Below are 68,266 nucleotides of genomic sequence, written 5' to 3' on the forward strand. Positions count from 1 at the left end.
AATGTTCCTATTTTGATTCTACTTTTGCTCCTTTTATTGGCCGCTCTTGAGTTGTCCCACTACAGCTATTTCATCAAGGCGCTATATTCCCTTTCCAGCGACTTGTTATTCCTCTTTTGTCATTGCTGCGCTGCTCATCATGCGTCGTTGACGGCTGAAGATTGTGGAATAACATTCTCTCCTCCAGACATGACCGATAAAAATAGATTCAACTCTGGCACAGGTGCAACACTTCCTTTTTAAGCACCTTTGAAGGGCTCACTATTCCTCTTTTGTGCGCCTCTTCCTCTTTTGACTCTTTCCTTTCATTCCACTTTTCATCGTGCTATTCCTCTTAATGTCACGTCATACATCTTTCGTCAATCGTAGCTTTTGCTGAATGAATATCCGCCATCACCTTATTATTCCTCTTATTGTGATATTCCTCTTCCTATTCCCCTTTCTTCACGCAATTATTTCCTTTTTTTGTTTTTTCCCCCCGAAGCGTCGGTGCGCACGCGTCTCGCTCGGCAGTTATTGACGACGAGCGAGGAGCGAGGAAAAGGCGGGTCGATAGCGGGCGGCTGTAAACAGCGAGCGAGAGGCGGCGGCCATTTGTACGCCGTGTCGGCCGATGCAGAGTTGTGTGTGTGTGGGGGGGGGGGGGGGGTGCAAATTTGTGAAGTCAACATGGCTGCCATTAGTGCTCACTCGCATGACAACAGCGACTGCTTTCTTACACTTTGATTGATCTCATTAGGATGATTTGACATTCGCTTCATCTTGTCGTCGCTTCACATTTGCTCTCTTTTTTTTTTTTTTTTGCTCATTTGATTCATCTTTAATCAATCTTTTTTTTTCCCTTTTTGTTTAAGGTCTTAATATTGCCGCCTATTCCCCTTTTACTGTCTGATTAGCATTTTGTACTCCCGTTTGATTGTCACATAACTCCCCTTGAATCTTTGATTCCTCTTTTGTCTTATTCCTCATTTATGTTCTAATCTTTCATTATCTTTTGATTGTGCTTTTACGGCCTCAATTCTCTTTATTTCATTTTTATTTCATTTATTTGACTTGCTGTCTTACTAAGTTCTTACTCATTGCTTCACAACTATTCTTTGATTCTTCTTTTACTGCTTTATTCCTCTTTTATATTTGTACCGTTTTCAACTGTTAATCACGAATCGTCTTGTTGCAATTCATATTTGCATCAAGTGAAACTTATTTGAAAAGAAAATCTTCTCAAAAACAAAATGCAGGATTAATTAGCGATTGGCGGTGAGTTGGATGAAAATCACGCCGTTCGTCTCCATGAAATGTTTTCCTTGACTATCAAAAACAAGTCCAAAAAATGTGGGAACGCATTCATGACATTTCCATTGATCTGAATGAGGAATATCGATTTGAGATGCAAATCAACTCGTGAGTGAGGTTGGCAGAATCCAAACATTTTGCGCCGGCCAGCGTGACATCCGTTTGAACCTGCGGGGGGACGCCGCGGCACGCAAAAGCCATCGTTGGCGCCGAGGCTTCTTTGGCGCCGCCGCAGCAGCTTGTTGCTGGCAGAAACAAAAAAAAAAGATTGATCGCTCGCCGTGCCGCTGTCGGCTCGCCCGCCGGGCTGACGCTCAGCGCGGGAAGCAGCCGGCGAGTTAAACACGTCAGAAGGGAAGTCGTCACGTGTGTGTGTGTGTGGGGGTGGGGGGGGCGGGGTAGCGTTTAGACGGCGGGGAAAGGAGGCCGGCCGCCATCTGTTTGCCAATTAGCAGGCGGCGGAGACGCCATCTTTGTTGACGCAAGCGCGACAGTCGCGTTCTTTGCGCTTCTGCCAGTCGGACGTCACGAGTCAATGATGGCGTTTCCGCCCGACGTGATCACGATCGCTTACAACAACCACCACGACGACGCACAATCATATTTGCCACCATAACAAGAGCAAAAAAAAACACAAATATTACCAACAACCAATAATGACAGCAACGATGATAACAATGAGGTCACTTCGATGTCATCAAGGTCGTCATTATTAGCAGGTTGTTTTTTTGACTCACTATTGTTTTTAAACATGTTTGAATAAAAAAAATTTTTTAAAAAAGACTTTTCAACGATAAAAGCAATGACAATAATATGCCAAAACCAAAGCTACAACATGAACTCATTTGCTCCCAAAAACGTATAAATATGTTCATTTAAATTTGCTCCCAAAGACATTTTTTATACATTTTGGAAGTTTCTTTTTAATGCTAGCGCATTCAGTAGGCTTTGACGCAGCCTCTGAACTGAAGAGGCCGCTTTAAGCAATGGAAGTTGTTACAAAAACGGCCAGCAGGTGGCAGGAGAGTAAAAGAGTTCAACCAGGGCCAAAAAAGCTCTTTGCGCCGCTGTTTTCAACAGATTTGTGAATAATGATGAAACTTTTTTTCCCCCTTGATGAACAAAGAGACTCTAATCTTTTTTTTTTGGGTCGGTTCCATGTTTTTATAGAACACAACATTGCGTGGGCCTCGCAAAATCCGTCCAAATCCAGTCAAACAGCCGGGAGCGAAGGGGCTCGCTTCAGTCAAAATGGCCGCCAGTCAATGAGTTCATAATGAAAACAGCAACAGCTACGATCATGAAACGTGTGATAATAATGCTAACAACAATAGCAGCGAGAATCGTGACCCAAAAACGCACCCAAATGAAAAGAGCATGAAATGCGACGACGACAACGACACTCAAAGTCAGAGCGAGAAGAATCCACGAAAATAGCAACAACAACAACAACAACAACAACAACAACAACAACAACAACAAACGATTGCAAGAACGCAATTGACGTCAGCAGGATGCGTGCGTGCGCTCCAAGAGACGGCGTCCATGTCGTCGGCGGGCGCCGCGGCCCGCGATGATTAAAGGCACGACAAGCGAGACGCGCGCGTGACGAGCCATTCGAGCGGCGTCAGAAGTCGAGCCCAGCCTGATGTCAGAAGATGAGCCCAGTCTGATGTCAGCGCCAGCAAGACCTCCTTCCCCTGGGGGACGCCTCAAAATGGCAGCCGTGAGGCGCTTTGACCACGCGGGCCGCAGACTCATCGGCCGGCGAGAACAAGACGCAAACAAAAGAACAAAAGCCGCCTTGTCGTTTGTCGGTTGACGTCGGCTGCGGGAACGAGCAAAGCGCTCGTCTTCAATCGGGCGCAATTCCTAACCGGACCACATTTTGTGGCGCCCGCGGCCGAGAAACGCTGGGTCTTGAGAGAAGAAGATTCTCGTCACGATACGAGATTCTCATCCCAAAAGAAGAAGTGGGACGGTTCTGAACAACATCTGAAATCGGTCTCACCTTCTTCGGAAACGGGACCACAACACGACACGTCTCTTTCCTCTTCAAGAATCCATTTTCAAATCCGATGGTTGATCTTTAAAGCTCTTAAACAGTCTTGGACCGAAAATCCATTCAAAACCTTGAAGTTCCCTCTGAGACCTGCAGGGCCCTCAAGGCTTATCGGGTCTTTCCAAACCAAGTGAAGCAGCATTGCGTTCTGACGCTCTCAGCTGCGAAACAACAAGGTCATCAGCGGCAAACGGCAGCTTTCCATTCCGTGCCGCCTTGCGATCCGAGGACCCGTCAGTCAAGGCCCGCTAATAAGCGTTGCCATGGCAGCAGCCCTGGGAAACTGCCGGAGACATTTTTTTCCTCGTTATTGTTTCCAAGAAGCACAAAATGAAAAGTGTGCCTGCCTGCCGCGGCGCTCTGCTCGCCTCAATTAGCATCCGTCCATCCATTTTTGAGCGGCGCCGGAGAGCCCACGGCGTTCTCGGCCCCAAGACGGACCCCAGCGCACCTCGCGACCTGTCAACCACTGCAGCGCTTGAGTTAGCATGTCTATGGCGTTTGTCATTAGACGTTAGCATTAAGCTATCGGCGTCAAACTGCCGTCGCAGTTTTGGATGTTTCCCTTCTCCAACACAGCTGATATACGATCAGCTCATCTGCGTGAACCTGATCGCCATCCTGCTGATTGGAATCAGCTTGTGTTGGAAGAGGGAAACCGCCAAAACCTGCAAGACTGCGTGCGGCCTTTGGACTTTGCTTGGACAACAATCTGGACCTTAATGAGGCTGAACTCTCTTTTGTTTTGTGGCTTGTGTTTACTGGGAGTGACAAGCGGCTTGAAGCGAGCACGCTTGGCCTCTCATCTGAAATAATGCGAGCACGAAGGAGAAGAAAAGTGTCGAAGGCGTGTGTGAGGAGTACCAAAAAAAAAAAAAAAAAAAAAATGGAAGAGTTGGAGAAGTCTTGGTGGGGTTTTGGAATGAAAAAAAAATACAAATCCATCTTCATGACTTTCTCCTCCCGCTCATTCAAGCGCCGTCATTTCCTGTTTGGGTTCCTTCCCATCACTCCTCAAACTACACTTTAGGACGCTTCCTTTCCTCGCCGCCGTCGGCGCCGGCCTCCATCAGATAACGCCGTGCGTGGCATGTGTGTGTGCGCGCGCGTGTCGGCTCATTCATCTCGTGCACCGGCATCCATTCACAAAGGCTGACGATGGTGCGCAACGATAACGGGGGGGAAAAAGTCCACGGGGGGGGGGGGGTGAGGGGGGTGACAGCAGGACGCGAAGAAAGAAGAGGTGATGAAGAAGAAGAGATTATGGGGAGGGATGAAGAAGATGAGGAAGATGAAGCTGCTATGGTGGGATGAAGAAGAAGGGATTAATGAGAAGGAAGGAAGAGGAATGATGAGAGAGGAACGAGGGCGAGGGAGGAGGAGCGAGGAAGCGATTGCAGCTGGAGGAAGATGAAGGAAGAGGTGCGGCCAGCGGAAGATTGCAGCTGGAGGAGGGAAAGAGGATTGGGGGGGGGGGGGGGGATTACAAAGGACGGCAGGTGAAGAAAAGAAAAAAGTCCGGGAAAAGAAAAAGTCAAACCGCAAGCAAGGCAAGAAGGAAGAACAGATGGAGAGATGGAGGAGGAGGGAGAGAAGGAGGGAAAGAAGGAGGGATGCGGCGTGACGGTAATTAGAAGAGGAAGGAAAGTAATGAACCCCCGCAAGAAGAAGGAGGGATGAGGAAGGAAACTCAGATGTAGGAGAGGCGGGGGTGGGGGGGGGGGGGCGGCAATCAATGAGAAATGTTGAACACAAAAAAAACGCTTCTAAAGCAAATCATCAACATGTGCTTTGACGCGACTCGCAACGCACGAAAGCAGAACACGTTTGTCACGACAACATCAACTTGGACTTGCAGTTTTTACAGGCGGCCTCCATTTGCGCTACAAAATTTCACTTCCTCCTTCAACTTCATCCTCACTGCAGGTGCGGCATATTCAGCTGAGGCGCCGCCAAACAATCCCGCGCGGCGACGTCACATCCGGACTCGCCGTCGCGTGAACACGAATGACGGCATGACAACGAGGCGCAAGAAAATAAGCAAGCGGGCACTTTGCATCGTGGACAAAATGAGCGGACAATCAGATTCCTGAACATCAGACACGTGGACATGAGCACACAGCCCGGCCGGGGGCATAACAACAAGACACCCGGGTACGTATTGTAGACGCTGATGATTTTTTTTTTTAGTTATCTTTTTTTGCTTTGCTCCTATAATAAAGATGCCAAAAGGCTAATTATTGTTCTCAAGTACTTGTAATTGCTTCTCCATATGGCAAATTGCTTCTCCACATGCAATCTTTTGCCTTCTCGGTGCTCGCGCGATGGCGCTCGGATGCCGTCGGCTTTCGGGTTGCCGTGCGACGTGCGCTGGCAATCCAGTGAAATCCAAAGACGGAAAGAAACGAGGGGGGCGCAAAGCAAAGATTGCTGGGAAAGCATCCGAGATGTGCGATTCAGCCCGTCAATGAAGACGGAGCGCGCACGCGCACGCGCACGCACGCACACACAAGCCGTACGTGTGCGTGCGTGCGTGCGTGAATCAAGCATCCCGCCAGTCCAGCATCAACATGTAACGACCATGCTGTGTTTTCACGACAAATGACAGCGCCACGACTTCCTGACATGTGACCTGTATTATGCCACCATTTCCTGTGTCCTATGACATCACTTCCTGCCTTATGCCACTACTTCCTTCTTTTTACACCACTACTTCCTGTTGTCTACTTCCTGTCTTCCACCTGCTCCAATGTAATCAAATTGTTCGAGTGCGCTCTTGTAAACGCAAACGTTCTTGCCAAATTGCTCCATCTGTGTTCTTGTTAAGCCGACTCCCACAAATTCCCGCACTGGCGGCGCTTTTGCGCATCTTGGAATATTTTCCTCGCATTCCCAAGCGACGAGCCACGCGTTGCTCCATTTAAGCTAGCTGACAAGAGCAAGGTGGCGTAAGACGGGACAAGAAATGGCTGGCTAGCATGTCCAAGCAGGAAGTCAATGGAAATCAAAGACCCGACCGGTCGCCAGCCCATCACATGTAGACAAACGCACATTCGCACCTCCTCGTCGAGGCTAACATGCTAACTCCCAGATTGGAAGCAAAAGAGAGAAGTGTGTGGCTAACTGCTAACATGCTAACTCCCAGATTGGAAGCAAAAGAGAGAAGTGTGTGGCTAACTGCTAACATGCTAACTCCCAGATTGGAAGCAAAAGAGAGAAGTGTGTGGCTAACTGCTAACATGCTAACCGCCAGCGCCGCCAGGCCCAAAGTCAACAACAAAATGGAGGCCGCCAAGACGCCAGCCAAGATGAAAATATCGACGGCAACACATCGGCGGCTTTGCGTGCGACAACTGTTGAATGCGACGACGGCATCTTTGCGAGGATGATGAGGATGGAGCGTTTTTGGGCGGCGTGTGTGTGTGTGCGTGTGTGCGCGCGTGCGTGTGTGTGTTTTTGCCATTGGAAGTGCGCACCAGCTGCTGTAGTATGCGTGTTGCTATAACGTGATATGTGCCCTGAAGCTGGGGTGTGTGTGTTGCGTGTGTGTGTGTTGCGTGTGTGTGTGTGTGTTGAAGACCCCACTGCAGGACGCTGGAAGGCGGGAGCAGTGTCGCACATATGCGCAACAGCTATGATATGTGCGTGTGTGCGCGTGTGTTTTGACAAATGTCCCACGTGAAGTGAGTCACACCTCTGGAACTTGGCAGCGCGCACACGCACACACATCAATGACAGAAGGGTCAAATATGCATTTAAGCGCGCGTGCGTGCGTGCGTGAAGGGCAAAGTCGGCGTGAGGTGACGCGCGTGTGTGCGTGCGTGCGTGCGTGCTCACCGTGCGCGTGAGGCTCTTGTTCTCGTCGTCCTCCTGGCGCTGCTCTCTCACTCCGTCCGTCCGTCATCCGTCCGCCGGACATCCTTCCCCGGTCACGCCGGCGGCGGCGCGCCATCCCGCCGCCGCTCCTGGCGCGTCATGCCGCTCACGTACTGTATGTCCACAGGCCCCCCACGAGAGGAAGATGAGGTCGGCGTGGTCCGGTCCGGTCCGGTCTGGGTTGTGGTCTGGGTTGCGGGTTGTGTCCGGGCTACATGTTGCTGGTGCGCCGCCTCAGCGTCTGTTTGCGGCTCGCCCAAGCGCGCGCGCGCGCCCGCCTGGATGCTTGTCGGCTTAACATTCAGTATGTACCCGCGTCGCCTAGCAACCGGCTCGGCCCCTCCCCTCGCCGCTCGCCGGCGACACGTGTTGAATGCAAACGAAGGCAACGGCGCGTCCTTTGCTGCCTCCTGGCGCCGCCGCAGCGCGCGCACGCACGATCCACGCGCACTCAAGATGAAGAAAACATCAGCATCCTTTTTTCTTTTTTTTTTCACCGTCATGTACAAGATTCCGATTCACACTTTCATCACCCGGGCTTGAAACCCGACTCGGCAACCTCAAACCCCGACTTGAAAGCCTAAACCTTCTTTGAAGCATTTCAAACAAGGCTGCGGGTTTCCAATCTTGCTGATGACTTAAAAAAATTAATTGTTTTTTAACTATTTTGAAATCTTCCACCTGATTTGAAACCTTATCTTGTTCAAAAGCATGATTGGAAACCCAAAGCCAGGCTTGAAACCCTTTTCTGAAGCCCCCGTCGGGATGACTTGAGAGCCGAACCCTTGCTTGAAGTCAGAGTTGGGTTTCAAGTTAAGGTTTTTTTTTTCAAATCACGCCCACGACTTGATTCGAAACCTCATCCTAATTAGAAACCATCATTTGAAATCCTCGTCCTCGCTCGAAATGAAGCTACTTTTAAAACCCAAGCCTGATTTGAATGCATCAAGCTGTCTTCAAACCCGAATTCATGTTGGATTGAAACCATACACAAAACTCTTACCCTTGTTAGAAACTCCAATTAGAAACCCTGACTTGAAACCCGACGTTGAAGATTTTGATCTTTGATCTTTGACTGCCAAAAACGTTAAATAACGTTTAGTAAAACCCTATGGAGGAGTGCCAAAGACGTTAAAAGATGTTTTTTTTTTCAAAACTGAGGTGAAACTAACCATTTTCTATTGTTGATTACTCAAAAACGGAATAAGGTAGAAACAAACTTTTTTTTTTCTGATGGAAGATGAGAGTCCAATCTTTTTTTGGTAGTATGTGTGTTTCCATAGTCCAAACACATACTTTTCTATGGACCTTGAAAGATCAGTCAAAATGCTTAAAATCGGCTGGCACCCACGGCATCCCTTTTCTGAAAATGTCTGGCAGTCAAAGAGTTTTTAACTTTGGGGCTCGTTTATGGGCCAGAAGATTCGAACCCAAATGGAGTTGAAACCATACGTGACAACCTTCAGCCGCGCTTGAGAGCACCCAAACATTTAACGATAACGAACCCGTGCTTCTTCTTCATCATCTTCGTCATCCTGAGCTTTTCCCGCCATTGGCCCTCCCGCCCGCAGGTGGCGCCGCGGTGTGTCCTCCTGCTGACATCAACATAAAAGACAATCAGCGCGCGTGTCACATTTAGCTTCTTTTTCACTCACAACGTGAGCAAGCATTAAAAAAAAAAAAAAAAAAACTCCTTTAGCTCATTCCGAAGTGTCCAAAGCCGACATTCAAAGCGCATCTCCAAACTCGAATGTTGGCTTCAAATCTCAAACCCGACTAAAAACCCTCATTTGAAACTCACGAAAGCTCTTTTGAAACCCAATTTGAACTTTTGACATTCAAACCCTGCTTGAAAGTGCGTCAAACAGGAAGTGACATCACAACCGGCGCGAGCCAACAGCAAGCGTCATCATCAGCGTCCCATTTGGCCGCTTTCACATTTTCCGCGTCTGGCGCCGGTAATGGCGGCAAAAGTGCGAAAGGCGCTAATGCGAGCGCTGGCCATTATTCGCTGGCGTTTCATTTGCCGCCGCTTCGTGTTCCTCATCCCGCCACTTTGGCCGCCGCCCTCCTGTGACCCCGGGTAGGCGGCGGCGTGATAACGAGGAACACATAACGCGCGGCGGGGAAAACGGCGCTCCCATTAGCGAGCCGCCCAGACCGGGCGGGTCGCGTCGGGTCGTGTCGGGTCGCTTCTTTGCGCTACTTTGCACATATTCCAAAGGAAAACTGAAAGGAAGTAACTAAGTACAAATACTCCATTAGTGTATGGAAGCATATTTGCTTTTGTCAAAGGTGGGAGGGATCCATGTTGTGTTGCGTTGTGTGGGATTTTGTTGTGCTCGCCCACTAATGTGCCGTGCGGCGCATTATGAGAGATCATCATCAGGTGTGCTGTGGGACGACTTCTACTCACTGCTCTCAAAATTACTTGTTAGACTTATTAAGCCTTTTCAAGCGTGACTGCCTTTAAAAAATAAAAGCTTTGTCCTAAACGGGCCCAGCGGGTCAAAGAAATGCTGAATTCATTGGAATGATGAAGATGAAGACGAAGATGATGATGATGATGAGCTCACATTGAAAGCTTTTTTTTTCTTCTTTCTTTTCTTCCCCAGGCGAGTCCTTAAGCGAGACACGCCGGCCGCCATCTTGTCACCTCGTTCTTGGGATCACGCAAATGTTTGAAAACGTTTCCTCAAGATGTGTTCAAATGTGCACTTCATCGAAAATGTAAGGAAAAAAAACAAGAATGTTCTCATTTCACCAATAATGTAATACCTTATTACATTTTGATATCATATCCCGGAAGTCTTTGCGACAGAGCAGGTTTCATCAAGTGGGCGGAGCTTACTTTAACTCTCTGCAGACACAAAATGTTGAACTTTGGACTGAAAATTAGCATATTATATTAGCTTTCAAGTGTTACATAATCAGTTTTGAGGAAAGAAAAAAAACACGAAACATTAGAGGTATGCATTTCTTACGATATAAGTGAAAAAAAATGTATTACATTAAATTTTTGATTGCGTTATATGCAAATGTTGTGACATTTTAAGGCTTTGTTACATTTTATGGAAATTATTATATAAGGTGTTGCAATCCACAATCTATTTTTGAATTTAAAAAAATATATACAATTTAAAAGAACAATGACAAGCATTTTTCTTAAACGAGCATGAAATTAGCCATTTTCTATACTTGGAATTTCTCAAGTTGCTCTAGTTGCGGTTTGTGAAACGGCCACAAGAGGGCAGCAACTTTCGTGAGTACCGATGCCGTCCCCAATTATTTCTGTTGCTTTTTGCAACCACGTTGTGCTTTGTGCTTCCTATGAAAGCGATTGCTTGCACTTTTCACTTTCCTTGGAGTCATCGTGAGCGTCCACAAAACCTGTTTGCACGTCATTTTCTTTTGGCAAGATGCGGCGCCGTCCTTCAGCACGCTTTTCCAATCATGGGAAATCTTTACGATTAGGCCGCGGCACGTCACGAAAACAAACAGAAAAGCAAGAAAAAAGCTGGACAGCGTCGCCAAGGGCAAAGCGCATCGACTTTATCTACTTCCTGTCAGCGCCGCCTGTCGTGCGCCGGACGGCGTCAGCCCGCGGCGGCTGTCGCCGTGAAGAGCGCACGTCCGGCCAGACGAAAAAAAGCGCAACGGGACGCTGCATTAAAGATGAACGCAAACGCCGGAAGGGAAAAAACAGCTTCGGCCAGCGTGGGGAATTTATGGGGGGGGGGGGGGGGGGACAGCAAAAGTTGTCACAGCTCACACAAGCGGCAAAAGTCCAGCTCACCAGTAGGGGGCGAGCATGTTCCCCCGGAAAGCATCTTGAGCTTGAGATAGGTGGGATGGGGGGGGGGCAAAGGGGGGGGAGCTGTTTGTTTGAAGCGAATGAGTGTGCAATTAGCATAATGGGCGAGAGCGTAATGGAATGGTCGCGCCGTCTCGCAGGGAAAAACAACGCAATTAGAGGCCAATCAAGGCGCCGTTAAGGGAGGAGCCCCGACGCCATTGTGCTTGCACGCTTCGCCAACGCCGCCATCTTGATCCAATTGATCGCCGTGTCATCCTCGCACACACAAATAGGCTTCAAGGCGTTTCTTCTTTTTTTTTTCCCATTCATTGGAATGTAACGCAATGGTGCCGACATTCCAGATGCTGCCACAAGAGGGCAGCAAAACGCCACATGAGGCTCCTCAAGTCCGCGGCTTGGAATTGTGGGTCCGCTGGAGGCTTCGCTGATTGTTTTGTTGTTTGCGAGGCCGCCGGAGGCGAACAGACCGCAAAACCTCCGGCGGGCTCGTCCTCTTCTTTTTTCTTTCCTTGTTGTTTTGGGCCTGGAGACAAAAAAGAACAAAAGAAAAAAAGAAGGGGGGGAAAAAAAGCACGTCAGCTGCTTGCTGCTCGTCCGCTGACGATCGGACGGCAAACAACACACAACAGAGCCAATGAAACCGTTGCACAAATGGAAAGACGGCGTCCAGTCACTTTGGCTCGTGAAAGAAAAAAACGTGCTTATTAACCAATAGTTCCACTTTTGACTTTTGTGGTTTCATTTCGAGGTTTTTTTTTTTATTAACTATTTGAGTAGGTTTGTCTTTTTAGTAATTACATTTTTAAAAAATCGTTTTAATTTAATACACATTCAAATTAAACCGTAATTAAGTCATTAATGAATTTAAGTTAAATGAGTACATTAAAATATAAATAATTAAATATTAATTAATTCAATGAATATAATTAAGTTGAATAAATAAATGAATAACTTTAATATGTTTATTAAATTATTGAAGTTAAATAAAAATTTAAATTGAAGCTCAGAAGATGATATTAATTGACCAAGATGATTTTTTGCTGTAATGATATTTAGTAAATAGGAGCAAATACTGTGACCGGGTGTCGGTGCTGATTCGTGGAGGCTGCCGATACCTGACATTGATACTTAAAGTAAACAAAATCTGATGGATTAAGTTATCCTCAGCAGTTTGCACTTAAAAGCATCACAACGCTGTCATCACTTCCTGACTTGCTGTCCGGCTGCCGACGGGCCGCGCACGTTGCTGTCGCAGGCGTGCCGGCGTTCCGGCTCATGAACGTCTTCCACGGGAAACGTAATCAGGATTAACGAGCAAGCGTGAAGACGGCGGCCCCGACGGGAAGCGTCCGGCGACGGGGAAGAGGCGTTCGAGCGCAAAAGGTGTCCGACAATCATCCGAGCGGCGACCGGATGGAGCGGAAATCTGTCGGCGTCAATCTCATTGGCGACCCCCCCCCTCCTCCTCCTCCTCCCCGGGCGAAAGCACAACAAGACGGCGGCGAACGTGGCGCCCTTGGGGAACGACGAGGCGCTCGAGTAAACGCATGCAATCGATTTGTTGGCCACTGACATGAAATGTTGTGACGGGCCGCACTTCGCAATCAATAGTCGGCTAACAAGGTGACAAGAAAAAATGAAAAACGTGCTAAATACGACCTACAGACAAATATGCAGATTATTATTATAGTGAGCAGCCAATTAGAGGACGGGAAATTCTTCCATCATAGAGGACGAATTTGAAATGTGATTGATTTGAGAAGTTTGCATTTCATTGATCGGCACTCCTAATTGGGAAGAGAGGCTGACGTCTGATTGGATTGACTGAAGGGAAAAAAATGATGTATTGAGAGTAGTGTGGCACTCGTGTACACGGGCTCCCTCTAGTGGTTGGCAAAAGAATCACTCAATTCAAAGTCCAAATGCTGCATTCGTTTTTTTCCCCAAAATGTTGCAATTGTGCTCATTCTGTTCTAAGGCATCTTGCATGTTCTTATGCTGTATTTACATCACAAATAACAATAAGCATAATAATTACATTCAATAATATGTGGACGCTTGAGCGCTGCGTCGCGCCGCCATCTTGGATGTGGCATCGGGCAGCCATTTGCAGGTGATAAGGAGGTGGCCAGTGAGTGTGTGTGCGTGTGTGTAAAAATGTGTGGACGTGCATATGAGTGCGTGCCTGTTGTAATGGAGGCGTGTGTGTTTATTTACGCGCGTGCGCCACAAACAAGCCCGCAGGCCGAGCTCTCATCTTTTATGCGCTTTGTCGGCGCTTCACACTTCAAGTTGACGTGCGGAACAATCAAAAAAAGTTGAGCGAGCAAAAGAGGAAATTGAAACGCTTGCCAGCCGCCAGCGTGAACGCTGGTTGAACCCTCCTGCCTGCCTGCCTGCCTGCCTGCGTGCGTGCGTGTGTGCATGGAAATGGGCTAAAAGCATTGTGGGTAATGAAGTTGACTGCGACATTCCACAGCAAAGGTGAGGGTGGGGCGTTCATGGGCCAATCCCCCCCATAAGAATTTCATTTAAGACAAAATGAGCGTTCCAATGAAATTTGCCACCATTACATGGCAAATTTACTTCCATTACAGCTAAAAAAATATATATAATTTAGCCAAACATAGTGCTTTGTCGCCACCTTCTGGAATCTATCAGCAATTCAAACTTTTGCACTTTTGCTTGCTTGCCCGCTTCAAACAGGAAGTGACAAAGATAAATACCCTGAGGCCCCGCCCCCTTTGCGGAAGCCATCAACTGACATGGCGGCCTGCCAGGTTGGCTCACTTTGAAAGACGTCGTCATAAAAGTTTACAGTGGAGGTGAAAACATCCGTCAAACGCATTCCATTTTCAGCGACACACACACAGATGAGATCGCACAGCGGCGTTCATCAGCAAGATTTCAGCTTGTCGCCATGGAGCTCTCTCGATGTGCGTGCGTGCGTGCGTGCGTGCTGACGACAAACGAGACGAGAGCTCGATGCTGATTGGCTCATCAGTATGCGGCCGCTGACATTTCTCACACAGGTGGATGACATCAGGGGGCGCTCAAGGTGGGTGAGGGCAACTTGCTGAGAGAACATCAAATATGCACACGCACGCACGCACGCACACACACACACACACGCGGGAATTTTTGAGCCCTTGCATTGACTTGTAGTCCTCGAGTTGCGACGGCACATGCGGTTTTGACAGCGGCCACCGGAGGGCGCTGCCAAGGGGGGGGGGGGGGGGTGGGGGCATGTTTGACGTTGCCATGGCAACGGGGGACCGGAAGGAAGTCGTCAAATGGTTTGACAAGACACGCAACATTTTGGAAAAGTATTTTCACTTTTGAAAATGCTACAATGAACATTTGCATGCTTCTTAGTGACTCCCAAAAAGTTGAGTTTTTTACTCAATTCCAAATGCAGACCATTCATTCCTATTCACTCTTTTGAAGCTTTTGGATGAAATCTTACAGAATTCCAATGGCAAAAAATGAGCATCACACGACCCCAAATCATTTTTTTTGTGTGTGTGTGTGTGTGTGTGTGTGTGTGCAGACACTTACAACATTTGAGTCGTGACTTTTTGTGTTTAGGTTCACGAGACAGTACATAACTTTTTGGGACAATTTCCTATATGTGTGTTTTTCTATCCAACTTGTTACTGAATTCCAAATAAAGACGATTAGTTTCCCATTCATGTTGTTTGACTTTTCACACTAATCAATTCCCACGCCGAAAGAAGACGATGTTGCTAACAAGGCCAACAATCTCCACAGTCAACATTCAACAACAATCATCGCCATAATCCAAAGTTTGTTTCACTTACGCTTTGATGACGTCACCATCTTCCACGCTCTCTGCCGCATGGGCGTGTGTGAGTGACGTCGTTGGTGTGACGTTATCTTGCGTGTGTTGACGATCCCAAATGTTTGTAATCCAAAAATGTCCTCCAAGAAACAAAATGAATCGACGAGTTGACAAAAGTTTCCCGTCCAATGTTTTGCTAGCGACAACGAGCGCACGTGCTCCAATCAAGTGAGCGCGTTCACGAGGCCGCGTACGCGCACACAAAATCACCTGCACTCATAACATTCGCCACAAGGTGGCGGTATTATTCGTTTTGATTTAGCTGCAAGCAAAATTTGTACTGTATATTCAACTTTTTTTGGTATCATTTGTCACTAAAATGCAATCAACACTTTAATGGTGATAATCTTACTATTTGTAGTACGTATCTTTTGTCTTGTTTTTTTCATTATCTACTAAATTCTACCTATTTCAATGGCTCTCAGTCCGTCTGCTTAGCCTTTCACACAAAAACGTACCAAATTCCAATCAATTACATTGACACACTTCTAATTGACTTTATGGACACAATTTGAGTACATTTGCTATATTTTTGAATAGTTGTGTTTTAATTCACTGTCGTAGGCTACATCCCTTTACAATTGTACTGTACAATTTCCTACTAAATTACAAAGAATTGCACTTTCTATTCACTCCGTTTAACATCTCTACTAATCTCAGAAATATTCCCTAAGGAAAATGTGCCGATTCACCATGTTTGTTTGAATACATTCTTAGTCAATTCCAATGTAGAAAATGTGCATGCTTCCAATTCTTTATTCCTACTCCATCTATTGGCCAGTTTGACTAAATGTGATTTGATTGACGACTGAAATTCCAAATGAAGAACATTGACATTGTTTGAATTCAGTCCCATTAAAAAAAAAAAATGACTTAAATCACAATGATCAAAATGTACTCATGAATAACATTACGATTCTAATCATTCAAACCTTTTGTGGAAAATCGTACTGAATTCCAATAACTAATTGAACCGATGTAACTTTCCGTACAGAAACCTTCCTAATCTCGTGGCTAGTAGTTGTTTGGTAAGAAAAACTGCACAAAAAGAAGTGAAATGGTGGAAGGAAAAGGTTTTATTGTCCTCAAAGCGTCACAAAAAAAGTGTTGCTTGCCGTGCCGCTAGGTGGCGCCGCTGCGAGTTTTTTTTGTCGGGAAAGTCGCCGTCCACAAAGTGGCAGTGATTATCGTCGCCATGGTTACCTGCCAGGAGCCCGCCTCTTGCAGCAGGCCCACATAGGAAAAGTCCAAATATGGCAAAAATAGAAAAGACAGCAGAGAAATATATTGGAACCACATTACCCAGGATGCACCAGGGCTCCACGAAATTCAAGTGAATTGAGGGAATAACAGCACGTGGAAGAAGAAGAAGAAGAAGAAGAAGAAGAAATAATGAGTTTTTGGTATTTTTCAGCGTTGAGGCTTGTTTTGGTTTTGATCTTCCCACAAAAAGCAAAAACACTCCAGAGAGCGCGTGTGGTGAAGACGAGCCCAGCTGATTCGTTCGTGGCCTCAACCAACCAATCACAAGAAAGCAAAGTTGACAAGCCACAAAAATGTGCAAGCAAATCTTACACTGTTCTTTTTTTTTTTTTTTTTTTGCTCATCATTTTTCAATGTGTATTTTGTAACTCAGACAAAAATACCTGAGAGAAAATTTACCCTCGAAAAAAGATTTTTTTTTTTCCCCCCCTCTAATATATTCGATGATGTCTATTACAACTAGAATCACAAAGTTCAAGCATATATCATATACACATACTCTTTATTTTCATCATACATGTACGTATGTGTGTGTGGCCACATATACATACATGTACGTGTACGTATGAATGTAGTGAGAGGAGAAGAGAATCGTTAGGGAGCGTCTGGAAAAAAAGCTCGGGAGGACGAAGGGCACGCGCGCGAGTCCACGTATGTGCGTGCGCGCGCGAGTCCACGTATGTGCGTGCGCGCGCTCATCATCAAACACAACATGAAGAACAAAAACTCCAATATGTCACAGGCATGTCACGGCGTGCGTGTACATGTACGTGTGTGTGTGTGTGTGTGTGTGTGTGTAGGGTGAAGGACCATCTCACATCAACATCAGCACCATCAAAAGTCCAAAACAACAACAAATATGAGTTTGGGTGTTTTGCTGCATGTATAAATGTATTGCGTGTACATGTTTAGTGTAAAATGTTTTGTGCGTGTACACGTGTTTATTGAAATTGTGTGTGCGTGCGTCTACAAATGTTGACGGCAATAACAAAACACAAAACGTGCCGAGCCAAAGTGTGCTCGGGTCGTGCGCTGCGCAAAAAGAAAGAAATTGCTGAACAAGCTCCAATGATTACCAAAAAAAGAAAAAAAAAGCTCAACTTTGTGATCATGTGATCCCCAAACTCCCTCTCAGCTCTCACAATGGTTGGTAAGCCCCGCCTCTTGCACCGTATGAAATCCCTGATTGGACGAGATACATTCTGTTCCGCCTCCACCGCCTCCACTCTTGGACGTCGGGCAAACCGGCCGCGGCCCGAACCCCGCCCCGCCTGCTGTAGAAAATCTAGAAAAGTCCTGCTAGCCTGCTTGTAGAAAAAATAGAAGCCACGCCCACTTCCTGTTTGTCGCTTGAAAAATACACATAGAAAAGAACGACACACGATTGGACGCCGGGTGTAGCAAAAGTGGGAGCAAGTGACGTTGGCGCGCTCAAAACGCACAGTAGTGCGGCCGCATAGCCTTCTGGCAAACCTCCACTAAAGTGCTGTTAGGTTGAATGGTCGCCGTCCTTTCACTTCCTCTGCCAATCGTGCTGATTTGCCGCCTGCTTGTTTGTTCGCTTGAAAAATGGACTTGAATGTAGAACAGCAGAACATAAGCCAGCATAAAAGTGATGTCTCAATACTTCCTGCCAGGATTTGATTGGCCGCATAGCTTTGCAATATGACAGACACATAGTGTAGATTCAAAGTGAGTGGACGCCATATGGTGGATGTGTACCCAAAGTCCACATGAGGGAGGGAATGGCAACGTGGAAGTCCGAAAAACGGGAATGCCACTTAGCAGGGATGGACAACGTTGACACATAGCTAGCCACCTGGTGTGGATAATTAGCTTGGCAGCGCAGCGTAGAATTGCCGCATAGCCGTACGCATGTCGGAGCAGGTCGCTTGCCCACATAGCTTTGCCCTCCTCTAAGTCTATGCTGGATTTCCATTGAAAGGGTTGCTGTTGATAGGGTGACTGGTCGCCACCCTGCTTCCTGTTTGTCTCCTTGGAAAACAGACTTTGACGGGGGGAAAAGACGACACGATTGGTCGCAGGGCTGGTCAAGTGGGAGTGAGCCATGACGACGCGGAAAAACAAAGCATGCGACGCCCACTGCCGCATAGCCTGGCCGCATCACATAAATGGTGTGAAGGACTTCCATTAAAGTGCTGCTGCTGTTGTTCGGCCGAATGGTCGCCACTTGAAAAATAGACTTTGCCACATAAATGAAGACGGTGAAGACGATTGGACATGGAAATGGAAAGTGGAAACCAAACTATGGTGACAGGTTAGAAAAAGTGCCGCATAGCCTTTTGTCCTGCAGGCATGGACTGGTCGCCGCTTGAAAAATAGACTTTGCCACATAGAAAAGACGAGGATGCGAGCGGACGTGTGCGGAGAGTCCCGATTGGACTCGGGCGCCGCGTAGCCTTTCGGTCCCGTCCGTCCGCCGGACTTCCACTAAAGTGCTGCTGTGGTTAGGTGGACTGGTCGCCGCGGCGCGGGCCCTCACAGTTCGCCGTGGCGACTCTCGTACTTGTTGATGATGTTGCGGCAGCGTCCCAGCTCCTTGCGCATGTCGGCCACCTCCAGGCGCAGGGCGGCGTTCTCGCGCTCCAGGAAGGAGGCGCGCACCGAGATCTGGTTCTCCTTCAGGCGGGCGCGCGTCGCGCGAGCGCTTGGCCGCTTCGTTGTTTTTCACGCGGCGGTTCCAGTACTTTTCGTCCTGGGGGGGTGAGATGCGGTATGGGGGGGGGGGGGGGGGTGTTCAGTCACGTGATGATGGAGGAGGGGGAGGAAGCAAAGAAGATGAGTAGGGGCTAATGCTAATGCCTGTCTAGCCACCAATTCATCCATCCATCCATTATTATCCGTCTATCCATTCATCCAACTCGCTATCTCGCATTCGTCCATCAAGGTCGTTGAGCATCTTTTTTCTTTCGCTCACGACACCACGTTTCCACCATTCTCATCCAAATTGCTATCTTGCATTCATCCAGCTACGTGAGACGTTTTGCAGTCATGCACGCGGTCATGTGACTTGCGTTACCTTCTGCTCGTTGGGCACGAGCATCTTGCGCGCCTTCTTGATCATGGGCTGCGGTTTGAGCTCCTCTTCGCTGAAGCGGTGCCTGCGCGGGTCGAAGGCCTCCTGGCCCGGGACGCTGGACAGGGCCACGTCGGCCGGGTCGGGGTCAAAGTTCACCTGGACGTCACCGCCGCCGATGGCCGGCGTCGCCGTCGAGGCCCCTGTCGCGTCTGGGGGGCCGCCGGAGGTGGGGGGCGTGTCCTGGGCCGCCACTTGACCACCTGGAGGGGGGCCACCAGAGCGCGTCAGTCAGCTGCATTTACAAGTCCCGCCACCAGGTGTCGCCAGAGTTAACACTTGGGCTCCATTTTCAAACACTTTGTCATTTTTGTCCTTGATCTTTTTATTTCATTGTTAAGACAGACATTTTTGGATCATATTTGTATATTCATTTTATTGTTCATTGTTATATGTTTATATAGCATTTATTTAATGTGTTGAGACACATTTTTTTTGGTATTTTGGTATTGCTAAGATTTTTTTTTCTAGTAATAGGTTTGTATTGATTTACTTTTAATTTTATTTTTTTGTAGTATGTCTATATTTATCAATTTTTTGGTAAGACAGTTTTGTTTTGTTATATGGTTATATTTATTGTGCTAAGCCAGATTTCTTTTGGGTCATATTTTTGTATTTATTTGATTGCTATTGTTATATTTTACTTTGCATTTAAAAGTATCCATTCGTACCACTGAGGGTCGCCAGAGTTACACATTATAGTCATTGACGATATTTTGTATTATTTCTGTATTTATTTATTTTACTGGAATATTTTAGGCATTGCTTTGCACATTTTACTTTCTACCACCGGTGGCGCCAGAGTAACGGTGAGGCTTTGTGAGGACGACATTGATTTTATTTGAATTTTATGTATCATTATGAATAATGTATATGTTGATGAACTGATTTTTTAAATGTTTTATGTGGACAGACAGATAAGGTTTTATTTGATATTCTTTTGTATTTATTCTTAAATGTATTTTATGCAGTTTTCTAATGACATTTGAGTTTGATTCTCATTTTTAACATGTATGTACTAATATTAATAAAGTAAGATCGTGTAATGATTGTATTTTGTTGCGTTGCCTTTTTGTGTCACTGCAAACCGCCACTGACGGTTATTTCATCCATTTTTTCATCATGTGATTGATATGATTGGACTTGTCATTTCACTTCACTTCCTCAGACTTTTCAAAGCCGAAAATTGAGCTTGATGATGAAGTTTGTGTCTGATTGTGCACATTCTTGACAGCGTGTGGAAACTGCGGAAAAGGCGTAGTCACGTGACACGTGTGACGCGCACGCACGCGTGACGGGAGCGACAGGCGCGGGTTGTGGGGCGCCACACCTGTCACACGTTCGCGATAGTCCTTACGGCAAGGCGGCAAACAACAACACCGACACCCCCGCGCTGCCTCGGCGGCCATGTTGCCATGGTAACCGTCAGCCTGCTGCTGATGCCACCGCATTGAAGGCACCTGCGCGTGTGTGCGTGCGCGCGCGTTCACAGCATCCCGCACGTGCGCGCCGCCCTCTTCATCCGCCTCCACACGCTTGCCGCTCCATCTGTTGGTTTGTGCATCATCCTCCTCATCCTCATCATCATCATCCTCAGCAGCTGATCCTGACTACATCAAAAGCGCCGCCAAGCCTCGTTGGCAGTGATGGCGACCAGTCCCATGTTTGTCTGTATGGGACTGGCTCACATTTTCTCTCCTCTCGCTCGCTTTTTTCGTTTCATATTCCAGCAAGTGAGATCATGCGCTTGCACAAGTGCGCACCCCCCCTCACTGCATTGTGCTCACATATTCCCAGAAAGCAAAAGAAAATGTCGGGAAGAGCTGAAGTTTGAGGCCCTTGAAACTTTGGCACCCGCTTGAACGTGATTGGTTGTTTCATTCTGAACACAGCCACGTCTGAGTTATGAGAGGGTGTGTACACTTGTGCAAGCATATTATTTGACTTTTGTATTGACTTTCCCTATCTAAAATATATTTTTTTCTTTTTTTTTACATTTGAGTTGTGCGGGTCAGAGATTCCTTGAATGTTTTTTTTTTACATGACGAAAACTTTCCCTTGCAACAGGGGTGTGTAGACTTTTTATTATTTATATATATATATATTATATTTTTTTCTTATTTTGCTTAAATTGACAAATTAATTTTGAATTTTTATTTTACTGGAAAAGTACATTTCCGAATCTCCACTTTTTTACTTTTGCTTTCGTATTTTCTTATTTTCTCCTGTTGTTTGTTGTTGTGACTTGAAAGCACATTTCAGAGTGTGTACTTTTATACTTTGACTTTCACTCTACATTTTTAGTTGAGTCCATTTCACTTCAACGTCTGCACTTTTTTTTTGGTTTTGTCTCGAGAATTGTTACTTTTTCCACTTTTAAGCATTTGTACGTTTTGATTTTGGGATTTTGATTGACGTGCAGGTGGTCGGAAAATGGAACGTTCAACCCACTATTGAAGATTGACATTTGGTTTTGAAAGCACACGTTTTGTTTTTCCATGCAAAAGGCTGGGAAGTTTGCGGTTTGTGATTTTGTCTCATTCTTCTCATTTTTGTGGAAGCCCAAATAATGTCAAAATAAACAAATAAATACTTGAAATGGCTTAAGTGGTCGGCCCTGAATCGATCATCTATGAAAGTTAGACTTTTGGGAACGGAATTAGGAAACTGATTCAACTTTTTTGAGGATATTCTAATGATTTGACCAGGATCTGTTCTATAAACTTTTGCTGCTTGAAAATAACGTTTCAGAGATGAGAGTCATTTTTTAGAGTCGAATCAGTACTTCTTTGTCCTTCCTGGCCGTGTCGCGGTTCGTCCTCGTGCTGACGAGTACAGAATGTTCTCTTGCCCCCTTAGAAGGTCCACGCACACACGCGCACAGGTGACACGCCCAGCAGCGTGCTCGTGTCAACACAGCAAGTTATGTCATGAGTGTGCGTACACGCTTGGAACCCCCCCCCCCCCCCACCCCTGCTCCTCCTGCCCCCACTTCCTCCCTTCCTCAACACACACACACACACAGATTAGCGTGTCACTCATGTCAAATGTTGAAGTGTGACATCATCACAAGGTGACGTGTTGACCTGCTGTAGAGGTCATTCAGAGGTCAAGCCGAGTATTAAAAGCTGGGGCTAATTTGTTCTTTCATCGGACCCACCAAACATTGACATGATTGGCAAATTCTAAACCTTCAAAATGTTGTTGAGCCAAATTCCAGCTGGAACCTCAGCACGGCGAAGCGTCCCTAGCAAGCGCTACGTCGACAACGTCGGACCCCAAATGACATCAGTCAAGCCAAAAATGACGTCAAACAACATCGCCATCATTTTCACCATCAAATTCCATCAAATTGAAGACATCGGACACTTTTCGACCGAGCGACTTTTGTCTTCTTTGGGGACAATTTTGCACATTTTCACACTCAAGTGAATAATTGTCATGTTTCACTTCAACATTTCTTTATGAACGCTTGCAACCATAAATAGTTGAGCTCATGAACATCATTTTGGGAACCATTTTCCACGTCGCAATAATTGATGATTGACGAACGGAGACGTTTCAAAGCAGCGCTTGAACTTGAACGTCGTGGACGTGATTGTGGACGTGACCTGCCGTCGCATTCCCAGGCAAACCTTTCAAATTCAAATCATGAACCGTTTGTCTCACTTGCAACATTTGGGCAAGCGTCCATCTGGCTCCTTCCACTCCCAAATGTTCACACATTTATCTCCTCTTTCCGTATTTGTGGAACAGTTCAAATGACTCTAACTTCAAAACATTCATTCATCGCGGACATCTTGGGAACGGTTTATCAGGTTCCCAAAAGGTGACACTAAAATTCCAAACGGAAGATTTAACGTCCTCCTTCCACAAAAACATTCTCGGCACAAATTTGAGGAATCACATTCTCCCAATTGAGACATTTTCAGTCTTTCATCATCGTCAGTCTGACATCTGAGCGTTTTTTTTGCAACATTTTCAGCAATATTTTCCTGTGATTTTTCTATTTTTTGCCTGCGGAGCCCAAGCAGGTCATGTGAGCAGCGTTGCAGCCGGCTTGCCTCTTTTGCTCCCTCCCTTGCGTGCGTGCGCTACTCGACCCCCCCCTCGCTGGCTCCCTGCAGCGGCACGTGACGTGGCGACGGCACATGGCCCGAGCGTGTGAGGCGAGCGGGGAAGCGGAACATTTCAAAACATGCAAAAGCAAACTACACTCCCTCCCTCGCTCGCTCGCTCGCTCACTCGTTCCCTCCCTCCCTCTCTCTCTCCGCAGTCAGCTCGCCCTTAACTCTTCCCTCGCCAACATCGCTCACACGGCGAGTCATCACCCGCTTCCCTGCGTAGGTAACAGCAGCAGTGAGTATTTGAAAAAAAATTCTAGCTCAATGCTAACTAATTACGCAAAAAGCTATATATGGGCTAGTGGAAATTAGCATCAATTATCCTCAAATAATCCTTCAAGGAAGAGCTACTTTGCAAGCAGGCAGGCAACCATTCCCATACGCACTACATCCTCCCTCTCTCTCTCTCGTCTCTCTCTCTCCTCTCACTCTCTCTCTCTCTCATCTCTCTCTCTCTCTCTCATCTCTCTCTCTCTTCTCTCTCTCTCTCTCTCTCTCTCATCTCCTCTCTCTCTCTCTCTCCTCTCATCTCTCTCTCTCTCTCTCTTCTCCCTCTCTCTCTCTCTCTCTCTCTCTCCTCTCTCTCTCTCTCTCTCTCTCTCTCTCTCTCTCTCTCTCTCTCTCATCTCTCTCCTCCCTCTCTCTCCCCTCTCCCTCCTCTCCCTCCCTCTCCCTCTCTCTCCTCTCTCTCCCTCTCCCGCTCTCTCCCTCTCCCTCCCTCTCTCCCTCTCCCTCTCCCTCCCTCCCTCTCCCTCTCTCTCTCTCCCTCCCTCCCTCCCTCCCTCCCTCTCTCCCCCTCTCTCTCCCTCTCTCTCCCTCCATCTCCTCTCTCGTCTCTCTCTCTCTACCCGAGAGTCGGGCAAGCAAGCAACTTTGACCGCGGGGACTTCTGGCCGGATGCTTCGCATTGCACTCGGTCACGTGTTGCCGGTGCACACACGCACGCACGCACACACACGCACACACGCAACCTAGAAGACACGCATGTGCATGTTCAAAGTTGCGCCGACTGTAGACGATGGCGTTTGCGTGTCGCGTCAGTGAGGCTGCAGCAGCTTTCGCTTCCGACAATCGACGACACAACAGACACAATCTTTTTGTTGGACGCGTCGTCACACACCACGTTGTGCCACGCGCACACTGTCATGAATGTTTGGCACCGTGTTGTGTGAAAGTGCCTTTCGACACAAAATGGTGAGAAAGGTCCCACCTTCGTCCCATCATTTCGAGTCAACGTTTGCCTGGTTTGCCACCCACCCCTGTCCTGTCCTGTCCTGTCCTGTCCTGTGCCGTGCCATCCTTGTGATTGAAACTTGACTCACCGTGGAGACTCTCGGGTCCTCCCATCAGGCCCTGCTGCTGAGGCGGCGGCGCTTGGACGGTCTCCAGTCCCAGCAGGGAGGACGAGGACGACGAGGACGACATGGAGGAAGAGGACGAGCACGGCGAAGGAGATCCGGGCGGGCACTGCGAGCTCTGATTGGGCACCGCTGATTGGGAGCTCTGATTGGACACAAAACAGAGACAGCTGAAATGTTAACGTCCTCAAATTCTTGACAGGACTTCCGACACTGCGGAGCCCATCCCGCTACAGCATAGTAGCAATGCACGAACCGCCATTCTTGCCCTGTTCTTTCTCGTCCCATATTGCCCTGTCCCGTCTTGTCCTGCCCTGTGCCATTTTGCACCATCCAGTCCCATCGCACCCAGCCCCTTCCTTTTCTGTCTCACCTTTTTCCATCCTGTCCTGTTCTTTCCAATCCCATTTCAATCCATCCTGTCCTGTCGCGCCCCTTGCCATCCTGTCATATCTTGTCCCACCCAATCTGGTCCCATCCTATCCTGTCCAACCCTGTCATGTTGTGCTCTGCTCTGCCCCATTCTGCACTGTCCATACTCATCCTGTCCAACCACTCCTGTGCTGCCTTGTCTGTCCTGACCCATCCTGCCCTTCCCCATCGTTTTCTATCTCACCTTTTCCCATCCTGTCCTTTCCTGTTCCATTTTGCCCTGCCCTGTCATGTCCTGCCCTATTCCATCCTGCTGTGACCCATCTTTTCCAAGTCTGTCCTGTCCTATCACACCCTGTTCTGCCATTTCTCATACTGACCTGCCCAGTCCCATCATGTCATGTCCCATCGAGCCCTGTCCTAACCAATCTTGTCCCATCCTGTTCCATGCCATCCTTCCCTATATTGTCCAGTGCACCTTTCCCAGTCCCATTCCAAAGTGTTTGTCACTTCCTGTGTCCCAATTCCTGTCTCTTACCTGTGAGGGGATCTGCGCGCTGGTAGAGCTGGGCCCGTTTCCGTGCATGCCCATCCCATTCTCAGTCAGGAACTCCTCCAGGTCCATGTACTGCAGCTGGAACAGGCCGCCGTCACAGGGCAGCGTCCGCTCCCACAGCAGCGGGCCCAGGAACGCCGACTGAGAATTGGGGCGCAGGGCACCCGAGCCCGGGCCGCCGGGCCCGCCGCCGCCCGGTCCCAACGAGTTCTCATCCGAGTCCAGAGGTTTGTCTTTATCTGCCCGGGAGGAAAGTTTGTCATCGGTTAGTATTTTCGCAGAATGACTAGGGACAAGCTGATGTCGGCACAGGACAGCCCGGTTGGAGATTGCTTCAAATGCGTGCCTCACACTTGAGAAGTTCTGAGTTTGAATCTCTGCTGCTCTCGTCAATTGAAATTTACAAGCTGTCCTTGTGCACATTTCAAAAACATTAGCATGTTAGCATGTTAGCTTCAGTACAGCCCAATAAAATGTCCGTTAGTATGAATGTCCATTTGGGACCAGTCTGGGTGGCTTCCCAACACATCGTAAGACTAATGCTAACCATAGCTAATGCTAGTGACCATTCATTAGCTAGCACGTAGCAGCATGAGCAAGTACATTTAGCTCGCCTGTCCCTGCCATTTCGCCACACACACACACATAAAAGATCGACCCCAAGAATGTCCGTCGCCATTTTACGTTTCGTTTTGGCATGTGGCCGACGCTGACCTTTGAACCTGGCGGCAATAAAGCCGCAATAAGTAGGAGGCGGCGTCCAGCTGCTGCTCGCAAATTTCAAGGATTAAACGAGGCCGACGCGCCAGAGAGATGACGGCCTGATCTCATACTCTTCATCCTCATCGTCCTCTTCCTCGCCCCCCCCCAGTAGCACAAATGCAAACGAGTCACTCCAATTCAGCAAACGCGGACAATCGACTAATCGGCGAGACATGTCAGGGCACATACGGAGGGAGCAGTGACGGACTGGTCGCCGTTGCGCTGCCATTGCAAACGTGACCAATCGTTAAGCAACGCGACAGACGGACAAACGAAACTTGAAAGCGCCGACGTTGGAGGATGATGATGATGATGATGATGATGATTCATCTTCATCGTATTCACATTCGCTGGCTGCTCGGGATTGATTGGACGCCGCCACTTTGTGTGTCAAGCAGGAAGTGCGCACATGCACATCCGTTCCGTCACTTCATGCAAATGACACAAACACACACTTTGAAGGCTTTGCGTTAGGACGTGTGTGTGTTTACGTTTGTGTTGTTTGAATTTCAGTTTGTGCGTATGTTTATGTTAGCATTTGTGTGCGTAAAATTTTGTGTGTGTGTGTCTACGTTTGAATGTACATTTGTGTGTACATTCGTGTTGTGGGCATGTTGTATATCGTGTATGTGCATACACAATTATGTGTGTGTGTTTACGTTTGTGTGCATTTTTGTTTGTGTACATGCGTGTTAGCTTTGTGTGTTTTGTGTTTACAATGAGTATTCATTTCAATTTGCGTGCATGTTTGCATTGGTGTGCGTGTGCGCGCGCACGCATTCGCCACCACTTGCCTGTCATCCCCCCTTCACACACACCGTGGCTTTAATGGGAGCACGCACGCACGCACACGCATGCTCACGCACTCACCTTTCATCTCGCAGCAGTCTTTGACGCCTCGCTGGTCGGCCTTGATTGGCAGCTGCAGGAGCGACTTGAGGTTGCTCATGGACGTCAGGTGTCCGCCGGGGGGGCCGCTCGAGGCCGGGTTGGGGGCCCCGAACTGGGGACTGGCCCCCGCGGGGAGCTCCGGCGGCGGCAGGAGCTGAGCGAGAGGCCTGGACATGACTTCCGACTACAGAGGGAGGATGGGGGGGTGCGAGGCGGCGGTTGTTCAAGAGCAAAATACTCCAATTAGCGCCCTAAAAAAAAAGCAGCAAAAGATGACGGAGAAGTCTCCTTAACTCCTGAACGGCCCCATGGCTGCCGTGACCCCCTCCCGGGGGCTCGCGGCCAATCAGGCGCCCCTGCGCTCCGTGGGCATCTGCGGCGCGTGCACGCGAAAGTGGACGCAGCCAAGAACAAGATCGGCAAAAGTCCACGAGGCGGCCAAAAAAGACAGCAAGTGAAAAAGTGTCAACATAAAGACGGCACGGCTGAAAAGAAAAAGAAAATTCGAGAGAGCGCCACACATGGATGGATGCTGCTCTCTCTCTCTCGCTCTCTCGCTCTCCCTTCCTCTCTTGCAGTCAGCTGGAACCAACACGGGCCGCTCGGTTGACGTCACAGCTCACGGGGAAAGACTGCTTTGAGTACAGCGGCCACGCCCCCCTCGCTGCGTTCAAGGCTCTGCCGAAATAGGGGAAATAACACCTAACCTTACTTTCCAAACACTCCATTTTGGGCTTGTTTTTTCATTATTATTTTTTGCATATAAAAATAAAAATAAAAACGTTGAAAAAATAGACAGATTTTCGAACACAAAAAAAAGGAAAACAGGTCACAGTATTTAAGTATTTAATTGTAATAACGTGATGCGGAAGTTTAGTAACTAGCATTAGTAACACAGTTAGCTTGTTATTTGTTATATTAATAACTCGTCTACAATAAAACACATAAAAAGTGTCAAATTACTTTTGGTAGAATGAATGTTTGCACATTTTATATATTTTTTCATTCAAGTCATTTCATAATTGCTGAATTGATTATCCATTTTCTGAAAAAGAGGTTTTTAATCTCAACCTGGTTAAATAAAGGTTTAATGAACCACTTATTCCTCACAAGGGTTTGGAAGTAAATCAAAATGTTAAGAAAAAATTGTACCTGTATCTGCACCAATGTTGTATTTATTTTATTTGATAATTGGTTGTTTACTTATTTATAGTAATACTTTTAATGGATTATTTATTATTCTAAAAATAAATTTAATAATTTACACTTTTATTTTTTGGTTGATTGATTCCAAATAGTTATTCATAGTATTATTTTGAATGGATTATTTATTATTCTAAAAATAAACTTCATATTTGACACTTTTTTAACTAGTTATTTCATAATTCGTGTTATGTCAATATGTATCACACAAACTTAATATTTTATATTTTTCAACAGCAACCAAAACCAGTACCAAAACGGCAAGTCATCTTTTTGTTGGCTTGTTTATGGTGGAACATTTTTATCCCACATTACCTGAAGACATCACAAGCTTTCCGGAAGCCGCTCGAGAATCAAGCCACGCCCCCGTTTGGAAGTCCTTCCGTGATTGGTTGTTACTGCACCACGCACCACCCACTTGCAAAATTAAAACACGAATGACACGCGCGCAAAAGGACAAACTGTTTGCACCCAAATTCACATTTTCAAAAACACGTACGCACGCAGATTTGCATAAAAACACACGTACACACACCACAAATTCAGATACATACACGTAGGCACAAACACACAAAAGGTAACGGCACACTCAAAAACAGATAACACACAAATAATCACACGTGCAAGCACACGCGCACGCGCACACACTCATGGACAGCAGCTAGCTAGCTGGACACACGGACCACCCTCCACACACAACGTGAGAAGCGTGAAGGGAGCACACACACACACGCTTGGCTTGTTACGTCAGTTGTGTGAGAACACCGGCGTGAAAACAAACGCCGCCCGCCGCCATGTTGGATTGGACGCGCCGCAGCAGAGGAAAGCTGCGCGCGCACCCGCAGCTTGTCACTTGTTCTCCCGCCAAGTGCGAGCGGATGGGATCACGTGTCGGAAGCACGCGCAGACCGGCGACGGCGCTGATTGGCTGAAAGTAGGTCACTTCTGGAGCCTCTCCCGGCCTCCCCATTGGCGGAAAATAGGTCACAGGCCCCGCCCAGAGGGTTCCCCATGCCACGGCCACGTGACTGCCAGCGAGGAAGTTACCAACGAAATGATCATTTGTAAAGGTGGTTGTGGATCTTATTAATTTATAATTTTATGTATATTTTATCAATATAATACTGTATTGTAAGAATATTCATTAATTCAATATGTCACAAATGTTAAAAGTTTTCATCCTTTGATTTAATCCCATCTGTTCCAGCTCTCACGTCACGTGTTCGATTGTTGTTTGACGTAACTATGCAAATGTATCTTTTCAATCCATTTCCTAGAAGGACTCTGAAGATGTTTGACAGACACAAACAGCTGACGTCACTCGACAGGAATGTGCCAGTCGGAAAAGGACAAAATATTCACGCGAACACACGAGCACATACCCGACACTTCATTTCAGTCAGCTGTCACGTCTTCTTCATCAAATGAAAAAAAAGTTAAGTCAGACTTATGCTAATTGCGCCATCTCGTGGCCAATATTTGCCACGGCAGCATTTTGAGCTGCAAAAAGAAATTGTGAGTTTAGTGAAATGTGACTTTTTTTTTTTCAAGGGGGGGGGGGGGGGTAACTGACAAATGGACCAGGGGTGTGCAGACTTTTGAGCCCTAGGGCCATATTTAATTTATAAAATAAGGATATGGGCTAGCTCATTTTTTTTGGGTAGAACAGAAATATATAAATAAAAACTTTAAAATGTGTGTCAAATGGTATTTCATTATTAATGCACTTATTTAACAGTCACTTAAAACATAATACACGTAAAACGTATCTTGTATGCTTTTAGTTTGTAATTTCTAAGAAAAATAATTATTTTAAATCTATTTAGAATAAATCATTTGAGTGCAATTGAAAAGATCAAATATGGTCATTTATATTCAACATCTTATCTATAAGTCTATAAAACTAAACGCATATGTGAAGAATTATTTTGTAATAAATCAAATAATCAAATTAAAATGAAAGCATTTTAATTAAGCAATTTTTAATTTAATGCATTACAGAACAAAAAGTAATACTAACTACAGTACTACTAATAACAACTAATACTAATACTAATAACTTTGGGCTTTTGTTCAGCATTTATTGAATAAAAACTAATTTCCTATGAAAAATATTCCCTCGAATGCATGAGACATGATTTTTTTTCCAATACTTTTTTTTTTTTAATTAGATTTTCGGGGTTTTCAACAAGTCACTTTTTATGCAAAGAAAATAATAGTCATCTAATAGCAATAATAATAACAATAATATTACATGTTTTAGTTGTACAGAAAGAAAAAGAACAAAATCAAAATCATAAAAACATAAAACTACACGTGCACGCTTGAGTTACAAAAAGTGTCGCACGGGAGGAAAAGAAGAAACACGAGTGGACGCACGTCGACCCCCCCCCCCCACCCCCCAACCCAACCCGTACCCTGACCTCAACCCCTTTAGCCCCACCCTCACGATACCGACACCGATAGAAGAAAAGGGTAACTGCAGAGTAAAAAACAGCAAGTTGTCAAGATATAATAAAATATAATTGGGAATTATGTCATCAGTACACTCCGGGTTATTTCTACACAAACACGTCGGCGGGCTCTTTTTTTTTTTCTGTTGTTTTTGTTTTTTTAAACCAAACTTTTCCGTCACGTCACCTTCGTTTTCCTTTTCTCAACAATAAAATAATAATAATAATAATAATAATAAGGCATCTGAACTGTGCAGGAAAGTCGGGAGGATTTCATGACGAGAGCCACGCGTGGACGTAAACACGGAATAGACACACGGAATAGTGTTTACGTGGGAAATGAATGTGGCGTGTGTGTGAAAGTGTGCATGTGAAAGTCTGTGTGTGTGTGTGTCAGCGCATGTGAAGGAAGCGTTGGGGCTGCTACTGAAATGTGCTGAGGTGGTCATGTGCCTTGGCAGAAGGTTCGAGGAGCTCCGTCCTCCATTTTCTTCTCCCTTTTGTTGAAAAGCTGCCAGCTGTCACTCGCTCCTCACAAAAAGTGACAACAAATCGAGTTCTTATTAATGAGCGTAGTCGGTGAGAAGCAAGGACCTCTCGTGCGGGACCTGAGCCGGCAGAGTCACATTGGACGACGGCGAGCCCATCTTGACGGGCGCCCACTTGCCTTCGGCCCAGAGGCCCCCCAGAGCGGTCGCCCGGCATGAGAACTTGTGGCGCTCCAGGAGCCGCGGGTTCCAGAAGCGGCGCCGGCATTTGAGGCAGCGGAAGGTGGCGCGCTTGAGGTGCCGGCCGCGGTGTCGGAGGGCCTTGAGGAGGCTGCCGCTGCGCCGCCGGCACACGAGGCAGCGCAGGCGTGCGCGGCGTCCCGACGTTTGCGGCGGGTGGCGGACGGCGCGGTGCAGCAGCAGGAAGCCCCTCCTGGCGTAGGTGGCGCTGGGGCAGACGGGGCACGGGAAGCGCTTGATGGGGACGTCCATGGACACCAGCCCGCTGACTTTGACAGCCCCGCCGGACCAGGACCTGACGACCGACACCCCCCCCGCGGAGCCTCAGCTGCGCCAGGAGCTTCTTCTTGTTGATGTGAGCCAGCAAGCGGCCCCGCCTCTTCCTCAGCAGCAACAACTTCCGGCGCGTTTCCTTGCTGAGCGGCACGCCCACCAGCTTCCCGTCCCTCATGATGCTGTGGATTACCACCCGTCGCTTCTTGCGGCGCTCTTTCCCGGCGCCGTCCGGCTGCTTCCTGGGCCGGTACTGAAACGGGTGTTGAGGGTCCTGCTCCTGCGCCGGCGACGGCGCGAGGGCCTGGCCGCCCGCGTGCGGCACGTGAGCCGAGCCGCCGTAGCCCGGGTCGAAGAAGGCGGGCGAGTAGGCTGGTGGTTGCGAGTGGTTAACCCTCTGGCCGTTGCGGTCGATGCCGTGCTGCGAGAGCTTGTGCCGCACCAGGCTGTTTGAGTAGGCGAAGGATTTCCCGCAAACGTCGCAGCGAAAGGACTTTTCCAGGCCCACGCCACCGCCGTGCACCGTCTGCTGGTGCGCCGTCAGGTGGAAATAATGGCGGAAAGACTTCCAGCACACTGTGCAGGTGTAGAGCCTCTGGGACGGGGTCCCGGACGTGGGAGACTTCTCCTCTTGGGAGCAAGACGAGAAGAAGTCCGAAGTTCCCTGGTTGGCGACTTGCCCCATGGCGGCGGCGGCGGCGGCGGCGGCAGCGGCGGCTCCTTTGATCCGTCTGCCCTGGTTGTCGATCTCGCCTCTTCGGTGCAACTTGCCGTGTCTGACCAGACTCTGAGCGTAGGCAAACATTTTCCCGCACAAGTTGCACTTGTAGTTCTTCTGGCCCGAGTGCACCGTCAGATGTTTGGTGAGGTGGAAAGGTTCTCGGAACATTTTGCCGCAGACGTCGCAGGCGTGCGGCTTCTCGCCCGTGTGGACCCGATTGTGGCGTCGCAGCGTCTCTGCGCGCCGGAAACGCTTGCCGCACAGCTGGCAGCCGTACGGCCGGTCTGAGCCGTCGCCGGGCGGTGCGGGACTCCGCCGCCTCCTGACGATGGTGTTGGGGTCTCTCTTCTCTCGGGGCTTGCGGGGCCGGCGGGGCTTGCCGTGCAGCTGGCTGTGGTGCGACAACGGCACGGTGGTGCCGTTGATACCCGGTGAGGACGAGGGCCCGCCCAGGTTACCGAAGCCCAGCCCCCCCAGAAGGCCCCCGATGATGTCCCTTCTTTCTCCGTCCCTGCCTTCCGTGTTGATGTCGCAGGAGGCGGCGGCGGCAGCGGCGATCGCCGACATGGCGCTGCTGGTGACCTCGTCCTCAGAATCGTCCAATAGGGAGGAGAGAGGAAGGTGCGGCTGCTGCTGGTGGTGCGGCGGCGGCGGTGGCTGCTGCTGCTGACTCTGCGGATGGGGGTGAAGGGTCGGCGCTAAAGGGGCCTTCCGAAGGGTCGGGTTGGTCAGGTCCCCGGCGAGGGCAGCGTCCGGCGAGTAGAGCGCCTGCGAGCGTCTGTACTCGTCATCGTAGGACGCCTGGCTGGGGTAGCGACTTCTCGAGTAGTCGCCGGCGTATTTATCATCGGGCACGACGGCGTTCTGATTCGGAAGACGCATTTTGCCGCCGTCGCTCGCGTGGGACGAGCCGCCGCTGCGGTTCTTGGAACTCCGGGGAGGTTTCCCGCAGGCCCCCGAGGCGGCGTGGTTGAGGAGGGAGGTGCTTTCTCGGAAGCAGCGTCCGCACGCCGGGCAGCGGAACGGCTTCTCGTCGTGGATTTTCTCGTGCCGGGTGAGCGACTCGCGCCGGTTGAAGGACTTCTGGCAAATGTTGCAGACGAACGGTCGGTTCTCCGAGTGTGTGACGCTGTGTTGGATCAGGTGGCCTCGCTTCTTGAACCTTTTCCCGCAGTCGCCGCAGCAGAAGATCCTCTCGGGGCTCGGCGACGTGCAGTCCGACTTCCTGCCGTGGGCGTCGGCCGTCAGGCCGTGGCTGCGCAGGTGTCGCCGCAAGCTGGAGAGATGCGTGAAGGTTTTCCCGCACTCTCCGCAATGGTAAAGGGATTCCGCTTCAGGCGGGCCCGACGAGCTTCCGCGCCGGTTTTCTCTGGATTTGGCCAAGTGCTGGTCGCCGTCTCCCAGCACGGAAGCGGAGGTGGAGGAGGACGGGCCCGACGAGGATGACGATGACGAAGAGGAGACTGCGGAGGACGACGGGTGTTGCGACGGCGACGAGAGCAGCGACGAATGTTGCTGCTCGCTCATCCCGACGCCTCCGGAAGCTCCTCCCACCAGTCCCGCGCTGGACGAGCCGTGCCGATGGCCGCCCGAGCCGCCCTGAGCTTGATTCTCCGCCTTCCTCTGTGGCAGGTATCCCGCCATGGCTTTTTTACGCCTGCTCCCGCCGCTGCCGGAAAGCGAGGAGGAGGAGGACGAGGCCTCCCCGGACTTGGCGGCCTCGTCTTTGGGGAGGGACAAGTGAAGGGGCAGGGGCAGAGGGATGCCCGCCTCCTGCTGCATGAGGGAAGCGATCTGATTGGACGACAGGACCGGAATGCTCTGAAAATCGAAGCCTCCCAGGGGAGCGGGCTGGGGGGCCGGGTGGAGCGGGTGCGGGTGGTGCGCGTGGCTGTGCGGGTGAGATAAGGTGTGGGGGGTCAGTTGCTGTTGCTGCTGCGGAGCTTGCGGCGTTGAATGGCTGTGGGAGGAGTGCAGGGCGGGAGGAGGGGCCAAAGACGAGTTGGACTCGGCGGAGCCCTGACCCAGACCCAGACCCAAGTGGTTGTGAGTGCCCAGGAACTGCTCCAGGCTGCTGTTGGCGGGGACTCCCGACAGGAAGTACTGGTTGGCGGCCAGCATGCAGCTGAACTGCTGGTGGAGGCTGCGAGGGTCCGACTGACCCACCAGGGGCACCGCCGTGCTGCCGGGGGGGTTGCTGGAGGCCGACACGGAGGTGGAGGTAGACGAGGAGGAGGACGAGGGTCCTGGGGAGGGTTGCGGCACCGACAGGCTGGGATGCAGGGGCGGGGGCGGTGGTGCGGGCAGGACTCCGGCACCGCCGCTAGCGCCGCCCCCGCCAAAATCAAAGCGTCCCATTCCCGAGTGCAGCTGCTCCTGCGCCAGCGCCGCCTCGGCCGGATGGAACGGCCGCAGGAACTGCGGATATCCTGACGAGGAGCTTCCCCCGCCGCCGCCGCCGCCACTCATCTTGCTCGACTTCCTGGAGCTGTGCGACGACGACGAGGGTTGACTCTGGTGCGAGATGGACGGGGGCGGGGCGCCCATCTTGGCAAACAAGGAGGAGGAGTCGGCAAAGGCGTTGCCGCGGCTTCCCAGGCCGAGGCCGGACAGCAGACCCCCGGACGTGTCGGCGGGGTTCTGGTGCTGCTGCTGAAGCTGCTGCTGGTGCTGAAACTGCACCTGCTGCTGGTGGCTCAGCTGGCGCTCCAAGCCCAAACCTTTGAACTGGTGCGCCTGGTGTCCGCTCAGCATCTCCAGGATCTCCATGGGGTACTTGCTGAACTGGAACATCTCCCAAGCCGGCGGTCCCGGGGTCAAAGCGACCCCGCCAGAACCTCGGGGAGAAAAGTCCACGCTTCTCAGGAGTTCAATTTTTCATTTGCACCAGCGAGGACTCAGACCGCTCCAGTCAAGAAGAGACCACATGAAATGTTTGTCGGGTCTCTTTTGGACAAAAGTCAAAACTGAGTCGAGTAAAAGACGGCAACTCAGCTTCCCACCCAAATCTTCTGGAAGTCTAAGGATTGACAAGCAAAATCACGCAATGTCAACATTAACATAAACATTAGGGATGTGACTAACAATTACTATAATAATCAATCAAGGTCTACGTGTTTTTTTTTAACCTTAATCGATTAGATTTTAAACAAAAACTATTTCCATCCTTTTCCTCAAAACCAAAATGTTATTTCAAATTAACGTAAATTGATGAAGATTCGGTTCCTAGTTTGGACCTGCCAAAACATTTTTTTAAAATTGGCAAAAATATTGATCTTTACGATGGAAAAGTAAAAGCAGACGTTTGAAAACGTCATATTTTGATACCAGTCTGCAGAAATTGGAGAATATTTACTGTTAAGAGGATTTGGACAACTGGAACAAGTTATCACCAAAATAGTGGTCGATTAATTTATTCATTGATTTGTTGTTGATCAATTGTTGCAGCACTAGTTTAAAAAAAAAAAAAGCTTAAGTGATGGATAATTAAGAGGCCCTAGGAAAAACACAATTCTGCTCTATTTTGGGGGGGTCAGGTATCGCAGTACTTGTTGTTTACAAGCAAACCCTGCATTTGTGAATTCAATCAAAACAGGGGTACCTAATGAAGTGGTCGGGTCAAGACGACACTGCATTCATCAAACGCGCTTCATTTAGACCAATGTCAATCATGACAAGCTGTCAATCAAACTAGCATCAGTGACAGCGTCACTACTTTCCGACGACCAGCATCTTCACGAATATTGGTCTTGTTGTTGACATCAACACAACTTGGACTCTCTCCAGGCGTCTTACTTGTTTTGTGACGCTCGGCGGGGGGGTCAAGGATCTTGAATTTGGGGGGGGGGGGGGTGACGAATCGAGCTTGGAAAGTGGCGGTTCGGCTCAGGTTGCTCAGGTAGTCGTCTACATCGGCAGGCTGGCAGCGAGCTAAATGTAGGCCAAACGGTACAAAATAAGAGTCCGAATGGCCAAGCACGTCATCAAAGTGCGCGTCAATTCAGTTAATGGACGTAGAATTCCACCATAAGAGAAAAAAACACGAAAAGTGCAAAAAAAGATGGCAACCTGCGATGCTAACACTTTAGCCCAGCGGTTAGCCTCCGATTAGCGCGATGCTAACGGACGAGCTAACCTTCCGCCGCCGTAAAGAGAAAGTAGTTCCTTACACCACACAAAAACAAAAATATAAACAGCCTCACCTCCAAATTTTCGTCAAAATAAGAGGCAGGCGGTGGTGACCGCGGGGGTCTCGTTCGTCCCACCCGGGCTAGCGGCGAGCTAGGCCTGCCTGGCGTCCACTCGGAGCCCGCTCGGCGCCGCCATTGTCTCCAGGCTCCGCGACGCCGCCTCGCATCCACCTTTGGCCCGCCTCAAGTGTCCCAGCTCTCCGCGGTCGGAGGCCGCTGGCTGGGGGTCTTGCTGGGCTGCCTCTCCGCCCCGCGTCGGCGCTCGCTCGCTCGACTTCGGTCGTCCCCTCTACGCTTGCTCGGAGCCCCCGAATGGTCGCTTCCTGTGCGCGCGCTGGTTCCGGCCCGGGTACAACAAGGCCGGCGGCCGCTGGCTGCTCGTGTCCGGCCGCGACCACCGCCGACCACCGCCCCGCTTTCACGCGCCTCAGCGCTGACCCCTGCCTGCCAAATAGTGCGCCTCTCGCCGCTCGGCTGCGCGTGCACGAGCACGGCGGGCCTGGTGTTGACATGGCGCGCGCGTGCGTCCAGAATGAATGAATCAATAAAAGACACCATTAAGTTCGTGCTGTGTTTTTCCTTCACACGCGTGTGCTGATTTAACTGGATTCTCCATAAATTGGTGACCAGTCCATTAAACTGTCCACATGTGACCAGATTGGACACCAGTCCTCCGTTTGTCTGTATGTTCACTGAAATTGACTGGCGACCAGTCCGTGGGCCATAAGATAGCACGCATGGCGACCAATCCAGGCTGAAACTCGCCCCTTGCCCAAAGTCAGCTGGGACAGGGACGGCGCTGCACAGGGGCTGGGGGGGGGGGGGGGGTCTATAACCCCGTGAGAATCGAGTGAATTTGATCTTCTAAAAGAGGGCTCACCAAACTTTCAATCTGAGAGCTACTTCTTTGGTTCATGTGGTTCAAGGGCTGCCAGTTTGATGACAAATGTGCTCAAATCATCTCCAATGATCTCATGTGGTCCTCGGGAGCTGCTGCCTCGTGCCCACGGGCAACATGTCGGTGATTGTAGTTGTGACGTCTACGGTATCATTTCTTTTCATAGCCCCGTATGTATCGGTCAATTCTCTCTTTAGCCTTGGAGAGAAAAAATCTTGCATTTTGTCCCTCACCCCAGATCATCTTTAATGGAACTGGCGCCAAGAGGCATCTGGTTGAGTGGTTTGTTTGTCAAAATGGAAGTAGACGAAACCTAAAAGCTTTGAAAGGATTTATTTGTAATTGTCTTTGTCAAACATGATGATTTGTACAAACCCAAAAGAAGAAGAGAGAAAAAAAAGTGAGGCTTTTCTTTGTCCTGGAAAGACAATATTGGAGGGGAGGTTCCAAATAAAAAGTCATGTACAACTTGAGGTATGCGGACGAGCTTACAAAGATTACATGGCTGTGATTTACACACACGCGCACGCGCACGCACACACTGACACGATTCATGTCAAGCCTGACACCAAGAAGACTTTGCAGCTTTTCTCTTTCTGGAAAAAAAACAACAACCCAAAAAGACAAAACACGAGCGCTCAAGTGTCTTTGGTCGATGACAACAGTGAGCGATCATCTTTTTCCACTCTTGGAAAAGTTTGTCGGCGCTTCGGCAACCCCAGGAGGAGTCCCGCGCGCACACATTGTGACATCATCGCTGTGACATCATCGCCACGTCAGTCAAAAATGCACGGCACACATCTGGAAAGAAAAAGCTGTTGAATGCCAAGCAGTTTGCTGAAAGACATTTGCAGGTGCGCTGCGGGAAATCGTCCAATTTCACGCAATGGGAAATATGAAGACAAATATTGTGTCCAACAATGACATACTTGAGACGTTGCCTTATTTTACAACACATTTTTGGATCACTTTACACAATTTTTGGTGTTGCATTTTCCTTTTTTGCGGTGGAAAACTATCCAATTTCACGTCATGGGTTCGGAAAAGGATTGATGGAACTACAATCAATCATGTATGGATGGCAGTGTTGTATAGCGACAAGCAGAACAATAACGTGCGTCCTGCCATGTAAGCCCTCCTTGGTCTGATTTGGTTGAATTGTGTCCTGTTTTGCATAAAAAGCACACGACTTCACCCTTGACTTTGTGGCGTGTCAAATATGAGCCAAAAGCAAAACGGGTCCCCGATGCAAGCGGATTCGTCGTCTCGGCCGTCCAAAATGTCTCTCCAAAGTCGTCCGAAAGCCGACACACGTAAGGAATGCAAACACACACACACACACACACACACACATCATCATCCATTGTTTTGTGTTTTTAGCCCTTAGTGTCATCAAGTGTGCCGCCAGCCGACCGTCTGTCCCGTAGGGGGCGAGTGTGACCCACGGTCTCAAAGTGTTGGTGCTCCATCCAAACTGCGGCTGGCGACACGGCAGAATTTTTGCAGGATGTGGGCCTTTCGATGCAGTCCAGTGCGGCGAGGACGCGTTGGTCCTCCCGTTCGCCCATCAACCAAAAAGCGGGCGAGGGGTTGACACATTTTCTATTCACAAGTTTTGCCGTCGGGACGAGGAGGCGGCCTTATGCAAGTGTACGTGCCAACTCAAACTGAGGTGACATTTCTAAGATAACTTTTTGAGCATCAAAATCAAACTTTGAAAAACATGAAAATACACTGGCGCCTTGACATACGAGTTGATGTTGTTTTGTGAGCACGCTTGTATCTCAAACCATCGCTCTCCATTGAAATGAATGGAAATACACTTTTGATCATTTTAAAAACTCAAAGTTTGATTTTGAGCTTAAAAAAATGCTGGTAGATATTCAAATGAGATGACGTCATCATTTTGTCTGGAAAAGTAACGTTGGGATTTCCCCCCCCCAAAATTGATTTCTATTTTATTTTTTATTTTTTTCTACAAACCCTTGAATGAAGGAGAACACAAATGGGAGTCTCCTCCAAAAAAAATGCAATTTCCTCTCACAGGTGTGGAACGAGGTTCATTCGGGTTTCATTCATTCTTTATACGGATACCAAGCAATAGGAATCAAATCTTTTACCTACCTGGCATGTTTCGACAACTACTCGCAAGTGTGTGTGCGTGCGTGCGTGCGTGCGTGCGTGCACCAATCACTGTGTGAGTTTCTGTATGCACGTGTCAATTTGTGTGTGTGTGTGACTATGTTTACATGCAGTCAAGGTGAAAATTGCAGTTTTGGAAACATTCGGGATGACCCGTTGACATGCGTGAGTGACGCTACTCCCGTCCGTGTCAAGCGCCGCGTGCGGACAACGTTGTCGTCACATAAAGAGGCGCCATTCTTACTTCCATCATGATTTTGATGTCACGTAGCGCAATCATCAAGTTGCCGTTTTCCTTCTTGCCCAAAAGTTTGTTTATCTCGACTTGAGTAAAGATACACACTGTGGCATTTTTGCCCGATCCTTGTTGGTTTGGGAAAATGGAAGGACAGAGACAGAAAATCCTGTGAAAAGGCAGCAAAGAAGTCAATGTATCGACGCGAGACGGACGCACCCCAAAAAAAAAAAGCATCTTTGTGTTTCTTGTGCATGTTTACGTGGTCTTTCAAAACCTAAATAAAGGAAATATTTGTCTTTTGAAAGGGTGATTGCATGTTAATGTATTCAAATGAGGCTCGCTTAGTGAGCGGCAACGTAAGATGGCCGCCGCGCATACAAAGTACTTCATGTACTTTTCAGACCAAGTTTGCTTGGGAAAAGAGCATTCATTTGTAGGAGCAAATATTCGGGTTGGAAAAAGATTTTTGGTCTTTGTGCGCACGTTTGCATGGCCTTTCGAAATTGGAACACGTTTTGTGTTTTCAAACGATTCTTGGCTTCCGTAAACGTAGTCAGTGTGTGCGTCAGTTTGTGTAAGTGGCTCAATGTGTGTGAATCTTTTTGTTATGTTTTGCGAGTCGAAACAGGCGTGAGGTAAATCCAACCTTTTTTTTTTAAGCACAGCGGCCGAAGAAGGTTCGAGCGCTGCGCCGGTCTCACACGGTGACCTCGTTCTTACTGGCAGTCCTCAGGGCGTGTCCGCCGCCGGCGCCCGGGATGAAGTGCAGCTGCTCCAGGGTGTTCTGGCGCCTGTTGGCGAAGGCCATGCGGCGGGCGCCGGGGTGGCCCTCCCAGCCGGCGTGCTCGTGGCCTGGCGTCGGGTGCGAGTTCATCTTGACCATGTGGTGGCGCTCCATGGACGGCGTGCCGCAGATGTTCTGTTGCGACTGCGCCTTGTGGTGGTGGCTCAGACGACCCATGGTGGGCACCATGCAGCCGCCGCCGCCGCCGCCGCCGCCTCGTTCCGCCATCAGCCCCATGGCCAGCGGCTGGTCCTCCAGACACTCGCGCTCGGCCGACACCAGGAGGCGCTCGTGGGACCTGCCGGGTCGCCACAAAAACTTCACGCGTGCCACACGGACTGACCCGATACTAATATGGCAGAATGACAGAGTGTGTGACTCAATCATAGATCAAGTGAGCGAGCGTGCGTGCGTGCGTGCGTGCGTGCGTGCGTGCGTGCGTGCGTGCGTGCGTGCGTGAGCATGTCAGTGTGATGACAATCTGAAAATGAACCCAAATTGGGGACTTCTTGGGTAAAATAAGTTGGGTTGCTTCGTACAAAAATGATTGGCTTGTTTTGTGTTGTCATGGAGCGTGCGTGCGTGCGTGCGTGCGTGCGCGTGCATGCGTGTCACCTGCGCAGCGTCTGCGAGTCGGCCCCCCTCCCCATGCTGTTTCTGTAGTAGTGCTGCTGGTTGTTGTTGAGGAGGCGCGCCAGCGTGTTGCCTTCGCCAAGCGCCAGCAGCTGATCCTGCGAGCGCACGCGACGCGGCGGCCGCTCAAAGCTGAAGCCGCCGCCGTAGTGCGCGGGCACGGGCAGCGGGTACGGGTTGGGCGTGGAGGGCGGCACGTAGGGGCGTGGCCGGGAGCCGTCGAGCTGCAGCGTGACCCGCGAAGAGCCCGCCGCGTAATCCGCCGGCCAGGGGAGGTGATGCTGCGACGAGTAGAAGGTCGGCGGCGCGTTGGCCGAGCGGCGCTTGGACGAGTAGTAGCCCGGATACTCGTCCAGGTCGCGCTCTGATACAAACGGCGGCAAACGAGAGAAAGCAGCAATCAGCAGCTTGCGCTCCCAAAAAAGAAAAAAACACAAAACATGACGTCACCAGCGACTGACCGAGCTTCTTCAGCGAGCTGTATCGGCAGATTTCCGGCTTGACGGCGGCCTCGTAGGAGGGCGGCAGCTGCGCCAGGTTGTGGAAAGAGTGCGAGAAGGAGGCGTGGCTGGCGCTGTGCCGCATGCCGCTGCCCGCCAACATGGCCCCGCCCCCCATCATGCTCCCGCCGGGGACTTTGCTGCTGCTGGCGATCAGTTTGGGGCCCGACGACAGTTGAGGGGTGCTCATGTTGTTCATGCGGGCGCCTCCTCGCTCTCAACACACACACGCACACACACAGGTTACAACATGGCTGCAGTCTCCATGGCGACAGCAAAAACAACTCACACAATGGTTACGTCTCATCTATTTGCAACCATCCTCGCGGTGGCCACCTCTCGTATGTACACGCACGCACACACATTTTTATGGTGAGTGCAAAAAAGGATCGATGGACGCAAAAAGCGATCCGAACGCTTTTATGTAAGAGCGCCCGTGCGGAGGAGGGAGGACGCGTTCGCTCGCTCGCTCGTTTGCAACGTGGACACACATTTGCATTTCATCACGCACACGAACACAGAAAAACACACACTTATACATGTGCACTGGCACATACACAGAAACAGACTAAGACACACAAAAAATCATGACACACAAAATGACATACACAAACATGAACACACACTGGCACGAACACACACACACTGAAATATGGACACACACGCTAAAAGATCACACACACACACACATGCACTCAAGTGCACTTAAGCATTGTGAACTTTTGTGACGACGCGAGTGAAGCAGTCAAATGACAACGTGACGCCGAAAGTTCCGTTTGGCAAACGAAAGGAAGCCGACGACATCCGTGATGAGGGTCGGCGGCCATGACAATTTTGGGCTGCCATCTTGTTTACATCGCAGCCCAACACCATGCGCGCAAACACACACACACACACAAACACACACACGCACACACAATGAAAGGCGTGAAAAACAAATGCTTGCCTTGCTTTTTGGTTGCCATGGAAACGGCCCCAGCCCTCGGCAGGAAGCACGCAGTGGGGGGGGGGGGGTGCATGTGAGTGAGTCGGAGGTCAAAGAGGGGGAGGAGGCTACACGCTGGCATCAAGCATACGGCAAAGCACACACCGAATAACACAAACAGGATGGCAAAAACAAACGCACGCACACACACACAAACTGACACACAAATAGAAGATAACGACTTGCCATATTTTGTTTTCTGTTCAGCAATTGAACGTCTGACTTTTTCGGGTTTTAGGAGTCGCCTGCATTTGTTTGCAGGGCTGAGCTGACACATCCAATATGGCGGACGGGCCGACAAACGGCACCAATGAGGTTTTAGCATCTACTGTATGTGGTCACGCAAGGCGGCGTGAAAACGGCGAATGCCGATGAAGTCGTCAGCGGCAGACGCTCGTCATACGCAAAAGTCGGGCGCGGTCACTCACTGCGGTTGTCCTTGCTCTGCAGGATGGGCGTGTACACGTTTTTGGAGGCGTTGAGCATGTTGTTCCTCTCGCCGTGCTGCACGGGACTGGACTGGTGCCGCAGGATGTCCACCAGCGACCTGTCACAAGCGCACACACGTGTGACCTCAGCTGACCCCGTTCCGCTTCCCAAGCAGCGTCTCACCTTGGCATGTTGGCGTCTCGGTTGCGCGGGCGGCGCGCCACCTTGGCGAAGGCGATCCGGACTCCCACCGCCATCACCAATGTGAAGGAGATCACGCCGCCGATCACGTAGGCCGTGCTGCACGTCCGCAAAGTGGGTGCAGGCAAAAATGAGCTTTCAACTGTTTGTCCCCACAAGCCAACAAAACAGTCCTATTCCATCCTCCTCTTGTCCTCAACCATTCACATCTTGTCCTCTAGCGTGCCGTTCCATTCGGTCCTACACTGTCACATCCTGGCCAAACTTTGTCCTGTGCTGTCCACACCATTCACATCATGTCCTGCCCTGTTCCATCCTGTCCAGTTCCATCCAACTCGGTCCTGTACCTTCCTGTCCTACTTTGATCCATCATGTCTTGTTCCATCATATCACTATACCCTGTCCTAGCCCATCTAAGCTGTCCTGTCCCTTGCTCCAGTCCTACCTTGTACCTTTCCATGCCCCAAAGCATTCACATCCTGTCCTGCCCTGTTCCATCTTACTCTGTCCTGTATATTCCCAACCAATCCAGTTCTGTCCTGGCCTATCCTGTTGTCATTCTACATCATCTCAACCCTTCCTAGCCCACTTAGTATGTCCGGTCCCGTCTTGTCACATCCTGTCCTGCTCTGTCCTGTCCCATCATGTCATGCCCCGCCCCATCCGCTCCTGCTTCAAAGTTTCGAATGACCACAACATCCATGCTACTTTACATTAGCCTGTGTGTAGTGTTTCATAACATATGTTAGCATTAAGCTAGCCAATTTTCATTTGACAAAATATGGTTTGGCGCTTAGAAAACAAAGTTTACTTGTCTCTGGTAAGGTCATGACCTTTGTCTGCGCAACAAAAGACTGATCAGCCGACCGGCAGGGGTGACAAACAAGTAGCTTGACGCAAGCGCTGGTTGCCATAACGACGGTGGTTTTCGCAAGTGGGTGCGGATTCTGTTCACCCACCTGCTGTTCTGCTGCTGGAGCGTCTCGAAGTCCGGGTCGGGCTTGTTATCGGCGGGCAGGGTGACGGGCACCTGCGGCTCGGCCCAGTCGGGCGACTTGTAGTTGGTGCAGGAGTCCTGGTCCAGACGGTTGCGCTGGTGCTCGCAGCAGAAGCGGTAGTGGCAGGTGCCGCAGCAGTAGATGTAGCTGCCCTTGGAGCAGTTGAAGGTGCTGTCCAAGTGGCCCATCACGTCAAAGTAGCCCCTGAGCCAGGCAGCAAAGCAAAAACATCAACAACTTCCAGCGCACCCACAGCGCCCTCGCCTGGCTTGGAGCTCAACTGTTTTTTTTACAAATCCTCCAATGTTTCATCATGTTTTTGATGACCGTTACGGCCTCTAATTTGAAATCATCAAGTCGGACTTCAAGCATGGCTGGGAGACAAACACAACATTTCCAACATCTCAGCTGTGCTGCGGCACGATTGAGCGGTTGCTAGGCAACAGCGAGACGCCTCTGCAAGCGAGCGCCGTCCCACACGTTGCCACACGTTGCCACACGTTGCCACACATTGCCACACGTTGCCACACGTTGCCACACGTGTCCTACCTGCACACGTCCACGTCCACCAGCTGCTTGGGGGCCGGCGCCACTTGGGCGGCGCCTAGCGGGGGCTTGAGTGCGTCGGCCGTCATGTTCCGGGGCAACATGGTCTGGGGGAGGGGCTTGGGGGGCAGCTGGGCCACAAGCGGCGGCCGCTCGTCGCCGTCCTCCACTTCCGCCTTCTTGGGCGGCGGCTTGAAGCCCGTGAGGAGGAAGAGGGTGTCGCGCTTGCCGGCCGGCGGGGATGCGGCGGCGCGGCCGGCCGGCGGCTTCCTGACATCGTTATCGGTGGTTACCGTGGAAACAGCAAGGCAGGAGAAAAGCAGCAGGGAGCAGCAAAATATCCCTGGTGAATTTGTGGCTTTCATCGTCATGTTGATGTGTCGTAAAAAAAATAATACAAATAAACAACGCCCGTTGCAGGATGACTTATAAAAAGCTTCCCAAGTATGAAAATTTTGGTCTGACAATTGAACGTAAATGTCAACGTGTCCTTGTGTAAATGCAGCTTGTTGCTAGGCGACGCGTTCAAACATCTGGCGTCGGAAATGTAAACTCTTCATCACCCGAGCGGGAGCACAAAATGGACGCCGGACGAAAGGAGGTGAAGTGTAAACATTGAAGGTTGCATGTAAACTTTTCCAAGACGCGTCGTTGCCAAAAAGCCGAGCAGGCGACGAGCCTTGCGAGAAAAGACGATGGCCAGCAGCTGAATGAGCCTCAAGGCAAACGCGTGATTGAAAGCCCGGTGGGAGGGGGGGGGGCGCTTTGGGGGGGCCCTATGTGCGGAGGTGGCCCTTGTGCGACGAGTGTCTCTGCTCCGAATTGAGCTCCAGCCAGCAGAAGAGGACGAAGAAGGGCTTGGGCCCGGTTCGAGCGGGGCGGCGCGCTTCTGCTCGCACGCCAGACATGAACGAACCCGGACTCATCTGAGCTGAGCGGCTATGGCTTCGTCCGCACGTGGACGCGAGGTCTGCGTTGTGGCGTAAAGGGATGGCGGTCCACGGAAGAAGACCAGGACCAGGACCAGGACCAGGACCAGGAAGCGTGGGACGCCTTCGGGAGGAGCGCGTCCGAATGCTTCTGCCGGCCCCCGACGAGCTTTGGAGAACAGCAAAAGCTCAGACGGCTTCCGGATTTGTCTTTTTTGCTTCTTGTCTTGACGCGCTCGTCACTTTGGCGCCAACGTTTGGTTTCGGACATCGGGAAATTCTCCAGGCCGCTCACGGCTTCTTCCACCTTCTCCTCACACTGCAAACAAACAAAAACACACGTCCTTTTTTCTTTCTTTTTTTCCAAGCTTTTCAAAACGTCAACTTTGATTTGAGTAAATGACTCTCGGCCGTCCACCAGGTGGCGATGTTGCTCCTAATGAGCAGGAAGCACGCAAACTGCTGATCCCTTTACGAACACGTTAATCCCTTGTTACTTCATTTGGGTCCATAACTCGTACATTGCAGGTTTTACCTCAGGTTGTACCTCCATATTTGGCGGCGGGGTTCTGACAGATTATTTAATTCCCCCCTGGATTGTGTTCAATTGTCTTCATGAGCATGTGGCAAAAACTGTAAATACAAAAATAAATGGCTCGCCATTGCAAAGCAAAGTGCATCAAAGCATTTATAACAACATTTTGACGGAAATAAGCATTCATATTCACACTCGTATGTACAAAGTATAATAAAAGGACGTTTACGGCATTCTCGCCTGCTAATTCAACGTGGATGGCAGTAGATTGCATTTTCGGAGAAGGCGGACATTTTGTTTCCTTGCCAACCGGAAGTGTGTCATCGGAAAACGGAAGTTCCTTTAAACGTCAATCAAATGAGTAATTATCCATCCAAACAATTAGTAAACCTTTTTTTAATGACAAAGAAATATTTTAACCTTATTATTTCAAGCCATGAACTTAGAAAAAGCCTTCAAGGCATCACAACTGATTTTTGGTTTGTTTTTTTCTTGGTGGAAATGTGCGAGCGGGCATTGAACCTGCAAAAAGTGAGAGAACGCTGTTAGGGACGGGCAAGTACCGATACATGCATGTATCGTGTCGGGCCACTACACGCACGGCCTTATTTTAAGGTATCGGTACTCAATCCAATTGTTACAATCAGGAACTAGAAATTAGAAACTCATTTCATGCAATTTTATGGGAAGATTCAGTATCGGAATACATCGGTCTTTCTTTCAAATGATCTGCCATTGTTTTTTTGGACAAATGTCACTGTATGTATCAAAAGCACAAGTGGTATCAGCATTTGCGACTACTCAAGAGTTGAGTGCTCCTACTAATAATAATGTTAGTAGAGGTTCAACAATTAATTAACAACTAATAAATGATCACATTAATTGGCAATTATTTTGGTCATTTTCAAAAAGGTTACATAAAAATGGCCATTGAGACTTTCAACATGGCAGCGCGGCGCACACGGCAGCCACGCAGGCTTGATGGACGACCAGGAGGAAATTAAAACAACGACGACAACAAAAATGCTGGCGTCCAATAGGAGCTGAGCATCCTTTTGATGGCCATGGCAACCACAGCCCCTCGTGTGCAAAAAAAAAAAAAAAAGACTCATTGATTCCCTGACATTTGTGACCATGTGAAATATTCATACAGCCATTTCCTCACTAAGGTCAAAGGTCAGCTAGAATCAAGATACACCCTGGAGTGCTCGCTGGTAAATGTCAGGGAAAGGATGAACAAAGAATGGACTGGTCACCAGCCAACTTTCTCATTCTCAAGCTAACATGCTAACATGCTAACATAGTGTGGCGTGGGAGGGAAGAAGTTTCCCGCAGAAGCAGGGCCAGCATCGAGATTCCAACGTAGAACCTGTGGACCAGTGGTGGGCAAACTGGGTCCTCCAGGGGTTTTGCAGGTTTCCCCGCTCCAACGCAGCTGATTCCAATCAACAGGATCGTTATCAGGCTGATGCAGAGCTTGCTGATGAGCTGATCAGATATCAGCTGTGTTGGAGAAGGGAAACATCCAAAAGCTGCGGGGCTCCGGCCCTCGAGAACCGAGAGTGCCCAACCCCTGCTCTGGACTGTGAAGCACACATGCTAACCACTCGGTTGCCGCCACAAACTTGTAGCATACGTTGGCAAGTTGCATGTTTTTTTTTTTTGGACATGCCGAAAGACGGGAGGAGAAGAAAAGAAAAAAAATGCATCTTTTTGCAGTTTGGCTGCGGCATTCCCAGCATTTCCCACAATGCACTTGACCCGCCCACGCCGCACGCGCGGGCGGCAGGCCGGCCGCTCGTTGACTCGACTCTGACGTGGGCGAAAGAAGAAGAAAAAAAATCGACGTGCGCCATCATCGTTCTCGCCAACGCTCATTTGCTCGCTCTGGTGCGTGATGACCAGAAAAGTCAAACAAGAAACTAAAACTAACAAAATAAAAGAAGCACATCTATCACAATAAAAGAAGAAGCGGGAATATCAACAGGGAAGGGAAGAAGAAGGACAATCAAAATAAAAGAACAAGCAAAACTCTCAAAATAAAAGAAGTGGGACTGTCAAAATAAAAGCAACACTATTGACATAAAAGAAGAAACACGACTGTCAAAATAAAAGAATCCCCCCCCCCCCAACTCAATTAATTTGAGTTGAAGCAAGATGGAAAAATAATTGAAAATTTGGGGTGTGCACACTTTTGTGCTGGGTGGCCACATTTGATTGTTGGACATTTTGTAGATGAGATTGAAAAAGAAAAGTCCAAATGTTGATGCAAAATGACACAGAGCAAAATCAAGTGACAATCCGCATTTTCTATATTGAATTTCATGCAAATGAACACATTTGACAATTGAACGCAGTTAAGTTGTCAGACTCCCACGGATGACATCATCTGGCGCCGAGTGATGATGTCATCAAATCAAAGGACGCTTTTCCATTCTCCTCACTGGGGTCAAGGGTCAACCTGGGCCTACCCATCTGATGATGAGCGAGAGGATGCCTTGGATTGGTCGCCAACCAACATTTCGACAAACATTCGTTCACGCATTAGCATCTGTTGTGGACAGGTTGCACTTCAATCAAGCTAACGTGCTAACAAGTGCGCTGCCACGCGTGTGTGTGTGTGTGTGTGTGTTTGTGTGTGTGCGCGTAAACATGCGACATCATCAAGCATGTTGGCCTCCATTATGAGTGCGATGAGTTCAAAGGTGTGTCAATGGCGGGGCAGCTGGAGGCGCCTCATTTCATCTCATCCCATAATACACGCACACACACACACACACACACACACACACACACACACACACACACACACACATGCGAATGCCGCAAAAAAAGCACTAAATCACTCTCTCCCTGCGTGCGTGCGTGCGTGCGTGCGTGCGCCCGTCAGTCTAATAACGCGTGTGCGCGTGTTTGCGTGCGTGCGCAAGTGTATGTCCGCATGCGTGCGCCTTTTGTCTTGACGCGCGTGCACACCCCCACCCGCCGTGCGCGCGCATGGCACGTGCGCGTCTGCAGCAGCATCGAGGCAAGATGGAGGTTTGTTGCATTGTGCCGAGGAGGCGTACGGGCACGCGCTCGTGGAGAAGCGCGTGCGCGTGTGTGGCGCCAACACTGCAGCAGGACCATCACCCCCCCCCACCCAAAAAAAAAACTCACCGCACCCCCTTTTTTGCACTATGCTAAGAGGTTATGCTAAGTCTAGACCCGTTTACTACACGGCACAGTATGTTGGAGGGGGGGTGAGGGGGGGGGGGGGTGCATGAGTGCCAGGTGTCATTGACGAGGACGCATGTACGCACCTGTCATGTTGGAGCGTGGCGCGTGGAAGAAACCGGGTCGAGGTTTTCACGTCCATTTCTCGTGCAAGCCACTACGACAAATGGCAAATCAAAACAACAAAAGGTGTTTTAAAAAAGAAACAAAATACAAAGACGAGGCGGCTCGGTCCGCTTGTGCGGTCCGGACGTCTTCCGTCCTTCGTGCTGCCCGCCGCGTAGTAGTCGTCGTTGCGCGTCTCGTCCGTCCGCCGCCTCGCAGCCTTTTGCTGCTTGTTTTTTTTTTTTTTATGATGATTTTTTGCCCACGTTCGCTTTCTTCAAGTGGCGCCAATCAGCCAATCAGCGCGCGAGATGCGGTCGCGCTCCGAGCTGATTGGCCGGGACGCGTCCAGCCGCCAGCAGCAGCAGCAGCAGAAGAAGAAGAAGAAGAAGAAGAAAAGGAAGGCAGCAGTTGCCTTTCCTTCCTGTGGCAAACAAAAAAAGCGAACATTACACATGACATGTCAGCATTTTTCATCACACACATGTGGCCGATTACAAAAATGTTATGGGGATTTTTTTTAAAAAAAAAAAAGAGAAAAGAAAGTAAAACATAAATTGAAAACCATGTCGAAGGTATAGAATAAAATATCCAAACTGCAAAGGATAAATGATGCAATTTGGGGGGTAAAAATGCTTCATATTGGTCGGTTGGTAATCTTTTTTTTGACTTTTTCACACACAAAAAATGCTGTGCATCAATCGATCACGCAATCAACTAATCCACATGTGATGCTGATCACAAATGGAGAGCACGCGTTGATGCGGCGTATGTTGACATTTGTCGTTTGCCGGCCCTTCTAAAAAGTGATGTCATCAGTTGCCATGACGACGACGGCGGCGGCGGCGGCGGCTCATCCGATGCGTTGGTTCGCGATCGTTTCTGTTTGTTTCTCTTCCAGCCTGACAAGTGAGACGCCAAGCTGCACACTTCCAACACGTCCAAAGGGAATGCGGAAGTGCAAAAGGAGCCTTCATCCTCATCATCCTCATCATCCTCAGTGACTTGATGAAATGAGACGTTCAGACTTGATGTGAATATTAACGAGCACGTCTCCATCCCGGTTGTTACGGCAACAAACCTTCAGTCTCGCGAGACGTCACGGCAACGCAACGACGACGACGAGGAAAATCACGTGACAGCCATTTCTAAGCACCTCATTTGCATGTTTTCAGATGATTTGGAAATTGCGAAGGAAGGTGAGCTAAGTGTGGTGACGTCACTTCCTGTCTCCCATCAGCAGGCCCAAAACGTTCACTCGACCGACATCGTCGCCAAATCATCTGAAAAGATTTCCCAATATCAATTATTGATAATCATCACAAGATGGCTATGGTACGTACCACTCTTACTCAAGTACACATAGTACTTGGATACTTTGGCAAACCAAGGACACGTGCAGACTCAACACACACATTTTTTATTTTATTCTTATTCTCAATGACATAAATGACATTCTGATAACGGACAAACCTGCTAACTCCCGTTTTTGGACTTTTTTTCTTTTTACACCTGAAACACTTTTGACAAAGCATCGGGAGGAAGGAATGAGGAAGAGGAGGAGGAGGAAGAGCGGCCGACATGTGACCTGGCAGCCTTGCTCCTCTTCCTCCTGCTGCTGCCTGCCATCGCCATGGAAACGCATGTGAACCGACTGGCGCCAGGAGGGCCCGATGTTAAAGGTGGCGACGGATAACACATGCAGAAAAATGAGTGATGTTCGATAGCACTTTTTTCAGACCGATACTAGTACAAGTACTCATCTTGGAGTCGTCACCGATGCAGATATTTTGGATACATAAAATGTCGCCCTCAAAAACAATGACAGATAATTTGAAAGAAAGACGTAAATAATAACCTTTTTTCTTAAAATTGCATGAACTAAATGGCAATGGCCACAAGAGGGCAGCATTGCGATCATTGATAATCAGCCCGATACCGATACTGGTTATCCATACTTGGCCATCTTTTAGCAAAAAGAGTGTCCTGGGTAGGAAAAGGAGCCAGCGTTTTGCAATCTTGATTGAGCCAAGACGCATTTTTGAAAAACGTCAAGCAAACGTCACAAAAAGACGACGCACAAGTCAAATCTTCAACATTTCATTCTTCCGCTTGCGTCCAAACGTCAATTGCACGGATCGATGACCCAAGCCACCATATCATGCTAATCAATGGATTTCTGGAGCGAAATGAATTTTCCTGGCACAGCTGATGACGTCTCGCTGATTGGCGATGGCCGATTCAGCCGAGCCATCCGATCAAGATCCGCTGGAGGGATGACAACATGCTTGCGACACGTGTGTGTGTGTGTGTGTGCTCTCAAAGGTCAACGGTTCCCTTGACGCTCGGCATGCGCCACTAATTGAAGGCAAGCAAACGCGCTGACATTTGGCATCAAGTCTTGACAAATAATGACAACGTGGAGCAGCAGCAGGACGCTCGCTGTCGTCTTGTCGTTGCCACTTGCTACCAGCAGGAGGAGACCAAGAGCAGCAAAAGTGGACGCTCATCAACATTTCCGCCCCGAAATGTGTCAACGCTCGTTTGGTCATTCAGACAAAAAAAAAAGGGAGGAAAAGAAGAAAACAATGTGGACAATAAGTGAGAAAAGAAGAAGGGAAAGAAAAAATGGACAAGAGGGAGAAGAAGAGAAAAAACGGGAAAGAGCAAAAAAGGAGAAAAAAAAGCAACACGAAAAATGAGAGAAAAAGGAAAAGAAAAAAAGAAACCCTGCTGTCCCCTGAGATGATGAAATGCGTCCCAACTTGAAAGCAAATGCAACGAGAAAGAAACCCACAACACACACAGCGGCAGCGGTCATGAAAAACGCAAAAGCGCGCGTTGGAGCGGAAGCTTTTAACGTGTCGAGTGACGCGCGTGTCCAAAAAGCGGCGGCGGAAACTCGCCAGGCGATGACGCTGAGCTTGCAAGTCGGCAAATGGACAAAATGGCCTCATTCAGCAAGCATCAGCCGCCGTGCACCTGCCGGCAACTCGCCACCGGATGCCGGCAAGGCACACTCGTCACGTCACAAGTCAGCCGCTGAAAAAGAAAAGGCGGCAAAGTTCTTGGCCAATCGAGACGAGGCGCGCCGCCGAGCCCGTTCCGTCTCAAATTCGCACGTGAGAAGATCATCAAGCAAATGTCAAGGTCAGACCACGCGAGGAAACATTCACAAATCGAGCAATACTTGAATGGCGCGTTTGTTGGAAAGCAAACGTGATTTTCACTCAACGCAAGCAAACCCGATCATCTGCAAAACCAAAAGCGCAAAAATGAGCTCTTTTCGATTCATGGCTCAAATTGGTGACGCGTGTGAAGCATCCTGGCTGCACTTTGATGCAACAAGCAGCAATTCAAAACTTCAAACCTAAGAATCAAATGTGATGATATGATTTCAATCAAGTGTCCCAACCAGCCCTCATGAATATTCCGGTGATTGGCCGCTGACATTGTTGTGTGTGCGCGCGCGTGCGTGCGACTTTTTACCCAGTCAAGCAGATTTCCTCGCAACACTTCCTGTGTTTCTTTCTTCTGTTTGTTTGTTTTTGGCGTCTGTTTTCAACACACACGGACGGACGGACGGACACACGTTGGCTGCTGTGAATGCAGAATTCTACATTTATTAGAAAGTTTCTTTTTCCAGAGGAGCCGAAAACGCAATCGGAGGTGATTGACGGGAGCCTCGAACGTTACATGCCACACATTTACAAATCAACATCTGGACCTGCGCAGTAAAGGAAGGGGGGAGGGGCAAAGGGGGAGGAGCCTCCGGGAAGGGAAAAAAGAAGGAAAACACGAGACTGAATGACAATCGAGTGCTAACGTTTGACACCATTAAATAGAAATGAAAGCAACCTAACGTGTGCTATTTACATGCAAGCGAGTGCAGGCCTACTTCACAGTCAAAACAACAACATCTGCATTCCTACACTTTCGTCAGTAGCAATCATGTCAGACTTAATTTTTTTATTTTTTTTATGGTGCTAGACTTTTGAATCATGACTTCATCATTCCTGGCGGATGTCGGCTGGCCTCCTTTGCTGCTTTTTTCTTTTTCTTTTTGCATAGATGAGACGCGAAAGACGACGGAGCCTCCGAGAACCAACGCCGAGCCTCCCCCCGTCTTTGCTTTTGTCTTCCCTGTCGCGCCGTCGGTGGCCGCTGTCCGTCTGCGTGTCCGTCAGTTCCAGAGTTTGAGGAAGCTGTCCCAGGATCCCGTGCAGACGCCCATGCCGTCCTCGGGGACGCCGGTGCAGCTGACGCGGTTGTCGTGGCCGGACAGGACGCCTGCGCGCGCACACACACACACCACAGGGAGAAAGCGCCCACACGGCAATCACACGGTGGCCGGACGCGTTTGTCGAGGGTTCGGCCGGGGGTTCGATCTCAAATGGCTTGTTTTCGCTCGACCGCTGACGTTTTGTAAACATCCGATGAGAGCCACAAGAGGGCGCCACCTCCGTCTTTGTTTTGATGACTTGACAAAAACTAATCGTAGTAGTTGTGATCGTAATCAACAACATTTTTCAAGACAATAAAGTCTATTTCTTACAAAATGAAGAAAACCAAAAAAAAAAGAAAGAAGTCAAATATAAATGTCAGCAAGTTTCTCATCCTCATCTAGAAACTTTCTTGATCATTTGGATGAGAAACTTCTTTAGCTGCTAGCGGTAGCTTATTTAGCAGACGACCAGACGACATTGGAAACGTCTCTCAGACGCAACGTGATGGAGACCACGTGCAAGGAGAGCAGCAACGTCCTTCAAATGAAGTCGCAGGTGAGAACGCAAGCAAAAGCAGCTCGTTTCCACAAATATCGTTACGCGGCTCACGTTGCCAGCAGGACTTGCACGTCTTCCGGAGAAACGTTCCCGTCTTAATGCAAAACTTTCTCCTCCTAACAAAGTTTCTCGTCCTAATGAGAACGTTTTGTCGTGAGAAGATGTGAGGACTCGCCTGAAAGTGGGCGGCGCCGTTCGACTCACCGACTTTCTCGCCCTTGAGGGAGTCCCAAATGTGGCAGTTGAAGTCGTCGTAGCCGGCGAAGATGAGGCGCCCCGAGTTGGAGAGCGTCAGCGAGGTGACGCCGGCGTTGAGGCTGCCGTCCTGGTAGTTGATGACTTCCTGGTCGGCGCGCAGGTCATACATCTTGCAGCTGCAGTCGTCCGAACCCGTGATGACGGCGTTGCCGCTCTGGAAGAACTGAACAAAGCATTGGACTTTCATGCTAACTTCCAGGAGCCCGTCCATGCAATTTGCTATTATATGTTAGCACGAAGCTAGCAGTTGTGGGCAAAAGTTGTTTTGGACTTTGCACTGTTGGGTGACTTTTGTTTTCTCTAAGATGTCGCAAAGAAGGACGCATGTGGAGCTCGTCCTCGCGGTCACAAAATCATAAAAGACTCCGTTTATTCATATGACAAGCTTTCCAATTTCGAATGTCAAAATCCTGTTCCGCGCTTTTATTTTGTCGCACTTCCTGGCGCGCTTTTATTTTGTCGCACTTCCGGAAGTCCAGGAAGTGCGACAAAATAAAAGTGTGACCCACCGGAGGCGTCTTTACACCGAAATGAAAGACGCTTAACGGAAAAAAATGGAAAACCGGTCCGCCGTTGACTGAAACGCAGATTGACGTTGTTGCCGTCTAAGCGCCTCGCTGGAATGCGGACGAGCTATTTGTCTTGTTTGATTGTGATTTTGCAGGACGTGAACGAACGAAGAGGACTTTTTTGTATGTTATTGTCAATTGAAGTGAAGCAAATGATAGCTTCTCCTTAAAGTGTTTTGTTTCATGCTACTAGCTTTCTGTTTGAATAAACTTTTCATGTGTATAACGGAAAGTGTATTTAACAACTTTTAAGGACTTTATTATTTGTTTGTTGACGATATAGCTGTTACGGCGCGTCAACAAACGGAACAAAGAAGCAATCCAGACTTTAAGGAAGACCAGTCAGTTCGCGTCATCATTGTCTGGACGGGTTTCAGAGGTGGCAAATCCAGATCCAGAAAGGAAAACCCGGCCATAGTTTGGCTTTAGCCCCAGGTGCTAGCTAGCTAGCGTTCTAGCACGTTAGCTAGCGTTCTAGCTCGTTAGCTAGCGTTCTAGCTCGTTAGCTAGCCCCATGGTGCTAGCTAGCTAGCCAAAGAGTGGCAGGCTTTTCCTTCTTGTCTTTTTTTTTGCTCCGGGCGCGGCGCGACTCACAGCGATGGCGTTGATGTCGCTGGTGTGTCCGATGAAGGTCTGCTTGCAGGTGCCTTCCCGGATGTCCCACAGCTTGGCCAGCGAGTCGCAGGCGCCCGAGATGAACATGTTCATGTCGGGGGACAGCGCCAAAGACATGCAGTCGCCGATGTGGTTGGTGAAGACCACCTTCTGCTTGCCCGTCTCCAGGTCCCACAGGCAGCTTGACGGCAAACGCAAGACAGGACGGTTACGAGCGCTTACGAGCTTTTTGGGAGCGGCGACGTGCTGCCGGGAATCACCAGGTGGTGTCGCCGGACGCCGTGAGGATGTCCGTGTCGCTCAGGAAGCGGCAGCAGGACAGGTAACCTTGAGGACGGGACAAAAAAGGGCAAAACTAAAGCAAAACTCGCCTGGCAGACACCGAGCGGTCTGTTGTTGGGATCGACGGGACAGGACAGGACAGGACAGGACAGGACAGGACAGGACAGGACAGGACAGGACAGGACAGGACAGGACAGGCTCGCTCCTCCTCGCATTTGAAGAGGCTCACGCGTCAATTTGGACATCCCCAAATAAAGAGCGGCAGGCCAAATGGGCTGTGCCGGCTCACCTGTGTGCGCGTCCAGTTCCCGGAGGGTCTTGGGACTGGTCGCCTTGATGTTGTAGACGGTGCACATGTTGTCCAGGCCGCCGCTGGCCACCAAATTGCCGGACGGCGCGAAGGCCACGCTCATCACCCACGCCGACTTCAGCGGCACCGCCACCAGCTGGAAGGCAAAAACAAACGCTTGGATTCCTTTCTTCCTTCGGCTTTTTCTTGCTTTTCTTTTCAACTCGCTGATGGGCTCCACACGGGTGACAACTTGACAGTCCTGTGCCAGATAATATCGTGCACAAAAAAAAAAAACACATCGAAATGGAGCAAATTGTTTACTGCGTGAGTTCCTCTAGTGTGCTTCTTTAGCATTTACTTACTTTAGCTTCATCTTCTTTTGGAAATCATCAATTGTAAAAAAAAAAATCATCATCGACTGGTCACCGCTGTAGATGGCTGGCGACCAGTCCACTAGTTGTCAACATGAGCAATGCGATGGGCTGGCGACCAGTCCAGAATGGGCCAAAGCCAGCCGGCATTGGTGCTGGCTACAGATGCCATCCCACACGAGGAAAGCGCAAAGATTGGTCGCTGCTCCCAACACCTGCGGCGTGTCGCGTTTTTCCTGTTTGTCTTGCGGAGGACTCACCTTGTTGCCCGTGAACGTGTCCCACACCAGGAGTTTGCCATCCTGCGACGCGCTCACCATTTGCCTGTCGCGACACACACAAAAGTCCTGCCGGTTAGCTTAGCACGCTAGCATAGCCCAAGCTGCGGTCTTGCGCCATCAAGTAGCAGCGCTTTGACTTATGAGTTGTTGTTTTTTTGCTTTGCTATGCAAATCCAAAATTGACATATGAGCACTTACTTGCCTGGTGAACTAAAAGTTGACAAACGAGCCTGAAGCTGTTTAACGATACTCGTACTTCAACTGTAACTGAGAGGTTACGTTTCAAGCTGTAAGTCTGCACTATACTGCCCCCAGGTGGTCAAAACGCACACAGCAGAACGAGCAGCACAATGGCCATTGAATGGAAGCGACAACAAAAAGAAAAGAAAAGGGGAAAAAAAAGGAAAACTTCCTATTTTGCGTGTGGAAAAAGTGTTTGAATGAGAAGTGGGCGTGGCTCACCTGGAGTCAGCTGACCAGTGCATGGCGTAGATTTTGGCCAGGTGACCTTTGAGCGTCTTCCTCTGCTTGAGCTGGACGCGCCCCACCGAGGCCACGCTGCCCGCCGCCCCCGACATGCTGCTGTCGTTGACGGCCTTGCGCGCCGCCTGCCACGCGACGGGAACCGCGACAGTTCAGCGCAATGGCCGCCTTCCCGTGTGTTGCGTTTGGCCGCTCGCTCACCTCAATCTTGGCGCGGAGGCCGTCGCACTCCTTTTTCAAGGCGTCCATCTCAGCTTTCTCAGCTGCCATGACCACAGTGGCGAGGGGACCTTACTGGCGGGAAACTTGAGCCAAACTGCGGCAAAAGACAACAGGGAGCGTCCGGGTGGGATCAAGTCACGTTTTTTGTCATCTCCAGCTCAGATACGTGACGAGGAACTTGACGAAAACGGCAGCGTGGAGATTTTCATCAAGTCACGTTGACCTCACCTGAGATGGAAGCGGCTCGACAAAATATTTGTCAAAGATCCGATCAGATCGTCACCAAAACCAAATCGAGGCTCCACAAGGACTTGAAAGTTAAAGACTCGGTCAGAACTTGCGTGAAGGTTTGGACCGGCACTGGATGGAGTCAAACATTTGCAAGACTCAAGTCAGTCTCAAGCAAGTTCAGAGTCCTGTGATGAGTCGGATCAAGTCACCTCGTGAATGCGGTCCGACCGGCGCAACCCGGTCTTCATTTGGAACCAAGACCACGAAGGTCAAATCAACATAATCAATGAGCCTCATCGTGTCCCGAATCAAGTCGAGTCCGAGTCTTCATCTCGCAAGTCACCAAAGCGGCGACCAGAACGAACTGGATTGATTCCGAGTCACAATTCCCCGAGACGAGACGCGGAATTCTGAAAATGCCAAAAAGTCTCTGGTTTCGGTCCCGATGGCACAAAGACGGCTTCGGCCGTGGCCTGGATGCGTTGACCCAGAACAACTTCCAATGTGAGAGATTAGACACCTACCTGATGGACGTAATCCCGCCTAATTCTGTTAACGCTCTGACGACAAGGAAGTGGCGGCAAAAGACGCTGACCCGAAGTTCAAAAGCCAACCAGCAACATTTGATTGCTTTTCCGTCACCGGTTGCTTGAATTCGATTGCGAGGATTTTTTTGCTGTCGTCCGTTTAAGAGACTTGACGTCCATCTGATCATCTTGATCAGGATCGGATGATATTTTCCATTTCAATGGCTGTGACGCCATCATTTGCCCGATTGATCAATGACGTCATTGATCAGGTCGGCCATTTAAGACCTTATTAAATGTTCCCCGACGCATTTCAATTGCCGTCAATTTTACGTGGATTTTTGTGTTGGGCGGGCCAGCCCGTATCTAGCTAGCATCAGTGCTAATTAGCTTCCCATGAGCCGCAGCAAGCAAATGTTTCATTTGTCTGCTGATATTCCTCCAATAAGTGTAAATTCCGGAGAGGTCGGGAGTCAAGGGCAGCAAAAAAAAAAACCAGCCCCAAGGACGAAGGTGCGATGGGCAAATCCCTCAGGAGATCTTTACAGCTCAAATCTCCGTCATCCGATTAACGGCTGCTCTCGTCCTCGGCCGGGATCGGGAAGCAGAACCTCCCGGGAACATCATCAACATTGCAAACTTGCAAAAAATGGAACGTGGCCAACGTTGTCCTGTCCCCCGACGAAAGACAGAATCCCGCCCACGACATTCTCGGATCTCGCTTCAAGAACCGAAAGTGGATCGTCACCACAACTTTGCACGGCAGACAACAAAGGACGAGAAACGAGAAGAAACGGGAAAAGAGCCCAAGCATGCAGAACTTGTCACCGGCGGTCGGACGACCGGACGGACGGACGGACGCACGCTCACCTTTCCTCGAGGCGTCCACAATCCCAGGATGCTTGGGCTGCTGCTGCTGCTCGGCTGCTCTCGGACGCGCCGACTGCTCGCTCAACTCCTCCTCGAGTCTCCTGGCGCCGATGAGGATTGCGGCGGATGAAGGAGATCAGAGATGAAGGGATAAAGCTCAGCGATGGAAATAGAGAGAAGGAGCGAGAGCGAGCGGGCTAAAGCGATTGGGAGGTCGCAAATCGGGTCAGATGGGATCGTCCAATTAGGGGGAGGAGAAAGCCAACAGGTGGGCGGGGAGCGGGAGAACACGGACCAACGGGAAGGAACGGCTTCACCGTCATTCGGGACAGCCGCGGCCTATCCCGGCCGGCGCTGGGCGAGAGGCAGGCTCCGCCCTCGACAGGTCGCCAGCCAATGTCACGACACATTTTGACAAACGGCCATCATCCATCGACCCTTTGGTCTGGAGTGAAAGGAACACGCGCTTCACTGCCATCAGTGCGACGTCACTCTGCGATTGGCTGGCGACCAATCCCTTGTTGCCATGCGCAGTCAAAACCCAAATGGGCCGGCCGGTGCCTTGCTGCGTTAGCGCTAACGAGCTGAGCCCGCTTAATCGCCGTCTAATGGGATATCCGGGAACGGCCAATCTCGTTAGGGACTTACGGGGAGGGCGGGGCTAAATGTGCGTCACGGCCAAGTGGATCAGGACTTGCGGAGACCTGAGATCTGGATGAAGGCGTCTGGGCCGCGGCGGACATGTTGGAGCCGCAGACCTGATCATTATTTGCCAACCCAAGCCCGTCGTTCACTTTTCCTTCTTGACTTGCTCTCCTGTAAAGATTCCCCAAAGAGGCCAGAATTGAGGAATGAGGATTTTCCAGTCCCTGATTGATTTGTAAACCCCTCCAGCAGACTTCCTCCAAACCTGGTCCCCCCTGCAGGCTTGTTTGTCCCGATGTTTCCAACCTCCCAACGCCTCCGGTCGGAAAGACCAGTCTCGTTATCAGACTTGAATCAGGTGTGTTGGAGGACGGAAATGTCTAAAAGCAGCAGAACTCCGGCCCTCTCGGACCAGGATTGGCGAGGCCTGCCCGACGGCATCAACATAAGCGTGTAATAAACGATTGGGAGTTGAGAAAGATCAAGACTTTTGACTAACGTCGATTGCTTCCGTTCGCGGTCTCCATTGTAAATGTCAGGACACGGGCTCGGCGGGTATCGGCCCCGTACGCCTCGATGGCCAGTCCAGCCCTGGGACGGACGAATGATTGCCAACGCAGATTCTGAATCTGCCACGTTGACCAGTCGCCGTGTTTGGAACCCTTTACGCATTCCTTCCTCACAAACGGGATTTGGAAGGACTCTGCAGGTCCAGCGCATGAAAATCCCGTTTTCAGGATGTCACGGGTCGGACTGCGGTGGCGTTCAAGTCGACTCATGACAGAAGCAGACTGCGAGGTCACATGACTTCCTGCTGGCTTGTTATGCCCATATCAAGCTCAGGGTGGCAGCACAGGACAGAAAAGAGATCCTGTTCACACTTGTGCAGTACGTACTTGGTTCTGGACCCGGTTACTGATTTTGGACTTTTTGTCTGATTGGTCTGAATGTTTTCAACGTGTTCTTGATTAGATTTTTGGAAGGACTTCTTCACTTTGTCCTTGAAGTGCTTCTTGACTTGGTGTGCGATTTCATCGTTTTTGACACGGGTCTTGATTTGGACCTCTTTGAGCTTTTGGACACTTTTGCGGCTTGACTTTTCCGGACACATTTGGTTGTTGACTTGCTTTTGGACACGGTTTTTGACTTGTTGTATTTGACTTCTTGATTGGGCTCTTGGCTTTTTGGACTGCTTTTCTGAACACGTCTCTTGATGTCGTTCTTGACGTTCCCTTTGACCGTTTTTTTTTTTTGCAAACCAAAGCAAAAAGTGCGCAAAGCGTTGGTGACGTCTGATGTGAGCTTGTCAGGAGACGCTTGCGTCACTTCGGGGCTCTTTTGTGGGACTTTCAGGCCCCCTGCTGGACAATAAGAGCAACAGCAAAGACTTGCCACAAGTAACGGACGGTAACCCGTGTGACCTCCCTCAAGGCATTATACTTAACACAAATTGAGGATGACGAAAAGGTTGAAAAAGATCCAAAGAAAAACTTGTGTATTAATAGTAAAAAGAAAAAGAAAAATGTGTATTTAAATGGCGACAATGTATTTTTTTTATATCGCAAGAAATACAAAAACTGACTTGTCTTGATACATTTTCTGCATTTTGTGTCACTCGCATTTCACCAGCAGTATGAAGTGAAAATAAGGCGACTTATCACACTTTTGGATGTCTGTGGCTCCACAATGGAGCCCTGAGGGACACCAGCAACTTATTTGTGGGCTCTTTTATAGTTTTCTTTGTTCCAATATTCAACTAAACTTTTTTTCCCCCCCGAATTAACATTTGTGATATTTTATCGGGGGAAAAAAATGGATGTTCAGAAAAGACACATTCATTGGCCGCGTCACAAACAACAAAGACGTCATTTTCTTCTTCCTAACGTATTTATTTCCGGAGACGGGAAATGCAAATCAGCGAGTGGGAGCGAGCGCTCTTCCCGGCGGTTGAAAGTCAAACCTGGCAGCGGAGGTGACTTCCGCATCTATGCGGGTCGCTCCCTGGGGCGCGTGACGTACTGCCACCACAGCGGCGGCAGGTCGCCCTCCTTGCGGGCCGGGGGGAGGGCTTCCATCTTGGGACCGTCGGCCGGCGTCTCGGCCTGCAGCTGAGCCACCTGCAAAGTCACAGCGGGGGAAATTGAAAAATTGAAAATTGGCTCGGGGTCCTGTTGGCTCAATTCGGCAGGCAAAAGCAACACCGACGGCAGCCGGCGAACGGTGCAAAGTTGACGGATTCTTTTGGATGCACTCAAACTTTTGGGCAAGGACGTCTCACAAGCCGAACACTCGTCGAGCCCGTGTACACCCCCAAATGGAAGAACATGCCCGTTTCTTCGTCAAACTTCAACCTTATGATCAGTTGGGGTCTTTTTTTTGTTGGGGGGTTGAACATAAAGTTGTATTTTGCAAGAAAAAGGACATTTTTTGTTGCAATAAAACAATCCTAATCTCCCCCAGAGTCAAATGCTATTTTCCCAAGATAAAGTTGATCAAGATTCCCGCCTTGACAAGAAAATTTTGAAGAAGAAAAAAAAGAAGAGCACAATTGCTATTTTGTAACACGAGCGCATGTTGACGCTTTGAGGTTTCTTCAAAAAACGCAGCGTAAGATGTGGCGCACCTCTTTTTCCCAGCTGAGCTCCCTCAACTTCTTCCACTGCTCCCGCTTGGCAAAGTAGTCGGGGTACGCGGCCTTCTCGGACGGGTGCCAGTACTCCAGGACCCACTCGGGCACCTGCCGCCACAAAACGCAAACACGTTGCCCTCTTTGCTGTCTTCCAACATTTCCAAGCTCGAATCAAACAAGGAGACGTCATTTGTTCCCGCAGCAGCCAGCAGAGGGCAGCAGCAACCAACCCAACATTGTTCAGCAAAAGATTTGGCTGTGAAAATGTCCGCCGCCGGTGACCTTGTAGCACTCGTAGCGCTCGTAGGAGGTCCCGCCGGGCGAGTCGGGGAAGATGTAAGGCTGCGGATGCTGCCGGCTCCAGAACTCCTCCTCGCCCTCCTTCAGCATCCTGGTGGCCTTCATCATGTCCTTCTCGCCTTTGCTGGCGTCAAAGCGGGCGCGCAGCATGCACGCGTGGAAGCGATACTTGTCCCTGAAGGTGCACAAACACAACAACAACAATTTCAGTTTGTTGCTGCTTCGTCCGTTACAGCCGCCGTAGGTTCAAGACTCCTAACGTCCGTCCTCATTTTCATACCACACCTTTGCAATTTGTCAAATGACAAACACGTTTCATTCAGTGACAAGAACAAAGTCGTAACGTTGAGAAAAAAATGTTATGTGTTTTGTAGGCAACGACTTTCATTTCAAGTTTTTCCTCCGACACTGACATCTTGTCGGACTTTTCTGTTGTGCAGAACGACTTTCTTCTAACGGAGTGACTTTTTTCATAAATTATGATTTACGGCATTTATGCATCACAGCGTTATCCTCAAGCATTCTGATTTTTTTCTTGTACATAACCTCAGGGCCGGCTTATCAGGACACACGTTGCGTCTTTTGGAATGCTCCAATCGCGTTTTTTTCTCCTTTAAATGTGGACAATTAGCTTGCTCTTCAGTTCTTCAACAAAGACGTGGCATAAAACTGCTCGTTGACAACTCCAGATTGGCTGCAAGAAATTGTAGCAAAAAAAAATACACAGAGCGGGATTCAAACCCATGCACTACAACTTTCAGGGCCACTGTGCGAACCACTTGGCCATGCAGTGGCAAACATTCACTTGCACACAATTAGTATTTGTCGTTCTCGTGCAATTCACAGCAAAGGAGCGCTAGCAGCAAAAGTGCCGGTCACGGCAAAATATCCACATCGTATTTCAACACTAATAACAGCTCAAGTTTAAACAGCTTTGTGGGAAGAAAATGAAATGTTTTTCTGTTAAACAAAACAATTGTAAGGAACTTACTTCACTTCATCCTAATGATGCTAATGTGGTCATGAAATGCAAACAATAATACTGTCAATTTGACCGAATTTTAAACCGTTATTAGTGCTTGAACCCGCATTGTCACAACATGTTCAGTTTCAAATGTAATCTTTGATCTTAAAATGCCATTTTTTTCATTTGTATACAAACTCAGTCCAATCATATTAGTTATTAATTTGATAGCGACATTTTTGTTGATGTGCCAGTGCAGTGACCTGGCTACCCGTTGGCTTAGCCGCTAGCTTAGCCGTTAGCTTAGCCATTAGCTTAGCCGTATGTGACCGACGGGACGCGAACGTGAAAAGGTTGCTTGCGTGTACGTGTCTCACCGAAAGATACTCCACGACTCGATGTGTCGCAGGGATTTCTTGTAGAGTCGCATGACTTTCTGCTGGTGGGTGAGGTAGGCGGAAGCCATCTTCTTCTTCTTCTTCCTCCCCCTCCGGCTTGCTTGCTTGCTTGTATTTGCTCTTCACTGCTGCTGCTCGGCTTCCTTTCGTGTCACCTTCCAGTCCAAAGCCGCGCAAAGCATGCTGGGACTCGGTGACGTCACATGTTTTCACCGTAATACTGGAAACAAGCGCGGATATAAATTCAAAACTTCAAGGTAGTTCTTCCTTTTTTACGTCGTGCAATACTTATTTTGATAACTACACACAAAAAAACTTGCATCATGTGGTAAACGGGAAAAAAAACGCAAACTAGCGAGTTTAAAGATAAAAAGTCATCTGAAAATGATTGCAAAAATTAAGTACAGATGCCTGAAAAAACTGTTTACGTGTGGCAACAAAGTATTTGTACTTGTTTACTTTTTACTGCTGTTTTTTCATTTTTATTTTAGTCACTACTGTACAGAGAACTGTTTTTGTACCAAACAAGGGGCATTTTGGTTGCTATTTGAGAAATGTGCGCTCCTTTCTTTGAAGATTTACGGTAATCCCGTCCCGGATGAAGGCTGCACGCTTCACAAGCAGGTCTCTCGCAACCATGTCGACTATGGCCCGGCACAAATTCATCGGTAAGGCACACGTCACCGAATATGCATAAAAAGGCAACATCGCGATGGTGTTTTGAGCCAATCATCTGGTTTGAGCCAATGACACTAGTTTAAAATAGCCTCGCATGCTTCAATCGTTGCCTTTACTACATACAAGGAACCATTTCCCAAAAAGTCAAGTCATGAATGAAGCTCTCAAGTTTTTGACATCTATTACAACAAAACAAAATTCCAAGTAGCTACCGCCATCATCATGACCAACATTAGAATATCGTAGCGGAAATGTACAAATGATCATACTGTATTGTGAGCTACTACAATTTGAACAAATCTGCACTTGTATACTGTATAGCGGCAAATGCACTTATTGCCAATTATATTGCAACAAAATGCCCCTGAATAAACGCTTCTTTTTCTGAGCTTTCAAGTTGTAACCCAAAAGGGAATCAATGAATACTTACTTTTGAGTATGTGCTGGTTTTGTGCGCAAACATCAGACATTGGCGTGAACCTGACGGATCCCGTGTTCCGGGGTCTCTACCGAGGCAAGCAGAAGCACCCAGGTGAGCATCCCCCCCCCCCCCACCCCACGTCCTACGCACCCGTCCCACGTTTTCCCACGCCGCATGTGTCACTTCCCACAGACGACTTTCATCACGTCATCGACAGAGCCGTCCACGCGGGCGTCCAAAAGGTGACCTGCAAGTTGCAACACGCATACTTCAACTTCCAAAATGAGATGGATTCTTACTTTTATGAGTAGTCGTAAATAGTAAGTCATTCATATATGAGGGCAAAAAACAAACAAACATTTCACATTTGAATAAAGAAAAAACTGTTGGGTAACCCAATTATGGATCAAAAATGGACCGAACCATTTTATGGGTCAATTTGGACCAACTTTCTGGATTTCATACAAAATGACCCAATTTTTTCACCCAAGTAGAGGATTTTTGACTCATAGTTGGGTTATTTTTGGACCCAACTGTTTTTAGGGTACAGTGAGGGGAGAACGTTTGCAAGGTAGCCAATGTTGATTTTTCATCAGGGTTCGTTCCAAGTCGCAAACGATTGTCAAATGTTTGTCATGAGGGTCTAGTGCGGGGATGGCGAGATCCGCTCATCCAGGGCCGGACTCCTGCAAGTCTTGGATATTTCCCTTCTCCAACACAGCTGATTCATGATCCACTCATCAGCAAACTCTGCATAAGCCTGATAACGATCCTGTTGATTGGAATCAGCTGCAGTTCGAGTAGGAAAACCTCTCAAACCCGCAGGACCCCGCGGGGCCCTGGAGGACCGCGGTCTGCCATCCCTGAAAAACTGTCGACTGAACTCAATTGCTGACCAAATGTACGGACGTCAACGTGATGTGTCTGGTGTGCAGTTCATGATCACCGGCGGAAGTCTGGAGGACAGCCAGGAGGCCGTCAAACTGGCCCACAGCAGAGGTAACCGTGGCAACCGTGGCAACCGTGGTGGCGCTTTTCTGTCGGCCGATTGATTTGACGATTGTTCTCCCGGGTTCGAGCGAAGACGACTTCTACTGCACAGTGGGCTGCCACCCGACACGCTGCGGCCAGTTCGAGGAGGGCGCCGGCGCCGCCGAGTATCTGGGCCGCCTCCTGCGTCTGGCGGCGGACAACCGAGACAAAGTGGTCGCCGTCGGAGAGTGCGGACTAGGCGAGTCGCTGGCGGCGAGATCGTCGGGAGATGTTTTTTTTTTTGGGGGGGTCTTGAATTGGATTTGTTGTCTTTGTAGATTTTGACAGGTTGGAGTTTTGCCCCAAAGAGACGCAAGTGAAGTAAGCGCGGCTCAAATCTGCCATTTCACGTTTTCCCTCGCGCTCTTCTCATGTGACTTACATGCTCTCTGACATGTTTCTGACATCTTTGACACGTGTTTTTCGACATGGCCCTGGTGATGTTCTCTGACATTTGCTATCCATTCCTTGGCATGTTCTTGTTCATTTTCTTTGGCATGTTGATGTTTTTTTCTGTCACGCGTGTCAGATACTTTGAGATGCAGTTTGAGCTGGCCGAGGAGACCAAGCTTCCCATGTTCCTGCACTGCCGCAACTCCCATCAGGACTTTGTAGGTGAGTGGCACGGTCCGGTCCGGCCCACTCCGGTCTGACCAGATCTGACTGTCTTCTCGGATTCCAGACATCATGAGGAGGAATCGAGACCGATGCGTGGGAGGCGTCGTGAGTTGATTTCGATTTCTCGGAGCTCGTTAGGTTTTGCTGGCATTCACTTGGAAATCTCTCGGTCAGGTCCACTCGTTCGACGGGACCGCGGAGGAGGCCGCCGCCCTCATCGAGCTGGACCTCTACATCGGGATCAACGGATGGTGAGCGGCTGGAAGCAACAAGCCACGCAGAAAACACTAACGAGAACTTCCCTTTCAGTTCCCTGAAAAGCGAGGCCAACATGGAAGCCGTGAAGCGCATTCCCACCGAGCGACTGATGATCGAAACGGGTGAGTCGTCTGCAGCGCACGTCGCCGCCGCCGCAGTTTCCAGTTGACGTTTTGATCTGGCCCGCCAGATGCTCCGTGGTGCGGCATCAAGAGCACGCACGCCGGCTTCAAATACGTCAAGACCGCCTTCCCCACCAAGAAGAAATGGGAGGCGGGGCACTGCCTGAAGGACCGCAACGAGCCCTGTCACATCATGTGAGTCGCAGGTGCAGGTGGGGGACCAATCACGTCACTTGGGACCAAAGTCGGCAAATCTCGGAAGACTCGGCCTGGACACGCGGACCGCTAACGGTTAGCCAGTTAGCGGTCAGCCACTAAATAAACAAATGATGGCATTTGGATTCAAGAATTGTTTTTAATGACATTTGGGGAACAT

At 49.3% G+C, this 68,266-nt stretch overlaps 5 protein-coding genes, 1 long non-coding RNA gene and 2 pseudogenes across 12 annotated transcripts in view; 1 reads left to right on the plus strand and 7 right to left on the minus strand.

Moving 5' to 3' along the window:
• Positions 1-8,405, minus strand: part of grin2da (glutamate receptor, ionotropic, N-methyl D-aspartate 2D, a) — a 53,632-nt gene extending 45,227 nt beyond the window's left edge. For both annotated transcript variants that reach the window (XM_077549706.1, XM_077549705.1), the window contains exon 1: positions 7,193-8,405. The gene's annotated coding sequence lies outside the window, so the exon portion shown is untranslated. The remainder of the gene's footprint in view (positions 1-7,192) is intronic.
• Positions 8,406-18,529: 10,124 nt separating this feature from the next.
• On the minus strand, positions 18,530-29,888 carry LOC144037827 (hepatic leukemia factor-like; annotated as a pseudogene). Its single transcript, XR_013289074.1, has 7 exons — positions 29,267-29,888; positions 28,852-28,953; positions 27,313-28,011; positions 25,663-25,919; positions 24,717-24,897; positions 19,214-19,473; positions 18,530-18,889 (listed from the first exon to the last, which is right to left on the minus strand). The product of XR_013289074.1 is annotated as a hepatic leukemia factor-like (transcript).
• A 1,517-nt stretch (positions 29,889-31,405) lies between these two features.
• LOC144037824 (uncharacterized) lies at positions 31,406-37,419 on the minus strand (annotated as a pseudogene). Its single transcript, XR_013289073.1, has 2 exons — positions 36,914-37,419; positions 31,406-35,730 (listed from the first exon to the last, which is right to left on the minus strand). The product of XR_013289073.1 is annotated as an uncharacterized LOC144037824 (transcript).
• A 694-nt stretch (positions 37,420-38,113) lies between these two features.
• On the minus strand, positions 38,114-51,142 carry LOC144037825 (protein shisa-7-like). 3 transcript variants are annotated; one of them, XM_077549689.1, is made up of 8 exons: positions 50,022-51,142; positions 45,259-46,503; positions 44,671-44,913; positions 43,694-43,810; positions 43,510-43,628; positions 42,058-42,312; positions 41,579-41,960; positions 38,114-41,261 (listed from the first exon to the last, which is right to left on the minus strand). In XM_077549689.1, the coding sequence occupies exons 2-8, from the start codon at positions 45,624-45,626 to the stop codon at positions 40,877-40,879; spliced, it is 1,869 nt and encodes a 622-aa protein (XP_077405815.1). In that variant the 5' UTR covers positions 45,627-46,503; positions 50,022-51,142; the 3' UTR covers positions 38,114-40,876. The 3 variants fall into 3 exon arrangements, with proteins under 3 accessions (XP_077405815.1, XP_077405817.1, XP_077405816.1); XM_077549691.1 differs by lacking the exon at positions 50,022-51,142 and adding an exon at positions 46,720-47,059; XM_077549690.1 differs by lacking the exon at positions 50,022-51,142 and having other exon boundaries at positions 45,259-47,059.
• Positions 51,143-53,638: 2,496 nt separating this feature from the next.
• On the minus strand, positions 53,639-60,308 carry LOC144037242 (guanine nucleotide-binding protein G(I)/G(S)/G(T) subunit beta-3-like). 2 transcript variants are annotated; one of them, XM_077548568.1, is made up of 9 exons: positions 59,826-60,308; positions 58,177-58,291; positions 57,955-58,100; positions 57,472-57,535; positions 56,838-56,994; positions 56,527-56,593; positions 56,246-56,447; positions 55,029-55,245; positions 53,639-54,330 (listed from the first exon to the last, which is right to left on the minus strand). In XM_077548568.1, exons 2-9 carry the CDS (start codon positions 58,243-58,245, stop codon positions 54,224-54,226), a joined length of 1,029 nt encoding a protein of 342 aa, XP_077404694.1. In that variant the 5' UTR covers positions 58,246-58,291; positions 59,826-60,308; the 3' UTR covers positions 53,639-54,223. The 2 variants fall into 2 exon arrangements, with proteins under 2 accessions (XP_077404694.1, XP_077404695.1); XM_077548569.1 differs by lacking the exons at positions 57,955-58,100; positions 58,177-58,291; positions 59,826-60,308 and adding an exon at positions 57,691-57,790.
• Positions 60,309-62,338: 2,030 nt separating this feature from the next.
• On the minus strand, positions 62,339-64,896 carry ndufb9 (NADH:ubiquinone oxidoreductase subunit B9). The gene is made up of 4 exons (XM_077548572.1): positions 64,741-64,896; positions 63,382-63,574; positions 63,094-63,207; positions 62,339-62,587 (listed from the first exon to the last, which is right to left on the minus strand). The coding sequence occupies exons 1-4, from the start codon at positions 64,827-64,829 to the stop codon at positions 62,456-62,458; spliced, it is 528 nt and encodes a 175-aa protein (XP_077404698.1). The 5' UTR covers positions 64,830-64,896; the 3' UTR covers positions 62,339-62,455.
• tatdn1 (TatD DNase domain containing 1) overlaps positions 64,801-68,266 on the plus strand; it is a 3,870-nt gene continuing 404 nt past the window's right edge. The window contains exons 1-12 of the mRNA XM_077548567.1: positions 64,801-65,018; positions 65,338-65,429; positions 65,906-65,971; positions 66,053-66,102; positions 66,796-66,859; positions 66,945-67,091; positions 67,171-67,213; positions 67,422-67,507; positions 67,575-67,615; positions 67,685-67,761; positions 67,820-67,890; positions 67,959-68,085. Coding sequence (XP_077404693.1) covers positions 64,942-65,018; positions 65,338-65,429; positions 65,906-65,971; positions 66,053-66,102; positions 66,796-66,859; positions 66,945-67,091; positions 67,171-67,213; positions 67,422-67,507; positions 67,575-67,615; positions 67,685-67,761; positions 67,820-67,890; positions 67,959-68,085 — 941 coding nt within the window. The 5' untranslated portion in view covers positions 64,801-64,941. The remainder of the gene's footprint in view (positions 65,019-65,337; positions 65,430-65,905; positions 65,972-66,052; positions 66,103-66,795; positions 66,860-66,944; positions 67,092-67,170; positions 67,214-67,421; positions 67,508-67,574; positions 67,616-67,684; positions 67,762-67,819; positions 67,891-67,958; positions 68,086-68,266) is intronic.
• Positions 66,006-68,266, minus strand: part of LOC144037246 (uncharacterized) — a 15,563-nt gene continuing 13,302 nt past the window's right edge. The window contains exon 3 of the long non-coding RNA XR_013288861.1: positions 66,006-66,107. This is a non-coding gene — a long non-coding RNA (uncharacterized LOC144037246). The remainder of the gene's footprint in view (positions 66,108-68,266) is intronic.

Source organism: Vanacampus margaritifer, chromosome 17 (genome assembly GCF_051991255.1).
Source record: "Vanacampus margaritifer isolate UIUO_Vmar chromosome 17, RoL_Vmar_1.0, whole genome shotgun sequence".
Lineage (NCBI taxonomy): Eukaryota > Metazoa > Chordata > Actinopteri > Syngnathiformes > Syngnathidae > Vanacampus > Vanacampus margaritifer.

Coding starts and splice junctions, on each gene's coding strand:
- LOC144037825 (XM_077549689.1), bottom strand. CDS start 45,626: ATGACGATGAAAGCCACAAATTCACCAGGGATATTTTGCTGCTCCCTG. Junction 42,313..43,509: donor GCAGAGCAAGGACAACCGCA/GTGAGTGACCGC, acceptor GTGTGTGTTGAG/AGCGAGGAGGCGCCCGCATG. Junction 41,961..42,057: donor CAGCTCGCTGAAGAAGCTCG/GTCAGTCGCTGG, acceptor CGTTTGTATCAG/AGCGCGACCTGGACGAGTAT.
- LOC144037242 (XM_077548568.1), bottom strand. CDS start 58,245: ATGGCAGCTGAGAAAGCTGAGATGGACGCCTTGAAAAAGGAGTGCGAC. Junction 56,995..57,471: donor ACACGTTCACGGGCAACAAG/GTGAGTCCTCCG, acceptor TTTGCCTTCCAG/CTGGTGGCGGTGCCGCTGAA. Junction 54,331..55,028: donor CCTCAAGGGCGAGAAAGTCG/GTGAGTCGAACG, acceptor GTGCGCGCGCAG/GCGTCCTGTCCGGCCACGAC.
- ndufb9 (XM_077548572.1), bottom strand. CDS start 64,829: ATGGCTTCCGCCTACCTCACCCACCAGCAGAAAGTCATGCGACTCTAC. Junction 63,575..64,740: donor GAGTCGTGGAGTATCTTTCG/GTGAGACACGTA, acceptor GTGCACCTTCAG/GGACAAGTATCGCTTCCACG. Junction 63,208..63,381: donor AGCGCTACGAGTGCTACAAG/GTCACCGGCGGC, acceptor TTGTGGCGGCAG/GTGCCCGAGTGGGTCCTGGA.